The sequence below is a fragment of the Triticum dicoccoides genome, chromosome 4A (assembly GCF_002162155.2).
Source record: "Triticum dicoccoides isolate Atlit2015 ecotype Zavitan chromosome 4A, WEW_v2.0, whole genome shotgun sequence".
NCBI classification, from domain to species: domain Eukaryota; kingdom Viridiplantae; phylum Streptophyta; class Magnoliopsida; order Poales; family Poaceae; genus Triticum; species Triticum dicoccoides.
The window spans coordinates 630,391,152-630,462,809 of NC_041386.1; the positions used below are offsets into that span (position 1 = coordinate 630,391,152).

Here is a 71,658-nt window from a genome sequence, read left to right on the forward strand (position 1 = left end):
CTTGCCACGACGCGCTGCAAGGCGTCACCAGCATCTGCGCGGCAAGCGGCCTCGCCGATCTCCCCGACGAGACCTTCATCTCCGACGAGCTCGCCTCCGATGCGGGCACTGACCGCCTCGCCAACCTTCTCGGCCAGCTCCATGTCTCCAGCGAGCCCGCTGCGGACCTGGAGTCGGTTGGCTCCACCGACCCGATGCATGTCGACTCCGACACGGGATCCTACGACACCTTCCCCACCAACGTCGCGATCTACAACGACCCGCTTCCTCGAGCCGACGGCTGCAATGCTGTCACCGCCGAAGTGATGGTTGTTGGCCACGGCGGCCTGGCCGACGAGAGCGCCCGCGACGCCTCGCGCGCGGCGGCCCACGACTTGTCCGCTCCTCTCCCGTCCGACGCCGATGATGAAGCACTGGAAGCATGCCGCCTCACCCTCCTCGCAGAGGGCCGGAGGCTGGCCTCCGTAAGAAGCCTCACTGAGGCCTACCAGCGCGAAGCTGACCGCGCCACCTTCGGCACGCCGGCCCCGGGCGGGCCAAGCCGGGCCGGCCTTGTCAAGCAACGCGGCGCCGTCATCGCCGACACGCTGGGAGTCGACCGCCCGGTCTATGCCACTCCGCTCGAGAACTTGCGTGCCGCCCAGGCGGCCGTAGACGAGCTAGACGGCCTGGAGGCCGAAGACCCTCCCCACATGACCCGGTGCATCCAGCAATTGATTAACGCCGCCGCGCAGCGGCACGAAGCCGACGCTCGCGCGGAAAGCCTTCCCCCGCGCCGAGAACACGGCGCGACGTCCCGGGCGCCGACTACGAGCAATACCCGCGCGCGACGCGAGAAGGAGCCGGCTACCAGCCGCAGCCGGACCCGGATCTTCATCGAGCGGGACGCGGACGGTCATCCCCGAGCCATGGAATGGCGGGGCGACCCGCCTCGGCCTCCGCCCCGTGGAGAGAGATATCCCGCATCGCCGCCAGTGGCGCACCCGACTCTCAGCGGCCGGCTGGGCCGCCGCGAAGGAATCAGCGAGAACGACGCTCGCCATCAGATCGACCGCCTGGCGCGATCCCTGGCGTTGGAAGAAGAAGACGATGTCGGCCCACCTTGCTTTGGCCCCAGCATCCGCGACGAGCCCTTTCCCAAAGGGTTCTCACTCCCAAGAGACACGCCCAAGTACAATGGCTCCGTGAAGCCGGAAGATTGGTTGATCGACTACTCCACCGCAGTTAGCATAGCCAACGGCAACCGGCGCATCACCATGAAGTACGTGCCCCTCATGCTGCAGGGCACGGCGCGGACCTGGCTCAACAGCCTCAAGCCCCGTAGCATCAACAGCTGGCTAGACTTCACAGAAGCCTTCATCCGCAACTTCACCAGCACCTACAAGCGGGCTCCCAAGCCCAGACAGCTTTCCTTGTGCGTACAAGGCCCCGCCGAGTCCACTCGCGATTACCTCATGCGTTGGGCCAAGCTCCGCAACTCCTGTGAAGGGGTGCACGAGGTACAAGCCATAGAATACTTCACAGCCGGATGCCGAGAAGGCACCCTCCTCAAGCACAAGCTCCTCTGCGACGAGCCGGCTACCCTCGACAAGCTTCTGGACATAGCGGACAAGTACGCAACCGCCGACTCCTCGATGAAGACCAAGCTTCGGGTAGACGCGTCCAGAAAGGTACTCAACCCGGCGCCCAGGACGCCGACTGGGGATTCCGGCCGACACCCCAACTCGAACGACAACAAGCGCAAGGGCCCCGCGCCGCCTCCCGCCAGCCGGCAGGTGGCCACGGTCGAAGATGCACCGCCCGAAGAACGACCGGCGCCCAAGAAGCCCAAGGGCGGCAGGCCGATTTGGTAGCCCGCCTTCTCCTATGAGCAAACCCTCGACGCCCCTTGCAAGTTCCACAGTGGTGCGAAGCCGTCCAACCACACGACCCGGAAGTGCAACTGGCTCACCCGAATCTCTAAGGGCGAGGGGCTCTTGCCACCTCCGCCTGCCGGCCCGCTGCCTCCGGCCGCTCGGCCCGCAGTCGGAGCCATGCATGACGAGTTCCCTGATGAGCAAGCAACCTACATCGTCTTTACCAGCCAGCCCGAAGACTGGCGCAGCAAACGCCGAGAGCACCAGGAAGTCAGCGTGGTCACTGCCAACCCCGCTGGACACATGCATTGGTCAGAAAAGCCCATCAGCTAGAGCCGGGCCGACCATCCGGAGGTGATGCCGTCTCCCGCTCTTATGCTCTGGTCCTGGAAGCCACCCTTGCGACGGACAGACGCGCCGCCCGCTTCTCCCGTGTGTTGATAGACGGCGGGAGCAGCATCAACATCCTGTATCGTGACACCCTGGAGAAGCTGAACGTCAAGACAAAACAGCTCACACCCACTCGGACAGTTTTCCACGGCATCGTACCCGGCCTGTCCTGCGCCCCCATTGGCAAAATCAAGATTGATGTACTTTTTGGGGACAAGGAGCATTTCCGCCGGGAAGCGATCTGGTTTGAAGTGGTGGACCTGGAGAGCCCTTACCATGCATTGCTGGGCCGACCTGCTTTGGCCAAATTTATGGCCGTTCCACACTATGCATACCTCAAGATGAAGATACCAAGCACCAAAGGCGTCATCACCATAGCCGGTGATTACAAGAAGTCCTCCGAGTGCGCAGCGGCCAGCAGCCGGCTGGCCGAGTCCCTTGTGATCGCCGAAGAGAAGAAGATGCTGGACCGAGTCGTGGCCATAGCCGGCAAGCAGTCGGCCGTGTCCCCCGACCCCAAGGAGCATGATGCTCAAGGATCTTTCCAGCCGGCCAAAGAGACGAAGAAGATACCTCTTGACCCCGAGCATCCAGAGAGGTTTTCCGTCATCGGGGCAAACCTGAACAGCAAATAGGAAGGCGAGCTCGCCGATTTCCTCCGTGAGAATCGGAACATCTTTGCGTGGTCCCCCAAGGACATGCCGGGTGTTCCGAGGAAATTCGCCGAGCACAAACTACATGTTCGAGAAGACGCAAAGCCAGTCAGACAACCCCTTCGCCGACTGTCGGAGGAGAAACGCAGGATTGTAGGGGAGGAGATAGCCCGGCTCTTGGCGGCTGGCTTTATCATGGAAGTTTTCTTTCCAGAGTGGCTCGCCAACCCAGTCCTTGTGCTAAAGAAGAATAACAAGTGGCGCATGTGTATAGACTACACAAGTCTCAACAAGGCTTGCCCCAAAGATCCTTTTGCCCTGCCAAGGATTGACCAAGTGATAGACTCCACGGCCGGATGCGAGCTGTTGAGTTTTTTGGATGCTTACTCCGGATATCACCAGATAAAGCTAGACCCGGACGACCGCCTGAAGACCGCCTTCATCACGCCGTTCGGAGCCTTCTACTACCTGACTATGACATTCGGCTTGAGAAATGCCGGTGCCACCTTTCAGTGTTGCATGCAGAAGTGCCTCCTCAAGCAGCTCGGCAGGAATGCTCACGTTTACGTGGACGACATCATGGTGAAGACGGAGAAGCGTGGCACCTTGCTGGAAGACCTCAAGGAAACATTTGAGAACCTACGCCGGTTCCAAATCAAGCTTAACCCCGAGAAATGCGTGTTCGGGGTGCCAGCCGGCCAGCTCCTAGGCTTCCTGGTCTCCGAACGCGGCATCGAATGCAACCCGGTGAAGATCAAGGCCATCGAGAGAATGGCAATCCCTACCAAGCTTCGAGACATTCAAAAGTTCACCGGGTGCTTGGCCTCCTTGAACCGCTTCATGAGCCGGCTCGGAGAGAAAGCTCTCCCCCTCTACCGCCTCATGAAGAAGAGCACTCACTTCGAGTGGAACGACCAGGCCGACCAAGCTTTTCACGAGCTGAAGAAGATGCTGGCCACGCCGCCTGTCCTCGCGGCGCCGACTGAGAAAGAGCCCATGCTCCTTTACATCGCTGCAACTAGCCGGGTGGTCAGCACCGTCATCGTAGTCCAGCGCCCGGAAGAAGGCCGAGCCCAGCCGGTCCAAAGGCCGGTGTATTATTTGAGCGAGGTGCTGTCCGCCTCAAAGCAGAACTACCCGCACTACCAAAAGATGTGTTACGACGTGTACTTCACCGCCAAGAAGCTAAAGCCCTACTTTCAAGAGCATCCCGTCACGGTCGTATGCACTGCCCCGCTAGCCGAGATCATAGGCAGCTGGGATGCATTCGGCCAGGTGGAGAAATGGGCCATCGAGCTGGCCCCGTACATGATCTTCTACCAGCCCCGCACTGCCATCAAGTCCCAAGCACTGGCTGACTTCCTCGTTGACTGGGCCGAGACCCAGTACCTGCCGCCGGCTCCCGATTCCACCCATTGGCGCATGCACTTCGACGGGTCCAAGATGCGCACCGGCTTGGGAGCCGGCATCGTCCTTACCTCTCCCAAAGGCGACAAGCTCAGATACACGCTATAAATCCACTTTGCCGCCTCCAACAATGTGGCCGAGTACGAGGCGCTCATACATGGGCTCCGGCTTGCCAAAGAACTTGGCATTTGCCGGATCCTATGTTATGGCGACTCGGACCTGGTAGTCCAGCAATCATCCGGTGACTGGGACGCCAAGGACGCGAATATGGCGAGCTACCATTTCCTGGTCCAACAACTCAGCGGGTACTTTGAAGGATGCGAGTTCCTCCACGTACCACGAGCCGACAACGAGCCAGCCGATGCCCTGGCTCGAATAGGCTCCACTAGGCAAGCAATTCCAACCGGCGTCGCTCTACAATGCCTCCTCAAGCCGTCCATCAAGCCGTCTCTGGAATCCGATTCCATCTTCGTGCCGCCTGACCCCAATGCGGCCAGGTCCGGCTCGAAGAATCAAGTAGCCGACCCCAAGACCCCCGTAGCCGACCCGACGACTTCGGCAGCCGGCTCGGGGACTTCAGCAACCGGCTCGGGGACTGCGGTAGCCGGCCCGGGGACTGCACCAGTACTACAGCCGACGGCTGACTCCAGCACCTCACCGCCCAGCCCGCCCACCCTGGTGGCAGTAGCCACTTTGGCAGTAGAAGAAGTCGCGGCTCCATCATGGGCTCAGTCCATCCTCAACTTCCTAGTAAACCAAGACCTGCCGGCTGACGAAATAGAAGCAAGACAAGTCCAGCGTCGAGCTGGAGCGTACACAATCGTCAACAGAGAACTACTCAAGCGCAGCATCACTGGAATCCTCCAACGGTGCGTCGAGCAAGAGAAGGGCATCGCAATCCTCGCAAACATTCACCAAGGAGAATGCGGCCATCATGCGGCCTCAAGATCACTTGTCGCCAAAGCCTTCCGCCATGGTTTCTTCTGGCCGACTGCTTTGGATGACGCCAAAGAATTAGTCAAGCATTGCAAGGGATGCCAGCTCTTCAGCTCCAAGCAACACATGCCGGCTTCGGCACTCAAGACCATTCCCCTCACTTGGCCCTTTGCCATTTGGGGACTGGACATGGTGGGCCCATTCAAGACGGCGCGCGGCGGCATGACGCATTTGCTCGTCGCCGTGGACAAATTCACCAAGTGGGTTGAGGCAAAGCCGATCAAGAAGCTGAATGGACCGACTGCCGTGACGTTCATCGCGGACATAACAACTCGGTACGGCGTGCCGCACAGCATCATCACCGACAATGGCACGAATTTCGCCAAAGGAGCCTTGGCACATTTCTGCGCAGCCCAAGGTATCCGGCTGGACTTAGCATCCGCCGCCCACCCGCAGTCAAACGGCCAGGTCGAGCGAGCCAACGGCCTCATCCTCTTCGGCATCAAGCCCCGGCTGGTTGTACCTCTGGAGCACTCAGCCGGCTGTTGGCTCGATGAGCTGCCGGCTGTCCTCTGGAGTCTGCGCACTACACCAAACAAGTCAACCGGCTTCACCCCTTTCTTCCTTGTGTATGGCGCCGAGGCGGTCATCCCAACTGACATCAAATTCGACTCGCCTCGAGTAACCATGTACACGGAAGCGGAGGCAAAGGAAGCACGAGAAGACGGTGTCGACCTGCTGGAAGAAAGCCGGCTGTTAGCCCTCAGCCGGTCTGCGATTTACCAGCAGGGTTTGCGCTGCTACCACAGCCGGAAGGTCAGGCCAAGATCTTTCCAAGAGGGCGACCTTGTGCTCCGGCTGATCCAGCGAACAGCCGGCCAGCACAAGCTCTCGGCCCCTTCGGAAGGCCCTTTCGTCATCAGCAGAGCTCTAGGCAACGACTCCTACTACCTGATCGACGCACAGAAGCCGAAGGCACGCAAGAGAGACGACTCCGGCAAGGAGTCGGAACGGCCATGGAACGCCAACCTCCTTCGAAGATTTTACAGTTGAAAGGCAGTATGTATCACGCTAAACTTTTGTATTAAGTACAAGACAATAGGCTCCCCGAGGAGGGCTCGGGGACCGCCATCCCTTATTTATGAATGAAAAGTATCATGCTTATGACCTTGTCGTATCATTTACTTATTCCGTCCGGCACCGAGTTTGACTAGTCGGCTCGAGGACTGGCCGACTGAAGTTATGTTAGAAGTCCTACCCGCAGTCAGACAAGTAGTGTGCCGGCTCTCAAGCCTTCTCTTGCCAAAAGTCGCAGTTCGAAGAACCGGCTGTCCGGCTGGCAAGAGTTAAAGGTAGGAACGACCGCCCACACGAAAAACGGCTAGGGACTAACGGACTAATATAACAAAAGCCGTTTTTTCTCACACCGTCGACTGGCTACCAGAGTAGCCGGCCGGCCGGTTTCCATTCACTTTACTTTAATCCAAGAAAGCTCAAGTACTTGCCTCCCCAAAGAGGGAAGGCGGCAAAGGAAAAAGCCTAAGGATAAACAAGCATACGCGAATGGAAACCAAACATGCACATGATAATATTTACATAAAAAGACCTCCAAGAGGCCAGCATTCAACATAGTTTGGATACACCCCCAGTGGGTGGAACTGCGAAAACTTAACCAAAGATTGTTCAAAGACAACAAAGCAGGAAAGATAAAGACGGCAGGTCAAGCTGGCGGAGCGGCCGACAAGCCAGACCGGTTGGCGGAGACGGTCGTGCCGGCTGAAGGAGCGCCCGGCTGACGAACTTCGGCTTGGTCGTCTCCTCCCGCAGAGGGCGCGCTTCCACGCGCCTCGTTGCTGGAGGCACGGTCGGCCTGAGGTCGGCTGGTTGTTCCACCAGCCAGCTCGACGTCTCCGCCGTCCTCATCTTCGTCTTCTTCGCCCTCGTCGCTGGAGGCAATCTCCTCCGCCGAGTCCTCGCCCACCGCCGGGTTCAGCCCGAACCACTCCTCCGGCTGAGCGACACCGTCATCATCGATTTCAAGTGCGAAAACGCTGATGTCGGTGCACTCGGCGATCGTTGAAGCCCGCTGGGCGATAGCCGGCCTCACCTCCTCCAGCTCCGCGTCAGCCTTCATCCGCCAAGTGCGCAGCTGGTCCAGGCTCAGCCCTGGGTACCATGCCCGAACGAATTCCAACGCCCGCCCGGCTCCGAGGCGGGTCGCTGACGCTTTCCAAGCCTCGAAGCGACCAACTGCGACCTCCAGCCAGTCGGCAGTTCGGCTTGGAGTGCGGGGGATCGTCTCGCCGGGCCAGAGGGCGGCCAGCACTTGCGCCTCGGCACGTTGGAGCCGGCGAAGCATCCGATGAGCCGGCTGCAACCATGCCTGGACAGCCAGGAGCTGCTCCTCAAGGGTCCGGTTTGCATCCGGCGCAATGTCGGCCCCCGCTTGTCGGCGCGCCTCGCGATGGGCCTCAATGCTTTGGGCGGCGAAGGCGGAGTAGCCCGGGAAGTAAACTGCAAGAAACAACAAGCAACAGCTCAAGATAAGTCAAAAGACCCAGGCGGCAAGGGGCAGGAGAAGGGCCGAGGAAGGCAACTTACCGTCGATCGAGTCCTCGATCCGGCCGAAGCCTTCGTCCAGGGCTCGCCGGGTCTCAGACCAGCTCGCCGCCTCCATCTCATACTCCGCCAGCAAGGTGGCTTCACTTTCCCCTGCCGCCTGCAGGGCCACTTTGTGGCTTTCCTCTTGGTCGGCCGGCTTCTTGGCCAGGCGATCCCGTTCCTGGACCAAGGCAGCGCACTCGGCCTCTTTGGCGTAAAGGGCGGCCTTCGCTTCGCCAAGCTCCTTCCTCAAATCGGCGTTGGCCCCTGAAGACAAAGAAAAATAAAAATCAATAAGAAAAGAGTCGTCAAGAAAGATCCGACCCGACTGCGCAGCAGTCGACCCGAATCTCGGGGACTACACCCAGTGGGTGCCCTGACGCGCCCCCACAGGAGACAGACAAAACCAAGTACTTACTTCGGCTGTCGGCCAGGTCGTCGGTCCGCCGGCTCAACTCTCGAGCCTGGGAGTCGAAGCCGGCAGCACGAAGGTTGTGGTATTCCTGAAAATTCAGAAAAAAGCAAAGTAAAATAGCCGTCGAGAAAGATCCGACCCAACTGCGGAGCAGTCGGCCCGAATCTCGGGGACTACACCCAGTGGGTGCGCTGACGCGCCCCCACGGAAGAAATCAAGAAAGCACAGCGGCCAAGAGCGAAGGACTCACCCGGATAGTGGTTCGCGTTGACAAGAACTCTTGGTTGAGCTGTTGCAGCAGGGCGGCTTGAGCTTGTAGCCGGCTCCGGACCCCTTGAGCCGCCGCATCCAGCTCGCCAGTCCCCCCGCTGGGAGTCCACTCGGACACGGCGGTGCTGGCCGCCTCCAGATCTCCCGCCGGCTGGCCTGCGCCCGCGGCTCGGCGCAACTCCGGCGGAGCGGTGCCTCCCCCAGCACGCCGGCCCGTCGCCAGCTGCACCTTGAGGCCGGCTCTGCTCTCCGGATCACCTCCGGCCGGCCCCTCTGGCGCCGCTGACGGTTGACCGCCTTGGCCCGCTCCGGTTGGCGCCGCAGGCGGCGCTCCCCCCGCCAAGGCCACGGGGTCCCCCTCCCTCTCCAACAGCGGCTGGTCTTGAATGATCTCCTCCGCCAAGGGCAACGGGGTATCGAGGGTTACGGCTCGGAGAGGAACGGCGAGCAGCGGAGGCTGGCTGCGCGAGCTTTCCGCCTCCGTCTCCGCGGTAACCGCCTCCCTCTGGGCCTTGGCTACCGCCTCGGCCTGCTCATTCGCCGCTTGCGCGGCCGCCTTCTCCGCCGCCTCGCGCTCCTCCCGCGCTTCGCGGGCGTTCCGCTCTGTGGCCTCCCTAAGATCGGCACGGGGGTCCACGCGGCGGGAGCTCGAAGACCCTCCAGCCGGCCCCACGACGGAGCCGCCCGGGCCCCGCTCAAGGGAAAGCGGCGCCCTGTCCAGCAAGCGAGGAAAAGTTAAGAAGAAAATTCGAAGAAAAAGAGAACAATGACGAGAATGCGGCAAGGCAATTGAAGACTTACACTGAGACCGCCTGGGGCTGTTTCACAGCCTTGCGGAAGCGGGCCGCCTTCGCGGCCGCCTCATCTCGCTTTGTCGCCGCGGCGGAAGGTTTGGACTTCTTCGGCCGACTGCCGAAGAGGCCTAGAGCGGCCCGGCGCTTCTGCGCGCCGCCGGCAGCCGGCGTGACAGACAAGCCCGCGCCCTGTTGGTCGGCCGCCGGCTGGCGACGCGGAGCGACTTCGGCTTCGAAGTCGTCCGGCCAGTCCTCGAAGCTCGCAGTGAGCCTTGAGCCTCCGGGCTCAGCACTGTCCCCCACGATAGCGTCTTCCATGGCGGCCGCCCCCAAATCTGGATCGTCAACGTCATCCACCGTGCGGTCGGGGGCATACTTGAAGGAAATATGCCCTAGAGGCAATAATAAAGTTATTATTTATTTCCTTATATCATGATAAATGTTTATTATTCATGCTAGAATTGTATTAACCGGAAACATAATACATGTGTGAATACATAGACAAACAGAGTGTCACTAGTATGCCTCTACTTGACTAGCTCGTTAATCAAAGATGGTTATGTTTCCTGACCATGAACAATGAGTTGTTATTTGATTAATGAGGTCACATCATTAGTTGAATGATCTGATTGACATGACCCATTCCATTAGCTTAGCACCTGATCGTTTAGTATGTTGCTATTGCTTTCTTCATGACTTATACATGTTCCTATGACTATGAGATTATGCAACTCCCGTTTGCCGGAGGAACACTTTGGGTGCTACCAAACGTCACAACGTAAATGGGTGATTATAAAGGAGCATTACAGGTGTCTCCAAAGGTAGATGTTGGGTTGGCGTATTTCGAGATTAGGATTTGTCACTCCGATTGTCGGAGAGGTATCTCTGGGCCCTCTCGGTAATGCACATCACATAAGCCTTGCAAGCACTGCAACTAATATGTTAGTTGTGAGATGATGTATTACGGAACGAGTAAAGAGACTTGCCGGTAACGAGATTGAACTAGGTATTGGATACCGACGATCAAACCTCGGGCAAGTAACATACCGATGACAAAGGGAACAACGTATGTCGTTATGCGGTCTGACCGATAAAGATCTTCGTAGAATATGTAGGAGCCAATATGGGCATCCAGGTCCCGCTATTGGTTATTGACCGGAAACGTGTCTTGGTCATGTCTACATTGTTCTCGAACCCGTAGGGTCCGCACGCTTAAGGTTTCGATGACAGTTATATTATGAGTTTATGAGTTTTGATGTACCGAAGGAGTTCGGAGTCCCGGATGAGATCGGGGACATGACGAGGAGTCTCGAAATGGTCGAGACGTAAAGATCGATATATTGGACGACTATATTCGGAGTTCGGAAAGGTTCCGAGTGATTCGGGTATTTTTCGGAGTACCGGGGGGTTACGGGAATACGGGGAAGAGTATTGGGCCTTGATGGGCTTTAGTGGGAAGAGGAGAAAAAGGTTGCGCCCCCCCTCCCCTCTAGTCCGAATTGGACTAGGGAAAAGGGGGCCGGCCACCTCTCCTTCTCCTCCTATTCCTTCTCCCTTCCTCCCCTCTTGGTGGACTCCTACTAGGACTTGGAGTCCTAGTAGGACTCCCTATCCTGGCCGCACCTTTGCCTTGGCCGACCTCCTCCTCCTCCATCCTTTATATACGGAGGCAGGGGCACCTCTAAACACATAAGTTGACACAAGTTGATCCACGTGATCGATTTCTTAGCCGTGTGCGGTGCCCCCTGCCACCATATTCCTCGATAATACTGTAGCGGAGTTTAGGCGAAGCCCTGCTGCTGTAGTTCATCAAGATCGTCACCACGCCGTCGTGCTGACGAAACTCTTCCCCGACACTTTGCTGGATCGGAGTCCGGGGATCGTCATCGAGCTGAACGTGTGCTCGAACTCGGAGGTGCCGTAGTTTCGGTGCTTGATCGGTTGGATCGTGAAGACGTACGACTACTTCCTCTATGTCGTGTCATCGCTTCCGCAGTCGGTCTGCGTTGGGTACGTAGACAACACTCTCCTCTCGTTGCTATGCATCACATGATCCTGTGTGCGCGTAGGAAATTTTTTGAAATTACTACGTTCCCCAACAGTGGCATCCGAGCCAGGTTATTTATGTTGATGTTATATGCACGAGTAGAACACAAGTGAGTTGTGGACGATACAAGTCATACTGCCTACCAGCATGTCATATTTTGGTTCGGCGGTATTGTTGGACGAGACGACCCAGACCAACCTTACGCGTACGCTTACGCGAGACCGGTTCCCTCGACGTGCATTGCACAGAGATGGCTTGCGGGCGACTGCCTCTCCAACTTTAGTTGAACCAAGTATGGCTACGCCCGGTCCTTGCGAAGGTTAAAACGGAGTCTATTTGACAAACTATCGTTGTGGTTTTGATGCGTAGGTGAGATTGGTTCTTACTTAAGCCCGTAGCAGCCACGTAAAACATGCAACAACAAAGTAGAGGACGTCTAACTTGTTTTTGCAGGGCATGTTGTGATGTGATATGGTCAAGGCATGATGCTGAATTTTATTGTATGAGATGATCATGTTTTGTAACCAAGTTATCGGCAACTGGCAGGAGCCATATGGTTGTCGCTTTATTGTATGCAATGCAATCGCGATGTAATGCTTTACTTTATTACTAAACGGTAGTGATAGTCGTGGAAGCATAAGATTGGCAAGACGACAACGATGCTACGATGGAGATCAAGGTGTCGCGCCGGTGACGATGGTGATCATGACGGTGCTTCGGAGATGGAGATCACAAGCACAATGATGGCCATATCATATCACTTATATTGATTGCATGTGATGTTTATCTTTTTATGCATCTTATCTTGCTTTGATTGACGGTAGCATTATAAGATGATCTCTCACTAAATTATCAAGAAGTGTTCTCCCTGAGTATGCACCGTTGCAAAAGTTCTTCGTGCTGAGACACCACGTGATGATCGGGTGTGATAGGCTCTACGTTCAAATACAACGGGTGCAAAATAGTTGCGCACGCAGAATACTCAGGTTAAACTTGACGAGCCTAGCATATGCAGATATGGCCTCGGAACACGGAGACCGAAAGGTCGAGCGTGAATCATATAGTAGATATGATCAACATAATGATGTTCACCGATGAAACTACTCCATCTCACGTGATGATCGGACATGGTTTAGTTGATTTGGATCACGTGATCACTTAGAGGATTAGAGGGATGTCTATCTAAGTGGGAGTTCTTAAGTAATATGATTAAATTAAACTTAAATTTATCATGAACTTAGTCCTGGTAGTATTTTGCAAATCATGTTGTAGATCAATAGCTCGCGTTGTTGCTTCCCTGTGTTTATTTTGATATGTTCCTAGAGAAAATTGTGTTGAAAAATGTTAGTAGCAATGTTGCGGATTTGATCCGTGATCTGAGGTTAAATCCTCATTGCTGCACAGAAGAATTATGTCCTTAATGCACCGCTAGGTGACAGACCTATTGCAGGAGCAGATGCAGAAGTTATGAACGTCTGGCTAGCTCAATATGATGACTACTTGATAGTTTAGTGCACCATGCTTAACGGCTTAGAATCGGGACTTCAAAGACGTTTTGAACGTCATGGACCATATGAGATGTTCCAGGAATTGAAATTAATATTTCAAGCAAATACCCGAGTTGAGAGATATGAAGTCTCCAACAAGTTCTATAGCTAGAAGATGGAGGAGAATCGCTCAACTAGTGAGCATGTGCTCAGATTGTCTGGGTACTTCAATCGCTTGAATCAAGTGGGAGTTAAACTTCCAGATAAGATAGTGATTGACAGAATTCTCTAGTCACCATCACCAAGTTAGTAGAACTTCGTGATGAACTATAGTATGCAAGGGAAAGAAAGGGGAACTTCAAGTAGATTGACAAGCAAGTTGTCACTCCCACGAAGAAGCCCAAAGCTGAACCAAAGCCTGAAACTGAGTGCTTACACTGCAAAGGAAATGGTCACTGGAAGCGGAACTACCCTAAATATTTGGTGGATAAGAAGGATGGCAAAGTGAAAAAGGGTATATTTGATATACAGGTGTTTGATGTGTGCTTTACTAGTGTTTATAGCAACCCCTCGGTATTTGGTACTGGTTCAGTTGCTAAGAGTAGTAACTCGAAACGGGAGTTGCAGAATAAACAGAAACTAGTTAAGGGTGAAGTGATGATGTGTGTTGAAAGTAGTTTCAAGATTGATATGATCATCATCGCACACTCCCTATTCTTTCGGGATTAGTGTTGAACCTAAATAAATGTTATTTGGTGTTTGCGTTGAGCATGAATATGATTTGATCATGTTTATTGCAATAAGGTTACTCATTTAAGTAAGAGAATAAACTGTTGTTCTATTTACATGAATAAAACCTTATATGGTTACACACCCAATGAAAATGGTTCATTGGATCTCGATCGTAGTGATACACATATTCATAATATTGATGCCAAAAGATGCAAAGTTAATAATGATAGTGCAACTTATTTGTGGCACTGCCGTTTGGGTCATATCGGTGTAAAGCGCATGAAGAAACTCCATAAAGATGGATTTTCGGAATCACTTGGTTATGAATCATTTGATGCTTGCGAACCGTGCCTTTTGGGCAAGATGACTAAAACTCCGTTCTTCGGAACAATGGAACGAGTTACTGACTTGTTGGAAATAATACATACCGATGTATGCGATCCAATGAGTGTTGTTGCTCGTGGCAAGCATCGTTGTTTTCTGACCTTCACAAGATGATTTGAGCAGATATGGGTATATCTACTTGATAAAACATAAGTCTGAAATAGTTGAAAGGTTCAAAGAATTTCAGAGTGAAGTGGAAAAATCATCGTAACAAGAAAATAAAGTTTCTGCGATCTGATCGCGGAGACAAATATTTGAGTTACGAGTTTGGTCTTCAATTAAAACAATGTGGAATAGTTTCACAGCTCACGCCACCTGGAACACCACATCGTTATGGTGTGTCCGAACGTCGTAACCGCACTTTATTTGATATGGTGCGATCTATGATATCTCTTTACCACTATCGTTTTGGGGTTATGCATTAGAGACAGCTGCATTCACGTTTTAAAATAGGGCACCATCTAAATCCGTTGAGACGACACTGTATGAACTATGGTTTAGCAGTAAACCTAACCTGTTGTTTCTTAAAGTTTGGGGCTGCGATGCTTATGTGAAAAAGGTTTCATCCTGATAAGCTCGAACCCAAATCGGAGAAGTGCGTCTTCATACCCAAAGGAAATTGTTGGGTACACCTTCTATCACAGATCCGAAGGCAAGACATTCGTTGCTAAAATGGATCCTTTCCAGAGAAGGAGTTTCTCTCGAAAGAAGTGAGTGGGAGGAGAGTAGAACTTGATAAGGTAATTATACCTTCTCCCCTATTGGAAAGTAGTTCATCACAGAAATCAGTTCCAGTGATTCCTACACCAATAAGTGAGGAAGTTAATGATGATGATCATCAAACTTCAGATCAAGTTACTACCAAACCTCGTAGGTCTTCCAGAGTAAGATCCGCACCAGAGTGGTACGGTAATCATGTTCTGGAAGTCATGTTACTAGACCATGATGAACCTACGAACTATGAGGAAGCAATGATGAGCCCAGATTCCACGAAATGGCTTGAGGCCATGAAATCTGAGATATGATCCATGTATGAGAACAAAGTGTAGACTTTGATTGACTTGCCCGATGATCGGTGAGTCATTAAGAATAAATGGATCTTCAAGAGGAAGACGGACGTTGATAGTAGTGTTACTATCTACAAAGCTAGACTTGTCGAAAAGGGTTTTTGACAAAGTTCAAGGTGTTGAATACGATGAGATTTTCTTACTCGTATCGATGCTTAAAAGTCTGTCCGAATCATGTTAGCAATTGCCGCATTTTATGATTATGAAATTTGGCAGATGGATGTCAAAACTGCATTCCTGAATGGATTTCTGGAAGAAGAGTTGTATATGATGCAACCGGAAGGTTTTGTCGATCCAAAGGGAGCTAACAAAGTGTGCAAGCTCCAGCGATCCATTTATGGACTGGTGCAAGAATCTCGGAGTTGGAATATACGCTTTGATAAGTTGATCAAAGCATATAGTTATTGTACAGACTTACAGTGAAGCCTGTATTTACAAGAAAGTGAGTGGGAGCACTACAACATTTCTGATAAGTATATGTGAATGACATATTGTTGATCGGAAATAATGTAGAATTATTCTGCAAAGCATGAAAGGATACTTGAATAAAAGTTTTTGAAAGAAAGACCTTGGTGAAGCTGCTTACACATTGAGCATCAAGATCTATATAGATAGATGAAGACGCTTGATAAGATTTTTTCAATGAATACATACCTTGATAAATTTTTTGAAATAGTTCAAAATGGAACAGTCAAAGAAGGAGTTCTTGCCTGTGTTGCAAGGTGTTAAGTTGAGTAAGACTCAAAGCCCGACCACGGCAGAAAATAGAAAGAGAATGAAAGTCATTCCCTATGCCTCAGTCAATAGGTTCTATAAAGTATGCCATGCTGTATACCAGATCTATTGTATGCCATACCACTGAGTTTGGCAAGGGAGTACAATAGTGATCTAGGAGTAGATCACTGGAGAGCGGTCAAAATTGTCCTTAGTGGAATAAGGATATGTTTCTCGATTATGGAAAAAGGTTCGTCGTAAAAAGGTTACGCCGATGCAAGTTTGACACTAATCTAGATGACTCTAAGTCTTGATCTAGATACATATTGAAAGTGGGAGCAATTAGCTAGAGTAGCTCCGTGCAGAGCATTGTAGACATAGAATTCGCAAAATACTTACGGATCTGTATATGACATACCCGTTGACTAAGATTCTCTCACAAGCAAAACATGATCACACCTTAGTACTCCTTGGGTGTTAATCACATAGCGATGTGAACTAGATTACTGAATCTAGTAAACCCTTTGGGTGTTAATCACATGGTGATGTGAACTATTGCTGTTAAATCACATGGCGATGTGAACTAGATTATTGACTCTAGTGCAAGTGGGAGACTGAAGGAAATATGCCCTAGAGGCAATAATAAAGTTATTATTTATTTCCTTATATCATGATAAATGTTTATTATTCATGCTAGAATTGTATTAACCGGAAACATAATACATGTGTGAATACATAGACAAACAGAGTGTCACTAGTATGCCTCTACTTGACTAGCTCGTTAATCAAAGATGGTTATGTTTCCTGACCATAAACAATGAGTTGTTATTTGATTAACGAGGTCACATCATTAGTTGAATGATCTGATTGACATGACCCATTCCATTAGCTTAGCACCTGATCGTTTAGTATGTTGCTATTGCTTTCTTCATGACTTATACATGTTCCTATGACTATGAGATTATGCAACTCCCGTTTGCCGGAGGAACACTTTGGGTGCTACCAAACGTCACAACGTAAATGGGTGATTATAAAGGAGCATTACAGGTGTCTCCAAAGGTAGATGTTGGGTTGGCGTATTTCGAGATTAGGATTTGTCACTCCGATTGTCGGAGAGGTATCTCTGGGCCCTCTCGGTAATGCACATCACATAAGCCTTGCAAGCACTGCAACTAATATGTTAGTTGTGAGATGATGTATTACGGAACGAGTAAAGAGACTTGCCGGTAACGAGATTGAACTAGGTATTGAATACCGACGATCAAACCTCGGGCAAGTAACATACCGATGACAAAGGGAACAACGTATGTCGTTATGCGGTCTGACCGATAAAGATCTTCGTAGAATATGTAGGAGCCAATATGGGCATCCAGGTCCCGCTATTGGTTATTGACCGGAAACGTGTCTTGGTCATGTCTACATTGTTCTCGAACCCGTAGGGTCCGCACGCTTAAGGTTTCGATGACAGTTATATTATGAGTTTATGAGTTTTGATGTACCGAAGGAGTTCGGAGTCCCGGATGAGATCGGGGACATGACGAGGAGTCTCGAAATGGTCGAGACGTAAAGATCGATATATTGGACGACTATATTCGGAGTTCGGAAAGGTTCCGAGTGATTCGGGTATTTTTCGGAGTACCGGGGGGTTACGGGAATACGGGGAAGAGTATTGGGCCTTGATGGGCTTTAGTGGGAAGAGGAGAAAAAGGCTGCGCCCCCCCTCCCCTCTAGTCCGAATTGGACTAGGGAAAAGGGGGCCGGCCACCTCTCCTTCTCCTCCTATTCCTTCTCCCTTCCTCCCCTCTTGGTGGACTCCTACTAGGACTTGGAGTCCTAGTAGGACTCCCTATCCTGGCCGCACCTTTGCCTTGGCCGACCTCCTCCTCCTCCATCCTTTATATACGGAGGCAGGGGCACCTCTAAACACACAAGTTGACACAAGTTGATCCACGTGATCGATTCCTTAGCCGTGTGCGGTGCCCCCTGCCACCATATTCCTCGATAATACTGTAGCGGAGTTTAGGCGAAGCCCTGCTGCTGTAGTTCATCAAGATCGTCACCACGCCGTCGTGCTGACGAAACTCTTCCCCGACACTTTGCTGGATCGGAGTCCGGGGATCGTCATCGAGCTGAACGTGTGCTCGAACTCGGAGGTGCCGTAGTTTTGGTGCTTGATCGGTTGGATCGTGAAGACGTACGACTACTTCCTCTACGTCGTGTCATCGCTTCCGCAGTCGGTCTGCGTTGGGTACGTAGACAACACTCTCCTCTCGTTGCTATGCATCACATGATCCTGTGTGCGCGTAGGAAATTTTTTGAAATTACTACGTTCCCCAACAATACTGGCGTTCAATCCCTGCCACCCCGGCCGGCGGCGCAAGAAGAGGGTTCTGCTCAAAGAACCGACTGGTCAGAAGTCGGCCGTCACGAAGCCGGCTGACGACAAAAAAGAAGATAAAGAGAGAAACTTACCACGGGTGGAGGATTGGCGCGAGAATACGGCGCCTTGCCGTATTGCCAGTCCCCGCCAAGCTTGTAGTTGGCAATGTAATTGACCATGAGCACCACCTCCGCATGGGGCATCTCCCATGTGCTCAGCCGGCTTGGGTCGAAGCGGCGCTCATCTGACACATCATATGGGGCCGACTTTGGAGAGGAAGGATCCGGCGCTCCATGAAGGCGGCCACCAAGTCGGCCCCGCGCAAGCCTTCCGACTGAATCAGCACCCGAAGCCGGGAGATGGCGGCGTTCCCGGCCGAAGACAACGACCGGGACCGGAAGCTCCACGAGGGCTGCCTCCCAGCCGGCGGGCCGGCTACGTAAGCCGGCAGGTTGATGTAGTCTTCTTGCTCGGCGATGTTCTTCACATAGAAATAAGATCTCTGCCAGACCTTTACCGACTGGATCAGGGGGATGGGCGGGAACGGATTGTTCTCGCTCGCCCTCCTCATGGCGATGAAGGCTCTGCAGGGGGCGGGCACGTCGGCGACGACTGTGCCGAGCTTGCTCTGGAAGAACTCTCCCCAGAGCTCCAGCGTGGGGAGCAGCCCCAAGAAGCCTTCGCACAGGGAGACGAAGGCCGACAGCAGCATCACCGCATTGGGCGTGAGGTGATGCGGCTGGAGGTTGTAGAAGTCGAGGAAGGAGCGCAGAAACCCGCTCGCCGGGAGGCCGAAGCCGTGCAGGCAGTGCGAGCGGAATACGACCCGCTCGCCCTCCTCCGGCGTCGGCGAGATCTCCTTCGCGGGCGCCAGGCGGACCTGTACACGGTCGGCACCGGGCAGGCGCCGGGTCTGGCGAAGGAACTCCACGTGGTCTTCATGGACGTTGGAGCCGTCCCAGGAGCTTGACAATGCCATGGGAGCGAGGTGGCGTGGAGACGCGACGGCGCTGAGACGGGAAGCTGCGGCGGCAGCGAAAGGAAGACGAGGGTTAGGAGGGACGGAGCGGGAGGGAGCGCGTGAACCTCTGTCGCTCTCCCTCCTCCCCCTACTTATAGGCTCATGTGGCGGAGCCGAGGAGGCACGGCGTGGGGAAGCGTGGGGATCGATCGTGCCCACTCCCCACGACCCGTGATTATCGAGCCTTAACGGCGAGACGAAATTGCCTTGAGAAGGCGAGCGGCCCCTGTGGGCCACGGAAGACCCGCGCCCGGACCAAGGCTCGCGAGTGGCGGGCCCGGGCCTGCGGCAGCGTCCCGTCATGCGCGTGCGCTCGCAGGATCCTGCCGCCACGTGGCCGCGAGAGGGCCCGTGGTCAGCACGCAGGTCCCCTCTCCTCCCGCCTACGCGGGGCTCTCTGAAGTCGGCGTACGCCCGCAAAGCCGGCTCTTCAGGATAGGAAGCTGACCAAGCTTCTCGTCCCCCTGCTCACCTCGGAGCTCGATCAGCTTCGGGGACTACTGTCGGAGTAAATAGCCATGGGTAGCCTAGCCGGCCTCCCCTGGCACTTCTGAAAAAGTTACGAGCCTGCCCAGCTCTCAAGAATCCAAGACATGGGCCGCCTTCCCCTAGCTGGCTGCGGTCAAGGCCGGCTTTCGGAAGGCGGTCCGGCTTTAGCCCTCATGAGAAGGCCGACTCCAAGAAGCCGGCTATGAGAAGGCCGACTCCAAGAAGCCGGCTCCCCGTAAAGCAGTCAAGACCGTACCCACAAAGTTTGCACCCACCTAACGGCGGGGCGACGGGGCGTGGCTACAGAAGAGCCTGCCACCCCCGAATCCCGGGGCACGCCTAGCACAGTGCGCCATATGGGGTAGGCATGACCCGTCCGGCGCAGCACTGTTGCCATGTTGACCCTGGCCTCACCCACGACGGGCCGCCAGCGCGGCCCACAGGCGGTGGGCCCCTTTGAGCAGAGAGACGACCGAAGGCGGCCACGCTTCCAACCAGTCGGCCCAAGACAGAGCCGGCTCCCCGCAGCCGGCTTGCCGCCTCCCTCGAAGAAGACGCCCCATTAAGGAGACAAGACGCGGTAAGGCTACGGCGATCGCCCGACAGGCGGCGGTACTGTGGCCGCGCTTACCACGATGAAGCTCTCGTCAACTAGATGAAGCCACAGTAACCAGCCGCCGACCAGGCCCTGGACAGTAGGGCCTGCCTGTCGACCGAGGTGCCGGCAGCCGGCGGGACCCACCAGTCGGCGGGCCCCAGCAGCCGGCGCAGAAGCCGGCGAGCGCAGTCACCGACGGCTGGGCCCCGCGCCCAGTCAGATTACCATTGTACCCCCGGGGGGTGGGCCTATATAAACCCCCCGGGGCACCCATGCAAAGGGTTGGACCCCCTGCTAGTTCTAGACACCACACAAGGAGAAGAAGCAGGCTAGCCGTGCCCTTTCTTCCTCCTCCCCCCCAAAAAACAGCTCAAGGAGCGTTGTGTAGCTACTTGATTCATCTAGTGAGCATGCGGAGACCCCGCAGAGCAGTAGTAGGGGTGTTATCTCCACGGAGAGCCCCGAAGCTGGGTAAGATCCGCTGGCATGCATGTCTTCGCCTTATCCCGCTTCCAGGCACCGGCGATGTCTTACTGGTTCCCACAATGATAAGCCACCCGTTGGCATATGTCACACCTACCACCCGACACCAAGAGTTACAAAGGGCCTCATATGGGCCGAAAGACTTCATGGGCCATACATGGGCCGGAAGTTACAACGGGATGGAATCATAGTGGACGACCCAGATGACGCTACTAGGCCTAATTCGGATAGGTCATAACGGGCCGTGAGTTAGCGGGCTGTAAATGGGCTATATGCGAACAGACCGTTAACAGGCTTTCGGTGGGTCGGCCGGCTACCTTTTGACCAAGTCAAACGGGCTCGCCTTTTCATCTGAATGGGCCACTATTGGGCCTTGCCATGTGTCGACGTATCATAGGCGCCTCCGGTTTAATGAGTGGATGACATCTGTCCCAACGCGAAGCTAACACGTGGTTCCTCTAGCCATTGAGAATTTTACACGTGGAAAACCCCCACTGGTCTGGGCTGTAACGGGTTATCGGATCCAAACTGGAACCCGATAGCTTAACGGCAACCTATTATGGTGGAAGCCACGTGTCCGTTACCCTTGATGAAAGCACTTCCATGACACGTGATTTATCGTCATGGAAGTGGACACTTCTGTGATGATAATTTTGGTATTGTCATGGAACACTTCTATGACAGCACATGTATGACTATCTTGATTCTATCATAAAATCATCATGGATGTACATGCATGACAGAAAACGTGACCTACTGTGACAAATACGTATCATCACAGACGTGGTTTTTTTGTAGTGATAGTTAATGTTGGATGCATCATGACTGGATCTTTTCTACCATGAATTATAATATTTAGTTGCTGCTTAAACTTTGGAGGTGCTCTGCTTTTATGTTTTGTGGTCTCAGAAAGTGCTAGCAAGATACCACTGTTGTCATATTATATCATGCTTATTTTTGACAAAGTGTTGCCATTTGAGATATCTTATTATTGCTCGCTAGTTGATTATGCCATTAACATGAGTTAATATAGTGTTTAAGAGTTATTGTTGATATCGTTGGTCATAATCTTTGCTGAAAACCTGGGTGCTATTTAAGCTTATTTAAATAAACAAGAGCAAAAGAGTTTATAGAAGTTTTACTTTTTCACTTTCAGGTTGTCAACTGAATTGCTTGAGAGAAAGCAAAGGTTTAAGCTTGGGGAGTTGATAGTCTCCATCGTATCTACTTTTCCTAACACTTTTCCTCTTGTTTTGGACTTTAATTTGCATGATTTGAATGAAGCTAACCCGGACTGACGCTGTTTTCAGCAGAACTACCATAGTGTTGTTTTTGTGCAGAAATAAAAGTTCTAGGAATGGAACGGAACTTTTTGGAGTTTTATTTCAGAATAAAAGAAAAATACTGGAGGCAAGAACCATCGGAGGGGCCCCCCTGGGTGATCACAACCCACTAGGGCGCCCCCTCCCCCTCCAGGTGCGCCCAGGTGGGTTGTGCCCACCTATTGGCCCCGCAGACCCTGACTCCGACTACTTAATACCTAAATTTGGAGAGAGAAATAAGAGAGGAAGAATTATCTTGTTTCGCGATACGGAGCCGCCGCCACCTCCTATTCTTCATCGGGAGGCCAAATCTGGAGTCCGTTTGGGGCTCCGGAGAGGGGGATCTTCGATCTTCGTCATCACCAACCCTCCTTCATCACCAATTCCATGATGCTCCTCACCGGGAGTGAGTAATTCCTCCGTAGGCTCGCTAGTAGGTGAGGAGTTGGATGAGATTCATCATGTAATCGAGTTAGTTTTGTTAGGGCTTGATCCCTAATATCCATTATGTTTTGTGATTGATGTTGTTATGAGTTTGTCATGCTTAATGCTTGTCACTTTGGGCCCAAGTGCCATGAATTCAGATCTGAACCTTTTATGTTTTCACCATTATATCTATGTTCTAGATCCGATCTTGCAAGTCATATTCACCTATTACGTGTTATGATCTATAAACCCCAGAGTGATAATAGTCGGGATACTTTCCAGTGATGACCGTGTTTGAGGAGTTCATGTATTCACTATGTGTTAATGCTTTGTTTCGATTCTCTATTAAAAGGAGGCCTTAATATCCCTTAGTTTCTTTATGGACCCCGCTGCCACGGGAGGGTAGGACAAAAGATGTCATGCAAGTTCTTTCCATAAGCACGTATGACTATTTATGGAATACATGCCTACATTATATTTATGAACTGGAGCTAGTTTTGTATCGCCCTAGATTATGGCTGTTATATGATGAATATCATCCAACGAATCTACAGATCCAATGCCTACGAATTTCTTACATGTTGTTCTTGCTAAGTTACTACTGCTATTGTTACTGTTACAACTGCTACGAAATCATTGCTATCAGTGTTACCGTTACTATTGCTATTACCACTACTATCAAAACTATCATATTACTGTGCTACTGATCACTTTGCTGCAGATATTTAATCTTCAGGTGTGGCTGAATTGACAACTCAGCTGCTAATAATTGCAAATATTCTTTGGCTTCCCTTGTGTCGAATCTACAAATTTGGGTTGAATATTCTACCCTTGAAAATTGTTGTGATTCCATATACTTGTGGGTTATCACACAACACCGTGCACCATGGTTGAGGTTGGCATCGACGTGCACATAGCGCGGGGGGTTCGTCGAGGCCTAGGAACCCGTTGACATAGAGGCGACGAGGTTAGCAGGGCGGAGTAAGTAAATTATAGAAGAAGAAAAAATATCCTCATATGCTGATCTTATATATATATATATATATATATATATATATATATATATATATATATATATATATATATTTATATATATATATGTCGTTATTTTCTTAAAATCATAGGCGACCTTGGTGAGCAGGTGAACCTATCAATTTCTTCTATCTATTAGCCATGTCATAGGCGACCTCAAGTCACCCTCCTCGATCCGACCTTGACCTTATCCGCATCACCGCATCCTCATCATCATCCCGCACATTGTTGCCACCTCTTCTTAGTCATATCCAAGGGCGTCGAACATCTCCCAAAACTCCGGTGAGATCTCTCTTTCGCCATTGCTATGTTGCCAACAGCTCTACCCTAGCCACTCCGATACGAGGCCTCTTTCCTCCACTCTGCGGCGGTTTGGCCTCATAGTCCATTGGTACTTGAGGTTGAAGTCGACAACACTCATAACATCCTAACTAGTACAACGTGTCATCGCGCAAGAGAATTGCAGAGCAAATGTTCACTCATTAATTATATATTACGACAGAAAAATGATTTATGAGTACAATGCGTCACACGAGAGAGTTGCACAACAAAGGTTCGCTTGTTATATTTTGTGATAGAAAAATGGTTTATGATGTTAGAACAACTCCAACACGGAACGTCCGCGGGACACGCCCGGACGTGTCAATGGATAGCGGTAGGGAAGCTGGACATCCCACCCGGTGCACTAAATGTTCACCTCGGGCCTAGCCTCCTCCATTTGATATGCATATGTAGATCAATAGCAATTTAGCATATGCACAAACAGTACAAACATATACAATCACAACCAAAAAGCACCGGATGTTCAACAAGTTTTTACATCCAACCAATGCCAAAAGATGACAGCCCTGTTGTGCAAAAGACTTTATTTGCCTTCCAGTCTGGTTTTTCGTGCCAAAGTATTCAATCGTTGGCCAATTCCTCCGAAGCGGCTACGTAGTGCTAACCTGCTAGCACGATACGCTTGCACAATCTTCACCGCATCGGTATCCAAGTCTAACATCTTCATCGTCAACATCTCGGTATCAACTTTCTTCTTTTGAAATTTGATCTTCTTACCTTGCGCCGCCATGAACTCGTCAAACCTCTCCATCGTCTTTTCCTCCTTCACGTCATTGCGCTTGACGCATGCCTCCTCGTTCGACATGATGTCCTCAAACCTCTCTGCCATCTTGGCCACCACCCGTTTTCGCTCATGGAAACAAACATGCACAATTGCCCAAAAGGTTCGGATAATTTGCTCTGTGCAATGAATAAGATCAATGCTAGTGACCAACCGCACATCAACCAACAATTAATCCTTCTTCATGTTATTTTCTCCCGTCTTCTTCTTTGGGTCTGCACCCGGCACCCAAAAGTCGCCCGGACACCATCCGACTGGTCGATGTCCAACAACTGGGTGTGCAATATTTGGGTGTGTGTGTGCTAGGTGTCCGGCTCTGGCTGGGAGTCCTCCACCTTCCCATCTTTGTGTCCGCCACTATCGTGGATCGTGTTCATCATTGCCTCCTTCTCATCCGTCATGGCGCCCGGTTGAGACATTCCGGCAAACAAAGACCGTGCACCTAAGGGCGAGGGAGGCATAGCCGGCATCCGCAAATAGACTAGCACCCGTTGACTGTGACTGAGGCTCCATGAAGGTGTAGTCCCCGTTGAGGTCAAGACTGAACGGCACTTGATGGCTGGCAATGATGGTGGGCGCGGACTCCTGCTGCAAACCAAGCTGTTGGGCGGCGTAGTAGTATAGCAGATACAACTACATCGACGATTGAACAAACGACACCCGCCGGGGCACACGCTTTTGGCGGAGGAGGTACCGAGTGACCGTCCACTGCCAAAGTGTCCTTCCTATTTTCTGTTCGTGGCAGCAGGTGTTGCGTGCCATCAACAGGTCCTTCGGCTCCAGCGCGATGGCGACCATCTCGATCAGCCCTGTCGCGACACTGGACGGCGAAATGGTGTTGGATGACAAAAAGTACCCAGGTCCGCGCTTTTTTGACATTTATGAACTTTTTTTAACATGGTACAATCAAAAGCCGCTCACATGTACAAGCATACGCTCATCCCTATGAATGCGCGCACGCGTACCTTATCCCTATGAGCACCTCCGAGAGACTGAGCCGGCATAGCATCTTGAGATTTTACGAAGTCACCACATGCGCCTCGCAGTCGGTGGGAACGTCTCCTCCCACCGAACGAACACCACCGAAAACCTAAAATAAATCCAGGAATACTACGAGCACCAATGTCAAGTCTAGAATTTGAGAATACCACTATCCTCCTAATCACCATAGATTGGTTCGCACATTTAGGAGCGTTTTGATGAGTTGCCCACATAGAGAGAAAGCTGTGATTTAGGACAGGTAGATGAGATGGGGGGGAAGAGAGAACGTGCGTTGGCAGGTGCAGATCTTGTGCGCGGTCCGGGGCAGCGGGCAGATCCGTTGGAGATCCCACCATTATAGCCCCTCGTGTCCTCCAGATCTTCCCCTCAATTCGAAATTCCGTAACGGCGAACACCAAACCACAGCACAGCACAGCACAGCACAGCACAGATCCTCCCCCTCCCCTGTATTTAACACGACGCACCCAAACCCAACGCCAACGCACGCAGCGCAGGACGCCACCACTTTCCACGCCTCCGTCTCCGCCAGCGAGCTCCTCTCCGCTTCCTCCTCCGGTCCCCGCCGCCGCCCCGCTCCCCAAGGTTCGATCCCTCCCTCCCTCCCTGCCACGCGTCCCCGAACCCCTTTGCTAGCTGCTCCGTGCGCGGCGCGGATCTGGCCGCAGAGCCTGCTGTGCCGTTTATCTGGCGGCGTGGATCTGCCCGTGCGCGCGGGTGGGTTCTACCGATCCGACGGTCCTCCGGCCCCGTCGGCGGCTGGTGATTCTGATTTGGTTAGTCACTGCGAAATGGCTGCTCCTCCTTCGGTTGCTGCTGGTCCAGCCAGCCAGCGGCTGTTGCGTTGGGTGTTAAGCTTGATGCGGCGTGGTGCAAGCACAGAGTGTCCAAGTGTTCTAGCTTTTGCTTTGGCCCGATGGGATCTGCCAGGCCACCGGAGTAGTATTGTCTAAATCGGGGAGGCGACTTGCTACTTTCTTGATCCAAGGGGAAACCAAGTGTAGAGTTCAATCATTTAAATGGGTTTGGCATCAACTGTCTTCTGTGTAAGATGAGATGGCTGGGCTTGGATCTGTCCAAATCTAAAATAAATCTCACCCTGCCTGAATACTTCATAAACCAAATAACTTGGGGAGCTGATTTCAGATGCCGTGGTATCCCAGGGACATCATTATGAAATGTACGGTCTAAATTCTAGATGTGCACGTCATCATTCTAGTACAACTTTTAAGATTGCTACTATATGTATGATGCTTGATTGTGTATACTCTCATCTTGCGGTCTTAAAATGGTTCATGTATTACGGAACACACCAATTTTTAGCCTAATCAGTATATCTGTCTGATATTTCTTAATCACATCATATCATAATGGCGTTAATTGAATAGCTCGGCACCGTACCTCAGTGCGTGGTTCTTAATAGTGCAAAAACCAGTTTGAATTCCACCACTGCTGCTGGCACATGGACCTTGCAGCTCCGTAAATCGTGTTTGATGACTAAAAATGTTGATTTATAGCTAGTTCTAGGCTGGATGACTAAAAATGTTGATTTATAACTAGTACTAGGCTGGATGTCCAGCAACAGCAATAATTGTGATCCAGTACAGCTATAGTTTTTTTCAACTTTGGTAGGCATAGTTGCACATGGGTAGAGCATGCCTGCCTGCAAGGACAGCTTATGACAGCTTATTGCTCTCTTTATTATTTCTATTAAGCATAAATGGTCCATTAATGTGATTGAAGTGGTCTGTGCTTTCTTATTCACAATTTTGATTAGTTTTGCCAGCCTACTTTTATCCACTAGCCTCATTAGTGATGAAAATACTTGCTATGCTTAGAGCCTTAAAGCAAGAGCTACACTTTGCTAAATACAGCTGTAGTTTCTCCTTACTGTGTTATTAGTTTATTACCAGAAATATTGCTTTAGTTACATATTTGATGAATAAGGTTGATGAGCACGTCAGGTAGAGATAAATTGACAGCTTCTTAAAATGATTCAGTTAGTTCTGTGTTTTTGTGCTCATCGACGTAATTCTTATTAGCAAGATACCTAGCAGTGAACATCTGATGTAACAAGTAAATGATTGGGAAGGTTTTCAATTGTCTTGTGCAGACCAATGGCTGACGGCGAGGACATCCAGCCACTTGTGTGTGACAATGGCACTGGAATGGTCAAGGTTCGATGCTCACCCCTTTGTTTCATTCAAATTTTAAGCACAGAAAATTTGTTGTTTGGAAAATAAACACCTCATTCCTGTAGGCTGGTTTTGCTGGTGATGATGCCCCAAGAGTAGTTTTCCCTAGTATAGTTGGCCGCCCTCGGCACACAGGTGTCATGGTTGGAATGGGCCAAAAAGATGCCTATGTGGGTGATGAAGCGCAGTCAAAAAGGGGTATCCTGACCTTGAAATACCCTATTGAGCATGGCATTGTGAGCAACTGGGATGACATGGAGAAAATCTGGCATCACACCTTCTACAATGAGCTGCGTGTTGCCCCTGAAGAACATCCAGTTTTGCTGACAGAAGCTCCTCTGAACCCAAAGGCAAACAGAGAGAAGATGACCCAAATCATGTTCGAGACATTCAATGCCCCAGCGATGTATGTGGCTATTCAAGCTGTTCTTTCTCTATATGCCAGTGGTCGTACTACAGGTACGTGTCTGTTTTTCCCTACTCAAGATGGGTTTATGTATACTTAATTGTATCCCTTCGTCAGTCATTGTATGACCTGAACGTGCGATGTGCAGGTATTGTGCTTGATTCTGGTGATGGTGTGAGCCATACTGTGCCGATTTATGAGGGATATGCACTTCCTCATGCTATTCTCCGGCTGGATCTTGCGGGCCGTGATCTGACCGACTCCCTGATGAAGATCCTCACGGAGAGGGGCTATTCCTTCACCACAACTGCTGAGCGGGAAATCGTAAGAGATATAAAGGAGAAGCTCGCCTACGTCGCCCTTGACTACGAGCAGGAGCTGGAGACCGCCAAGAGCAGCTCGTCCGTCGAGAAGAGCTACGAACTGCCTGACGGGCAGGTCATCACGATCGGCGCCGAGAGGTTCAGGTGCCCGGAGGTGCTGTTCCAGCCGTCGCTGATCGGCATGGAGGCTCCTGGGATCCACGAGACCACCTACAACTCCATCATGAAGTGCGACGTGGATATCAGGAAGGACCTCTACGGCAACATTGTGCTCAGTGGAGGGACGACCATGTTCCCCGGCATCGCCGACAGGATGAGCAAGGAGATCACCGCCCTCGCGCCGAGCAGCATGAAGATCAAGGTCGTGGCGCCTCCCGAGAGGAAGTATAGTGTCTGGATCGGTGGCTCCATCCTCGCCTCCCTCAGCACATTCCAGCAGGTACTTGCTTACGCGACCATTTTGTTTCGTCGTTATGGTGTTTACCATCTTATTATTTTGGGGGAAAAGATACATGTCTTTTTCTTATTCCTTTTTAATAACATCTTGTTACATAAACCAACCAGAAAGCAAATTAATCTTTTCCTACAAAGCAAAGTATTACTTGAGTTTCCAGCTTTTGAAGAAAGTAGCCCTGATCCCTTTCCCTTTTGCAGATGTGGATATCCAAGGGAGAGTACGACGAATCTGGCCCCTCCATCGTCCACCGCAAGTGCTTCTAAGCCTTGGGCCGTGTCTTACTCCGTGTCTCTGCACTTTTCCTATGATTGAGCTTGTATCCGACTCCCCTCCATTGAAGTATTCCCCGAGCTTTCTGCGGCCGTTTTTACGGATGATTTGGCATTGCCGGATGAAGGAAAAGTAGGTCCTGTATCGCTTAATACAGAAGACGCCGCTTGTTCTTAGTGATATACTACTATGTTGGTTGATATTTAGCCGGTGCGCGCGGAGGAGGACCGACGCACCGGTTTCGGGTGTGGGCTTGGGCTGTTGTGTGGCTGCAGAGTGCAGAACGCTGGCTGTGTATGTATAATTATTTTCTTCCATCAAGTATATTGGTGTGGAATTATTATTATTGTTATTACCTTTAGTTGCTTGGTCAGCAAGGCTGGTCACCGGTCTATTTCGGCTTGCTGTTTTTTATTTATATATATACAAAAAGAAAAAGAAAGTTTCCTAGAAAGTATTCGTGCCTCCTTCCATTGCAAGCGCTGCTGGCAGTATGTATGATGTTTATGCGAGATCTGTGCCACTGAGCCCCCGGAGGCTTTTGTGGAATCTCCCCATCCATCTGCTTTGATGCTTTTGAGTCTGTGTTTGTCGCCGCCAATGATTCTTTTCAAGAACCTCGTCGTGGGCAGGGGCAGTTCACCAAGAAGAAGAGAGATGATCTAGTTTATAAGAAAAATCAAACCTAAAATCCTAACAACGCCGGTTTATTTTATTTTATTTTAACCGAGGAGCTCTTTTTCTATTAGCCTTAATAGTGGGTTAGTTACATCTACAACCCAAATGAAAACCAAACCTTTCGTGGTTCAAAAACGTGAAACCTCGTCTCAATCATCATTTGTCATGACTTTTCAAGGTAAGTTCTTTGGCTTCGACTGGACATTTAGATCATGTTGCTATTCCCGCATCCAGGAGGTAGTACGTTCGATGGAATAATTTTTTAGATGTATTACCCCAGGGGTTGGGACCCCTTTTGACGGGTCAGTGAAATATTTATGCCCAAAACCCTGATTCAAGTAATCATATATATTTGATACCGCTCAAGGAGCGGGAACTGCCATTCTAACTCTTCTTGGGGGAAAGTTTGTGGCTGACCGACATGGCTCGCCATCATTTAGCTATTATTGCATTTCTCATTGCCGGTCACATGTATCAAACTAACTTTGGAATTGGGCACGGTATTAGAGATCCTTTAGAAGCGCATACTCCTTCGGGGGGTCGATTAGGGCGTGGGCATAAGGGCCTTTACGGCACAATCAACAATTCAATTCATTCGAAGTCGCTCACGTACATAAGCATACACTCACCCTTATGAGCACCTTCGAGAAACCCCTATGAGCACCTCTGAGAGACTGAACCGGTTTAATTAGGGAAAACCAGAATGAACACCCAAGAAGAGGAAGATTCTGAAGTTTAGGATAGACCTCCAACGAAGAACTGGCCAACCTCTAGCTCAGAGGCAAGGGACAAAGAGAAAAGGAAAAGGAATCAAGCCCTCCAGCTCAGAGCCAAGGGACAAAGAAAAAAGGAAAAGGAATCAAGCGGAGGCTCTCTCTCGCTCCTCGGCCGGCCACCAAACCAAACTGAATGCGTCAATGGTTGTGGAGACACATAGGACCAAAGCCAGAAACAAAATAAGAAACTTGGACTAGCAATGAAACGCTGTCCAAGAAACAAAAACAAAAAGAGCACCACAGGAAGGGATCATCAGCATCCCCAGCCACTTTGACATGCTGAGATGCCATTCTTGGCGCGCGCGCACACACACACAGCAAATCGTCTTATCACAAGTGTCTCAAGATGCTGCATTCAAATTAACTAACACTACTGGGCAGCAGCAGCTCCATACCAGTTGGAATTGGTTTCAAAAGATAGGAAGAAACCCGACGAACCAGCAAAAACGGCACAAAGACACACGCAAAAAACCATGAAACCGCTTTATAATGCCGTCACAGTCACAGCGAGCTGTTCCCTCATTTTATTCGCCTTCTCCATCCGTGGGTGTAGTGGCTTCACCCAACAATCTTGACCACCTCCGACCAACGACCAAAGCACGCACGCACACAGGCAGCAGCCAGGCAGGGGATAAACAACCATCAAGGTTTTACAGACAGACACACCTTCTTCTACCCAACACACAACCAACTGGCACCAGAGATGTGGGCGGAGCACGGCACGCCCCCTAATACAGGTCCCCCTCCTTGTGGGTGTGGATGACGCAGTCCGACTTGGGGTAGGCGACGCACGTCAGCACGTAGCCCTCCTCCTGCTGCGCGTCGTCCAGGAACGACCCGTCCGACTGGTCCACCGCGCCCGCCTCAATCTTGCCCGCGCAGGTCGAGCATGCCCCCGCCCGGCACGAGTAGGGCAGCTCCACCCCCGCCGTCTCCGCCGAGTCCAGGATGTAGGTGTCGTCCGGCGCCTCAAACTCGTGCTCGTCCCCCTCCGGGGTCACCAGCTTCACCTTGTACGTGGCCGCCGCGGAGACGTCCAGCTTCTTGGAAGAGGAGGACCTCAGGCTCGGCACCTGCACGGCGCCTCGGCCAAGGAAGCTCAGGCGGCTCTTGACCACTTTCTGGGGGGCATCGGTTGTTCGAGCATTGCCCAAGAGCACGCAGGAGGTCGCAAACGTGCAGGTTGACATCTTGAAACCTGACCCAAAGAAGCAAGTCAGTGATTTGAACCCAACTTAAGAAAAGGTAACAAAATATAGAACTGAAATTCTCACTATCTAATGCAACCAATTATTCAGCACACAAGAAGTTATGCATTGGGTCGGATGCTATCCTGCCACTAGCACTGCAAAAGCACCCATTGTTTTCCACAAGAACAGCTTAAGGACAAAGAGCTCGTGATATACGGCGATGGTATCTTTACCAAGGAAGAAAAATGGGGATAAACCATCATTCTCTCCATGAGAGGGCCACGGTTACTCTTTGGGGCAGCATGAGAAAGGCAGGCATTGCACTCCTGCCCTTCACTCGAAGCTCCAGGACACAATACACAACATCAACGCCCCTTTGTTACTTGAACACCCAGACTAGAGACACAGGAAACAGAAAGGCTCTATTGCGCAGATACCCGTCTGAACCTAGATCAAGCTTCTTAATTTTGTATGAAAATGTTCTGCTGATATAAGCCAACGGTATCTTTACCAAGAAAGCAAAATGGGGACAGGCCATCCACTCCCTTCGTGAGAAGGCCATAATTACTCTTGGAGCAGTATGAGAAAGGCAGGCATTGCACTCCTGCCCTTCACTCGAAGCTCCAGGACACAATACACGACATCAACACCCTTTTGTTGCTTGCTCAAGATAACAACTAATTTCATGATAAACGATTGACACCCAGACTAGGGACACGGGAAACAGAAAGGCTCTTTGCGAAAAAAGATACCCGCCTCGACCTAAATCAACCTTCTTAATTTTTTATGAAAATGCCGTGCTGATATACGCCAACAGTATATTTACCAACAAAGAGAAATGGGGACAGGCCATCCACTCCCTTCATGAGAAGGCCATAATTACTTTCGGAGCATTATGAGAAAGGCAGGCATTGCAACCCTGCTCTTCACTCGAAGCTCCAGGACACAGCACACAAACCATGAGTTGCCTAATAGAGCAACCAATTTCATGTTCTAATAAAAAGAAATAGCCAAACTCTGTAACAATAATAGGAAAAACAAACATAAGAAGTCATGCTTATTGTGCGCCTATTGCGCTTGACCTCATCATCCAACATGCTGTCCAACACTAGCACCGGGACATATTATTTGCGTGACAAACAGTGGTTTTTAATGCCAAACACGCATCGGGACGCTGATATAAGCCGACGGTATCTTCACCAGGTAGGGGGAAAACTGAGGACAAGCCAACAGCCCCCCTCCAGTATAAGGCCGGAGTCACTCTCCGGAGCGATATGAGAAAGGCAAGCGTCGCATCCCTGCCATTCACTCGAAGCTCCGGGACACACACATACAGGTAAATAAAGAGAAAACCAGCGTCCCTTGCGATGCTCACCAGGTCCTTGAGCAGGTGAAATGTTGGCGCTTGTTCACCTAGCAACATACTAGTCCCTCCGTGTTCGGAATTACTTGTAGCAGAAATGGATGTATCTAGATGTATTTTAGTTCTAGATAGATACACCCATATCCAGAGACGAGTAATTCCGGACGGAGGTCGTAGTACATACTCCCTTATATTAGTGATCTAAACGCTCTTATATTAGTTTACAGAGGGAGTACATACATGCATGCCTAAACCCAGAATCCCCAAGAGCAGACGTTGTAATTTTTACCGCAACCCCCGCTTTGTTTCCCGGAGGGAGGGAGGGAGGGAGGGAGGAAACGACGAGATCCCCTGTCCGTCCGGTCCGGCTGAGCATGCGCCACGGAAGGGGCGGACCTAACGAGGCGGGCGCGCGGGTGGGGTTGGAGATTCCGGGGGATAACCAGGCCGCGCATCAAAGCAAAGCAGATCGGCGGCGAGCCGGGCGGGCCGGCCGTTCCATCCCGGAGAAGTGGCGGGTAGGGTTCGCAGGCCGCCGCCGCCGCCGCCGCCAGAAGGAACGAAACAAGACAAGTGAAAAGCAGACAAGGAAGGGAACAGATCGGGGCCGCTGCTTGCTACCTGTCGCGGCGGGCCGGCGAGGAGGGACGGGGCGGCGGCGGCGGCTTCCTTTGCCTCCTCCTCGTGCTCCTTGCGTGTGTTCTCTCTGTGTGTGGTGGGGGTGGGCGGCGGCGGCGGCCACCTTTTAATAGGCGGAATGGTGGCGAGTGCCCTGCCCTTGCCAACGGTCCATTGGGGGAAAAAACCGGCGGCTGAAATGACGGGTTTGCCCCCCGCGGCGGCTGCGAACGAACGAACCCGGGGGTGCGGTGCTGGGTCTGGGTCTGGGTCTGGGTCCGGGTCCGTGGGTGGTTCTCCAGTTTCGGCCCACATTCATTCACCCATTCCCTCCTCCAACCTCAGGAAGGTTCTGGAGGCCCCCGGATGGGATGGGATGGGAGTTCGGTCCACTCCGGCAACCCCAGCAACGGGGTAGGTTGGATTCAAGGATTTTAGTCGTTCCACTCCACGTGCTTTGTTTTCTCCGCACGATTGCATTTCATAAGCGTATTCATATCATCTCTTCTCAAGAGTCATGCCATGCCATGTGTTTCCCCGTGCGCAAAAATAAAAAATTATGTTTCTCAATGCACGCCGTGCAGTCTCAGAAAATCCTATGAATCGGGGAGAGAACACCGAGGTTGCCACATCTATCCTTAGTCGTCCCGCAACAATTTACTAGACGTTTGTTTGGTTCGTCATTCTGACTAGAGCTTGGCACGCTTTCTTGGTTGTATGTATTACCGGGCGTATCTAGACAGAGCTAAAACAACCGATTCGGGGCAAAGGAAGGTTGTTTGCTTTTTTTATTGTCAAGGTGTTGAGAGTCAACTCCAAACATTTCCATTTTGTACTCCACCGACTCAAAAAAAAGGGCTTGTCTCAAGTCAAATGATGCAACGTTTGACCGGGTTTATAACAAAACCATCAATAACGACGTTGCAAAATAGCATGAGAATAGTTTCTTTTGTATTTAATGATGATACTAATTTGATGCTATAATTGTTGTGCATTTAACTTGAGACAACATTTGTAGGCCCTCCTTTTGGAGACAGAGGGGGTGAAAGGAAATTGTTTTAGTGAGTCAATCTTCATCCTTCATCATAACTTATTCACTTCCCTGGTCTAGTCTCTCGTCAATTCCCATGAACCAAACAAGGGAATGCAAATTCTCACACATAATCCTATCATGCACCAAAATAGGGGACTGGGAATAAAACGACTCATTTCATGTCTAATCTCAATACAATTCCCTACCATAAACTCCCAAGATTGCCAAACGCACCGCTAGAGTATTGATTTGTCTCATTGTTTACGTCCTTTTATGCTTTCTCTTTTTTTGTTACATGTCAAGTGTTTTGCAATTAATTTCAATGTTAAAAAACGGATGCATATATTATGGTGAGAATAAATCGGAATGCCCTTGTTCATGCTCAAATCCCAAATCTGTCGATTATCATAAGACTTAAATTTTTTGTCAAATCTTTGTCACACTTGTGACGGTCGTCTTGTTCTTTGTTCTCCGTGCTTTTGGGGCGCAAACCCATTTTGCCTAGGATTAGTTGTGGCAAATTTAGTCATCAACCTAATATGACCTAAGTTTCAGACATTGTGGTAGATCGTGAATCTTTTGGACCCAAGTGTCACCAAATGAACTTTAAACAGAGGTCATTTTTGCAACCTCAAAAGAATCCAAGTTTTTGAACCTACTCCCTCCGTTCGGAATTACTCGTCGCAGAAATAGATGAATCTAGACGTATTTTAATTCTAGATACATCCATTTCCGAGACAAGTAATTCCGAACGGAGCAAGTCAACGGCAGTGCGAATCTAGAAAATACACCATTCTCTTTTTGTCGATGTGAAGTCTATAATAAGTATATGTTGTATCTCTGTCCAACAACGTGACAAGCATGTGATCGCATATGTTAAAATGATGGCGGATGAGAATTAATTTGCTCCGTAGCTCCATGGAGCTCTTTCTTTCGAAAATTTTAAAATTACATTTGTACATCCAAGAAAATAAAAGAAGATTCTAGCTTGTACATCAAAATACAAACATTATAGATCATGGCATTTTGTTTTTCTATGCATTTCGCAAATACAAACATTTCCTCATCAATTTTGCTCACCAATGGTCTGTTTGCTTGCCCTAGGGCCTAGGTGGCTGGGCTGTCGTCCTTCTTGCCCTGGGCATCGGAAACCACAGAAGCAGAGAACCGATGGTCGTAGCACAATGGTTTTAGCCCAGATGCACTTACCAAGCAAAATAGTTGTGTGGACCTCTCTCAGGTGGAAAGCAGAGTTCTATACTCGCCCAGTAAGATCGGGATGTCATCCATGCGCAACTGAAGTATATAAGAAATACAAAGCACTGGGTAAGTAGGGGAAACTGGTAAATGAGCGTGCATCGGACAATGAGGAGTAGATGGTCGCCTGTGGAGCTCATATACCTGCGAGGCATTTTTCAAATGGAAGAGTCGGTGATCTTCCCTTTCAAGGAATGTCGGGGATGGGTTTTCCCTGCATCCATTTAGCAATGGAAATGAAGATATAGTCAATGTGAAATACTCATGGCAGGACTTTAATAATTGTTAGTTCCTGTGCTATAGTTTCTTCAGACATAACAAGCTCTGACCATGGTTGGGTTACCCATACAGCCTTACTCAATTTTTAGCCAGCAAGTCCACTAGTCTGACTGAAAAAAAGGCATATTCCACTTTCGATTGTTTTTCGTTTTTCCTTTTGAATTAAGTATAAATGACATGAAAACATGCCTCTAGTTACATGATAAAACACATAATCCACGTGATGAACTGGCAACATTTTGTTTTGCACAATTCCAGATCATTGTGTGTGCAAAAGACAACAAAATGGATGAATGGATTAATATCTAGCAGTTGAAATTATTATCATGACAAGAAGAGAATAATAATAGGCCAGAGATGGAACTATCTGCAAAGTCGTGTCATTGTTCCACCGCATTGTTTCTTGATTTATGGAAAACTGAATACTTAAAATGTGTAAATAATAATGCAGAGGGTGAATAGAGGAATGAAACCATACACAAAGCGACGGATAATGATACGTTGATAGTCCCTCAGCAGAGGGCCTAGCTCCTGGAGCTGTATTGAGCTGGATGGAGAACTTCTCCAATGATCACGAAGTGCCTGTACATCATATACAATAATGTCCCATTTCCTTGGAAGCCAACACAATTTCAAAGAATCGCAGAAAAGGAAAGATATCAGCACCTGAATACATGCAAGCTGGTCGGTGGTAGGAAGTGATTCACCAATGAGCCTAGATGATAATTCCACTAGTTCTCTATCATTGATTTCGTCAACAAAACTTGCTGAAGGTTCTATAGAAAGTGGAATCCCCAATCGTTTGGCCAACTCCAACATTGGAGATTCATCAGATTGTGATTCTGATTCCTGCAACAATCATATTCTTTAGTGATTGCAAGGTTCTAAATTCTAATGTCATAAAAAAAATCGACATTGGTTCTCATTTTACTCCCCACAAAGATCTTCTGAACTTCAGGTGTATGAAAACATACCTTCACTGCAGACTGTTGGGCATCACCAGTCACAGTGCTATGGTTGCTGTCTGAACCAACATCAGGAACCAAGTCCCGCTTGGCAATAGGATCATCTGAACGTCAATCGGGCAGAGTTTATAGAAGCAGAGATTATCTTTCTCCATTAAACATTACTAAGTGTAGATCAGAAGAGTTTACAGCAAAGGAGAATATCTAGCTAGTGTCTGGCTACAATCAGAAAAGGAAACAGATGCAAACATGAACAATAACCATAAGCTCTAGCAATTTCCAACACCTCTAGTTATAAGTAGCAAATAATATCAGTAACTGAACTGAGTCAGATGAATTCCTTTTCCTTGGCAGTTTTGTAAACCGACAAAATTCTTCTCACCATTCACCAGTCATTACTGGAGAATGTGTGGACGCTAAGGGTCAATTGGGTATTGACTGGCAGAATATGACTCAACACTAACAGCTCTACATATTTAATTGTTTTCTTATAAATTAGTGCTGACACATGTAAGAACTCAAGTATCTAACCATGATTGGCGGGACACGACCATATCCCCACAAAACCCTCCAAGCATCTTATTCCAAGTTCGCTCCATGTTTAAATGTATCATTTCTTGAAGTTTCGAGGACCAATATCTTCATTGGTTCATCGTGTGCATCATCGGATGCAGATGCCGAGGGAGAAATCTCTTCCATTAACTAAAACAATTTGGTTTGCCTGTGTGAAGTGTGCAGCACATTGGCTGCTTATACAAGTACCAACCCAAGTTATGTGCATCTTCCATCCCTAAGGGTTAATACAATTCACTGGTCGTGTAGATTTAACACATTGTGCCATAGCCAGCTTAATTTAAACATATTGCTGTGTTAATCGGTAACTAGTACATAGTCAGGGCATTATCTTAGCAAGTATAAACATTACGGTTCTTTGTAGGTAACATTATCCACCAAATGCCCCTATTGATTACTTATTTATACGATGCTACAGAGATGGATATGTACGCCGTTAGTAGGGGAAACATATGTCACTTCTTGAAGTACTCTACCAATATGCTAACTGATAAACTTCTGCAATCTGCTTAAAGACAATAAATTGATTTATTCTTAGTTATCTGTGCATACAGCTAAAACAACACCTATATGATACTGATGGAGTAGAAAATATGGCGAGTGTAATAACTAGATTATAGTTCAAACCACAGGCCAACATATGATAACACATAATATTGCTTCTAAAAGCTTTTACGGTTTGCTGTTTGCACAATACAAATTAAAACTTCAAATCTCCAACAAAGCCACCACAAATCTCCAAGAAAAAAAAATCCTTTGATGTGATACTAATATACCTTCAGGAACAAGCCACCACAAATCGCCAAAGGTATTCTTTCCATCAAAGCCACCAAATAAAAGAAACCGAGGCCCTATGCAAGTCATAGAATGATATGCCCGAGGAGGGGGTGGCTCATTACTTGTTGGCAAGCGCTTCCATTGAACAGAGACTGGGATACCAAAGTATTAGTCAGCAAAAATAGATACAATGCCGAAAATTCATACGCAATGCTGATTGCTCCAACAAAAGAACAGTAATTAAAGGAAGACAAATCAAAGCAAGAACAGTAACAAAATGGCCAAGATATTTGTTAACACGTACAAAGTTCTAGTCGTAAGAAACAGGCCAATCCGTCCGAGATGACATTTTGGATGTTATAGATTTTACATATATCATTACCTACACCTGTCTGCACAAATACATGCAGATCTGGAGTGGACACATGCTGCATGTGCCACCCAGGACAGCATAGACATATGATGCACGTGTGCAGAATGAGTGGACACATGGCATTTATCCTAGCTATCTGTAGTGTTTCAGCAAATTCATAGTACTAAACAAGCTAGATAATTTGGGGCTAAGCTGGTTAATTATGGAATCACATTTTAAATTTAATTACCAGGACGCGGTATTTTGTTTCAGAAAACCATCTGTGTCAATAATACGATAACAAGATTTGGTGTGTTCAGTTGATAACAAGATGCAAACTCATGCTCAATGTCCCCAAAGTGGATGTGCAGGGAAAAAAATATCGTTTGAGCTTACCCCTGTCTAAAATAACACATTCGTTGTAGTACACATCATATCTACTTAGCCAACCCCCAGTTCCATGTCCACCAAATAGCAAGAGCTGACAGCAAGATCCAAGATCTATATGTTGTTAGTAATGTTATTGCATAACCGAAACTGGACGAGAAAACCAAAGATAAGCCCCCAAGAGGAAATTCTTTTCTGATACATTAATTCTAGCTGTAAAATGTAACAAACTTTTTGTTTCAGGTTCCAAGAGAAGAATGATTTTATTATTATTTCTGGATCACTAAATAAACTTCCTATTATGTAACTAAAAACAAGGGAGCAAGGTTTTGGTAGCTAAGCCTTGTTTCACCAGATCAGAGCGAAGTTTAAATCAAAGCTAATGCATTCCACAAACTCATATCTAAGTGGATACTAAATATTAACAAATAATTTTCCACAGAAGATAAAACAAAGTTTATTTAATTGTTTATCCGACAAAAGTAAACCCGAGGGCCATTATATGCACGTTCATCGGACATTAAGCTTCGCTGAATAGAAGCTTGACATGATAGCAAACAACCCGATGATTAATAGGTACCACGATTAATATTGATTCTAACAGAATAATCAAGTGAAATCAACCTTCCAAATATGTGATACACACAACAGAGATATCAGCTGTTAATACTTAGGCAGTTGGAGAGAAAAACATCAAGGTTTCAGATTGCATACATAAGGTCCACCAGAAGTCACTGAATGACCACATCGTGCAGAGGGAGATTGTCCTGGCAGCTTTAATTGCGTCCATCCTGGTGTCTCATTATCTCCCAAAATCAACAATACCAGGTTCAGTAATAGCAAATTTACAAATATTGCAGTAATTGTCTAGCTTCGATTTGCAGTGAACCATTACTTAAATCAACTAAGAAACACAACTTCATACTAAAACTCAAACAACTGTGCGGTAACCACTGTAAAAGGACTAAATGAGAACAAACTATGTATAAATAAGCATGCGAAGTATATCAACAAAAAAGGGTGATCCCCCACATCCCTCAGTGGAATAGGATAGCAAAATAATACCGGTGGGCCATCTCAAACTCCATTTCCTTCAAAAAAGCAGGAGTGGACATACACGACAAAGAAGATGTGAATACAATACACTGGATAGTGTCCTTAATATGTACTCCCTCTGTAAAGAAATATACTAGTGATCTAAACGCTCTTACATTTTTTTACGGAGGGAATAATATGTGAATATTATAAACACAGGTATGTAAGCTCCACCGATCATGACACATATTTGCAAAAAGAGTCCTGCTCTAGATATGACATGTTCCGTCCGATCCTTGTCCGACCCACCAGATCAAACCAACCATGGGGTGGAACCAAAGTGCAGCACACCACTGGATCTTGCATCCTACCCGGATCGGACCAGGAAATGTCATACATGCAATAGTTCCGTTACATAAACTGTCTAGACAAGAAGTTCTAAGTGCATTACGAGTTTTGTTCATGTACTCATCAATTAAGATCTTTAAAGCCTTTAAACAACAAATAGCAAGAGATACCTTCTTCAGTAATACCCTTTAAAGCCCAGAGATCACCCATTATCGGCCCAGTTCCACCTGTTCGAAGGAAGATATACAGTAGTCAGGGGTAGGATTTTTTAGACCAAAAAATTATGCAACTCACTAATCATCTAAATCGTCAGTGCGCTAAAAATTATACTCAGGAATAGTCTGATACCCAACAGGAAGCCTACAAGCAAATCGGATTGCGCGGAACAGTTATATAATAGCTCTTCAGAAATTAACAATTATTCAGGGAAAATATAAATAATCCGTAATACACATAGACTAACTAAATGACAATAAAGGGTTGGTGCTGAGGAAAAGAACCTAGCTCACTTGGGTGGGAGTGGATGTACAATCCCACCACCTGATTTGAGTCCCCATGAACTCCAATTTGGCTTCCTATTTGTTATGTTTGTCGGGGCCTCCCAGTTTTCGTTAGAAAAAGGGGTTGATACTGGCACTGCTCTTGAAACATTCAATGTTGAAGGTATTCAAGTGCAACAAAGCACTTTAGTTTCAATCATCTTTTATGTTTGGTGGCTATTTATAAATAAATCAGAATTATACTTTCTAGTGTCAGCCAGCTTTTCAAGGTTGGACCAGGAAGGCATGAGAACTTGAGAAGTACTACTAGCTTGTTGCAACATATGAAATGAGACTTTGCTAGTCATCTAAGCTAACATGAGCTTTGAGAGAGCCCAAGATGAACGAAATTAAGGAATGGCAATTACCTCTGCCTCCAAATATAAGCAGTCTCTTCTCAATCATAGTGGCAGAATGTCCGCATCTTGGAGGTGGCGCTGATCCAGTAACTGCTAGTTCTGTCCACTCAAGTGACACTATCCAACAGAAAATACATAAAAGATTATAACAAAAGTAAAATAATGAATGATCAACTTATTCAACAAAATACATTCAATGATCATCACAGCTTGAATAAAGGGAGCTGTGAGCTCACTTGTGTCCATGACATATACATCAGACAGCCACTTTTTGCCATCCCAACCACCATACCTGAACAAGGATGAACATCATCTTAATCACAGGTGATGAGACACATATTGTCAGGCGGAACTTGTAGGGAACAAATCGCTTACATGACAATTTTTCTGTTTCCTATGGCTGATGCGGCAGCAAACTCCCGGGGAGACGGCAAATCGCCAAAGCCAGTCATCTCCGACCACTGCCAAATGTCTGAACATAAAAGAAGTACCGAGGCATATTAAGAGGGCTTAGCGATCGCTGAATCCCTGGTACAATTCGAAACAAAACGAGCATAACAGGGGATTCTAGAAAGGGTCGATGGAACGGAGGGCTTTACCGGTGTCGAGCATCCAGAAGTCACCTAACCTGCGAGGCAGACACCGAAACTGTAAACAAGGGACAATGACATGCTGCAAACTCTAATAGACAGAGCGCTGTGCGCAATGGCGAACCTCTTGCCCCCAGAGCGGCCGCCGAAGATAAACATGTTACAGTCGATGACCACGGCGACGTGGAAGGCCCTCGGGCTGGGGCCTGGCTGCCCGTCCGGGCCGCTGCCGCTGCACTCCGGCGTGTACCATAGCCTGTTCTCTGCGACAAGGGGATCGGCCACGCGAGTTTAATTAGACAGTGGCAGAGCGGAGAGCCGACTCCCATTCGGGTGGAGCTGAGCTGCCGCGGGCGGCGCAGGCGAAGCGAGTGGTGGGGGCGGGATTTACCGACGTCGTAGACGGCGATGTCGGCGAGGAAGCGCTTGTCCGCGAACCCGCCGAAGACGACGACCTTGGATCCGCCGATGGCGACCGCCGTGTGCCCGCTGCGGGGATACGCGCCGGCTCAGTTTTCAGGCCGGGAAGGATCGGGGGAGGGAGAGATCGGCGGCGATGGACGGCGGGGAGGGGATCGGTTACCTGCGAGGGGCGGGGGCTTGGCCGCCGAAGTCAGAGGGGACGGCCCTCGCCCAGTGCATCCGCGTCGGCTGCAGCTGCTGCATCATCCCTCCTCCTCCACTCCCGGTGACGCGGTCGCGGCCGTCGCGTCGCCGGAACGGAGCCCTTCGTTCCCCTTCTGACGGTGGGCCACTGTGCCCGGCCTGTGTCAGCTGACTTTTCACACCGCCACCTAGGAAGGACGCCGCTGCTGACGTGGCCGGCTATATTCAAATCAAACTTTCAAACCGAACCAAAATCTACATTTACAGTTGAGTGGCCGATTTTGAGAGACGGGGAAAAGATGGAGACTGATTGTAAGGTCATATTTATCTCTAAGTGTTTTGGTGATTGATGATAACGCATTTGCGGACTAATCGTGTGCCATGAGCTTTCCAGATTCTTCTCTGCTAGGCACAAGACGATTGGGTGTCCCTCGAAGACTGACGAAGACGGCGTCTTTTCTACGTTTCCTTTTGATGGATTTGAGTCGTAGGAAAGCCGTACTATTAAGAGAGGGTCCGCGTTGGAAAGGTTTGGGTGGAATCATCACGTACACGTCTTCTTGTATCCCCTCCTTTCTTCCTTGGAGCTTCGTCCGTTTTTCTGCCTCAGATGACTGGCTGCTTATGTGGTTGCGGTAGTACCGCGCAGGCGCGCGATAGTACCGCTGGTGCTCACGGTAGTACCGCTCCCCTGGAGCCGTACTACCGCTGCTCACCCGCTAGTGCTGCCCGGGTGCGGTAGTAGGAGCGGATGTAAAAAATTACATCCGCACCTCCGCGGTTCTACCGCTTTCGCCGTGCGGTAGTACCGCGCTAGGCGACCAGGCAGTAGTACCGCCCCTCGGCTGTACTACTGTGTCGAGTTTTTGCTACTTCCGTTCTTTTGCGGAAGTATGCACGGAAGTTTCCATTCCTCCTATCGGACTTTTGCCTCACGGTAGTACCGCGCTGTGGGCGCGGTAGTACCGCACTACCGTGCGGTAGTACCGCTTGGTTGCAAGCAGTACTACCGCGCGGCCTTGCGGTAGTACCGCTGGTCATGCGCGGTAGTACCGCTGGCCGCGGGCTGGTAGGTGGGTAACGGTTGGATCTTTTCTCCACACTATATAAAGGGTCTCCTTCTTCCCCGATGACTTACCTCTTCCACCATTAATGCTCCATTATTGCTCCAAGCTCCATTTTCGTCCGATCTCACTCCCTAGCCAACCAAACTTGTTGGTTTGCTTGGGAGTGGTTGAGAAGGCCCCGATCTACACTTTCACCAAGAGATATTTGATTCCCCCTACTAATCCCTTGTGGATCTTGTCACTCTTGGGTGTTTGAGCATCCTAGACGGTTGAGGTCACCGCGAAGCCATAGTCCATTGTGGTGAAACTTTGTGGTGTCGTTGGGAGCCTCCAATTAAGTTGTGGAGATTGCCCCAACCTCGTTTGTAAAGGTTCGGTCGCCGCCTCCAAAGGCATCAATAGTGGAATCACGGCATCTCGCATTGTGTGAGGGCGTGAGGAGATTACGGTTCCCTTAGTGGCTTCTTGGGGTGCATTGTGCCTCCACACCGCTCCAACGGAGACGTACTTCCTCTCAAAGGGAAGGAACTTCGGCAACACATCCTCGTCTCCACCGTCTCCACGTTTGGTTATCTCGTGCCTTTACTTGTGTAGCTTATTTGTTTCTTATATCTTGCTTGCTTGTGTTCCTATTAGTGTTGCATCATATAGATTGCTCATCTAGTTGCATATCTAGACAACCTATTTTGATGCAAAGTTTAAATTGCTAAAGAAACGCTAAAAATTGTTAGTTGCCTATTCACCCCCCCCCCCTCTAGTCAACCATATCGATCCTTTCAATTGGTATCAGAGCCTCGTCTCTTTATTAAGGACTTTACCGTCCGAAGAGTATGGTTGATACCGTAGACGGAGCGGAGGAACACTCTGGTGTGAATCCTATCTCGTCTACGGGCGATGGGGGAACTTCGGTCTCTCGTGAGGAGTTCAATGTAGCTTTGGAGACATTGAAAACCTCCATGACGACCGAAGTTGAAAGCATGTTCACTAAATTTCTTGAGGGGCTTAAACTCTCCACCGCACCGTTGAAAGTGGGGGATCCCGCCAACAAGGTGTCGGATGCTATCCCCGACAAGGGGGAAGCTAGTAGTGAAAAGGCTCCTTCTTCTAGTGGCAAGAATGGCACCGGCATCTTTGCCCATGTGGAACCACCACTTGTTTATGGTGGACCGGTTCCTTCTACTCATTTGAATCATGCCGGTCCTCCTCCTAAGATTGTGAAAAATGAGGATTTTGATTCTTGGGTTTACCGCTTTAAACGTCATTTAAATCATGTGAACACTAACCTTTGGAGAATCATTGAAGAAGGCTTCTACCCACATGATCCAAGCAACTTCACTCCTCGAGAAGCCGCGGACAATCAATTCAATGAGAATGCTCTCTTCATCATTCAAGATGCAATTCCACCCGAAGACCTACCTCATCTTCGTCCCTTCTTCTTGGCCAAAGATGCATGGCATTGTGTGGTGTCTCTCTACCGGGGAAGCGCAAGCATTCAACGCTCCAACTATGAAGTGGTACAAGATGAGGCCGATGAGTTTGCAATGAAGGAAGATGAAGAACCTCGTGAGCTTTAACTCGCGGTCTCACTACGAGATCACGGGAGCAAGGACACGGATGACAATTGGATCAAGCGCAAATTCCTCAAGGCAATGATGCCCTACCACAAGGCCATGTCCTCCGTCATCCGCCAAAGACTGGACTTCCGCACTTTGACCTCAAGCGAGGTGTTGGATGAGTTTGTGGCCATGAACATTTTGGACAAGACCGCCGACAATGCGGTGCTCCGTTCTCAACGGGCAAAGAAGCCTAACCTTGCATTGAAGGCCAAGCTCACCGTGGAAGAAGAAGAAGAGGAAGAAGAGGAGAGCAACCCCGAAGATACAAAGTATGCATATCATAAACACATGGCACTTGCCTCAAGGCAATTTTGGAGCAAGAAAAACTCGAGGCCCAACTTTAGCAAAAACAACTCGAGTGGCACAAGGGGCAAGCAACATGTAAGGACTTGCTACAATTGCGGTAACGTGAGTCATTTCATTGTGGAATGCCCGTATGAGAAGAGGGAAGACAATGGTGGCAAACTCATTCGAAAGGATAAGGCCAAGTCATTCCCCAACAAGAACAACTTCACCAAGAAGACTCCTCCCAAGGCCCTTGGTTGTGCAAGAAGAGTACAATGAGGATGATGACGATGATGAAGATGATGAGTCGGTTGCCATGGCCTCCATTGCCATTGCAACAACGTCACGAGTGTCTCTCTTCGACTCACCCAACGAGAGCATCAACGCCAAGTGCCTCATGGCTAAAGCCACCAACAAGGTAACCTCCAACATCAAAACTACCATCATTAATCATCCTTCCCCATCGGATTGCATTAATGAAGTTGAGGGAGCTAATGTGGAGGCTAACGAGTTTGAGGCCTTTATGGGCAAACTCAAGGGAAAATCCAAGAAGCACTTTGTTGCTCTCTTGGAACAACTTGGTGAGGCCAATGACATGATCGAGGCTCACGAAGACACCATCTCGAAGATGGAAGGGCATAGTCGTGACTATGCCGATGAGATTTCGGATCTTTCCAATGCTCTTGAGGAAGAGCGTGGTCTTCGGTTGGCTCTTGAGGAGTCACACAACGTTGATCATGCTAAGTTAGAGAAAGATTATGATCATGCCCCCGTTGTTTCTCGTGTGCTAAATTCCGAGAAGGACAAACTTGGGGTTGATCTTGCTAGACTCAAAGAGGAGTTTGATATACTTGACAAGGCCCACAAGGCCTTGAAGGGTATTCACGCTAGTCTCAAGGAGTCTCATGATCAACTCCAAGTGAAGCTAACTATGGATAAAGCAACTTTTCCTCATATGGTTTTGATTGATAATGCAAATGCTACTAACCCGTGTTGTGAGCATATGCATCTTGTTGAAGAAAATGCTAAGTTGAAGGCGCAACTTGAGAGAGGTCTTCCGACGTGCATACAAGGCAAGAAGAACCTCAACGATATCTTGATCAACCAAAAGGGAGGTGTGGCGAAGGAAGGGGTTGGGTACGTCCCCGACTCCGAGAACAAGAAGAAGAATGACAAGACCAAACGACCTCCTCCCCTCATGCAAACCTTTGTGAGGGCAGGAGAGAGTGTCCCCGAGGAGAAGAAGAAGAACAAAGTCAAGAAGGGCAATGTCACCTCTTCCAACAAAGCCGGCGATTTTAATCCTTCTTATGTGTTATGCCGAGCTAGTGATGGGCATGTTTATGCCAAATTTGTTGGTTCTCTTCATGAGCACATTGAATGGTCTATTTGGGTTCCTAAGACCCTTGTTACTAACATCAAAGGACCCATTACAAAATGGGTACCTAAAACCAAGCATTGATCTCTTGTAGGTGTTTGCTTTCGGTGGTGGATCATGGTTGCTCGATAGCGGAGCTACAAATCATATGACCGGAAGCAAGGACTTGGTGGTGGACGTGCACAAAGTTCCATCTATGCCCACCAATGTCGAGTGGGGTGACGCCTCATCCTCTAAGGTATTGGGACTTGGCAAGGTGGTAATCTCTCATGATCTCACGATCGAGAAGGTCATGCTTGTTGAGTCCCTTGCATACAATTTACTTTCCGTTCGTCAACTTGCAATCATGGGCTTTGCCACTTTCTTTGACATTGATACCGTGGCCCTCTTGTGGAGCAAGACTCTTAAAGTAGCTTTTGTTGGGCATGTCGAGAACGGTCTATATGTGATTAACTTTTCGGAGCGACCCACTAAGACCGCGACATGCCTAATGGCTAAAGTTGATGTGGGATGGCTTTGGCATCACCGTTTAGCCCATGTCAATATGAGATCTTTGCAAAGTCTCCTAAAGGGGGACCATGTCCGTGGACTAACGAATGTTAGTTTTGTTAAAGATCGTGCTTGAGTGCCTGTATCGAAGGAAAGCTACATGAGAAGGCTCACCCTCCCACGACTATCATTTATTCAAAGAGGCCCTTGGAGCTCCTTCACATGGATCTTTTTGGGCCCCCATCCTTCGATAGTCTTGGAGGTAGAAAGTATTACTTGGTGATCGTGGATGACTACTCAAGGTACACGTGGGTGTATTTCTTCAAGAGGAAGAGCGAGACCCAACAAACTGTCATTGACTTTGCAAATGAAGCACAACGTCAACATAATGCAAAGATCTTGACAATAAGAAGTGACAACGGCACCGAGTTCAAGAACTACACCTTGGATGAATTTCTTAGTGATGAGGGAATCAAGCATCAATATTCCGCACCATACACCCCTCAACAAAACGGTGTTGCGGAGAGGAAGAACCGGACATTGATGGATGCGGCAAGGACCATGATGGCGGAGTTCAAGTCTCCGTACAACTTTTGGGCCGAAGCCATCAACACCGCGTGTCATGCATCCAATCGGCTCTACCTCCGCAAGGGCTTGAACAAGACTCCATATGAGATACTCACCGGTAACAAGCCCAATCTCAAGTACTTCCGGGTGTTTGGGTGTAAGTGTTTCATTCTCAAGAAAGGTGTTCGGTTGTCTAAATTTGAGGCTAGAGCTTATGAGGGCATATTCGTTGGTTATGCTACAAACTCTCATGCTTACCGTGTCCTCAATAAATCCACGGGACTTATTGAGGAGACGTGTAACGTGGATTTTGATGAGAATAACGGCTCCCAAGTGGAGCAAAGTGGCACTTGTGATGTAGGTGATGAAATTCCTCCTCAAGCCATAAGAAGAATGGGTGTTGGTTTCATCCTACCCATTGAGGAACCCCTTGTGGCCGAAGGAGAAGGACAATGCTCCACTCTAGTGGAGCCATCACCAACCCAAGGCCCACACGCTTCCGAAGAACAAAGTGAAGGCCCTCAACCTCATGAACAAGACCAAGGGCAAGATCATACTCAAGACGGTGTTGACACACCGAGTGATGCCCAAGGTCAAGTTCTCTCCCCCGAGCAAGTTCAAGACCAAGAACAAGTTCATGACGACGCTCAAGATGATCAAGTAACCGCTCCTCAACTCACCACCGAGGAGGAATTAGAGCGTCGTGCCGCCAAGGTTGCTTCCAAGCTCTCCACCAAGGATCATCTCATGACGATTGTGCTTGGAAGCTTAAGAAAGGGGGTAAGCACTCGTAGACAATTAGCAAATTATTGTGAGCATCACGCGTTTGTCTCTTGTGTGGAACCTCTCAAGGTCTATGAGGCGCTAGAAGATCCGGATTGGCTCAATGCCATGCATGAAGAACTCAACAACTTCGAGCGCAACAAAGTGTGGAGATTGGTGCCAAGGCCAACGGGGAACCACAATGTCATTGGAACCAAGTGGATATTCAAGAACAAGCAAGATGCCCATGGGATTATCATTCGCAACAAGGCTCGTTTGGTAGCACAAGGCTACTCCCAAGTCGAGGGTCTTGAATCCATTCGCATGTTGATTGCATATGCTTCTCATCATAACTTTAAGTTACATCAAATGGATGTGAAGAGTGCTTTTCTTAATGGTCCCATTAATGAATTGGTGTACGTCAAGCAACCCCCCGGGTTCGAGGATCCCTACTTTCCCGATCATGTGTATCAACTCGATAAGGCACTCTATGGCCTTAAACAAGCCCCACGTGCGTGGTATGACCACCTTACCGAGTTGTTACAAGACCGTGGGTTTGAAGTTGGGATAATCGACCCCACTCTTTTTACTAAGAAGGTCAAAGGGGAGTTCTTTGTGTGCCAATTATATGTTGATGATATTATCTTTGGTTCTCCTAACAAAGCTTTCAATGAGGAATTTGCCACTCTCATGACCTCAAAGTTCGAGATGTCTTCCATGGGGGAGTTGAAGTTCTTTCTCGGGTTTGAAGTGAAGCAAAGAAGAGAAGGAACCTTCATCAATCAATCCAAATACACTCAAGACATGCTCAAGAGATTCAAGCTAAGTGACGTCAAGTCGGCTTCCACTCCAATGCCCACCAAGTGCCAACTTGACTTAGATCCCAATGGTAAAGTGGTGGATCAAAAGGTATATCGTTCCATGATTGGATCCTTTCTTTACCTTTGTGCATCTAGACCGGACATCATGTTGAGTGTGGGAATTTGTGCACGGTTTCAAGCCGCACCTAAGGAAAGTCACTATGTGGCGATCAAACGAATCTTTTGATATTTGGCTCATACCCCAAACTTTGGCTTATGGTACCCAAGAGGATCAAACTTCAAGCTTGTAGGGTACTCGGATTCCGATTGGGCGGGAGACAAAGTGGATAGGAAGTCCACTTCCGGAGGGTGCCAATTCCTTGGTTGCTCTTTGGTAAGTTGGTCTTCCAAAAAGCAAAGTTGTGTGTCTCTCTCGTCCACCAAAGCGGAGTATGTTGCGGCCGGTAGTTGTTGTGCACAACTCTTATGGATGAGGCAAACTTTAAAGGATTATGGTGTCACTTGTGACAAAGTGCCTCTTTGGTGTGACAATGAAAGTGCCATCTGTTGGGTTTCGTAGTAATTTCAAAAAAAAATCCTACGCACACGCAAGATCATGGCGATGCATAGCAACGAGAGGGGAGAGTGTGATCTACGTACCCTTGTAGATCAACAGCGGAAGCATTGACGCAACGTAGAGGAAGTAGTCATAACAGCGGAAGCATTGACGCACCTCTGAGTTCTTAGCACACGTACAGCTCGATGACGCTCCCCGGGCTCCGATCCAGCAAAGCTTCGGGGATGAGTTCCGTCAGCACAACAGCGTGGTGACGATGATTATGTTCTACCGACGCAGGGCTTCGCCTAAGCACTACAACGATATGACCGAGGTGGAATATGGTGGCAGGGGGCACCGCACACGGCTAAGGAACGATCACGTGGATCAACTTGTGTGTCTAGAGGTGCCCCCTGCCCCCGTATATAAAGGATCCAAGGGGGGTGCGGCCGGCCCTATGGAGGCGCGCAGGAGGAGTCCTACTCCTACCGGGAGTAGGACTCCCCTCCCGTTCCTTGTCCAACTAGGAGAGGTGGAGGGAGAATAGGAAAGGGGGGGCGCCGCCCCTCCCTCCTTGTCCAATTCGGACTAGGGGGAGAGGGGGCGCCGCCCCTCCCTCCTTGTCTAATTCGGACTAGGGGGAGAGGGGGCGCGCGGCCTGCCCTGGAAGCCCCTTCCTCTTCTCCACATTAGGCCCATAAAGCCCATTAACCCCCCGGGGGGTTCCGGTAACCCCCCGGTGCTCCGGTTTTATCCGAAACTTCTCTGGAACCCTTCCGGTGTCCGAATATAGTCGTCCAATATATCAATCTTTATGTCTCGACCACTTCGAGACTCCTCGTCATGTCCGTGATCACATCCGGGACTTCGAACTAACTTCGGTACATCAAAATGTATAAACTCATAATAACTGTCATCGTAACGTTAAGCGTGCGGACCCTATGGTTTGAGAACAATGTAGACATGACTGGGACATATCTCCGGTCAATAACCAATAGCGGGACCTGGATGCCCATATTGGCTCCTACATATTCTACGAAGATCTTTATTGGACAGACCGCATAACAACATACGTTGTTCCCTTTGTCATCGGTATGTTACTTGCCCGAGATTCGATCGTCGGTATCCAATACCTAGTTCAATCTCGTTACCGGCAAGTCTCTTTACTCGTTCTGTAATACATCATCTCGCAACTAACTCATTAGTTACAATGCTTGCAAGGCTTATGTGATGTGCATTACCGAGAGGGCCCAGAGATACCTCTCCGACAATCGGAGTGACAAATCCTAATCTCGAAATACGCCAACCCAACATCTACCTTTGGAGACACCTGTAGAGCTCCTTTATAATCACCATTTACGTTGTGACGTTTGGTAGCACACAAAGTGTTCCTCCGGCAAACGGGAGTTGCATAATCTCATAGTCATAGGAACATGTATAAGTCATGAAGAAAGCAATAGCAACATACTAAACGACCGGGTGCTAAGCTAATGGAATGGGTCATGTCAATTAGATCATTCACCTAATGATGTGATCCTATTAATCAAATAACAACTCTTTGTTCATGGTTAGGAAACATAACCATCTTTGATTAACGAGCTAGTCAAGTAGAGGCATACTAGTGACACTAAGTTTGTCTATGTATTCACACATGTATTATGTTTCCGGTTAATACAATTCTAGCATGAATAATAAACATTTATCATGATGTAAGGAAATAAATAATAACTTTATTATTGCCTCTAGGGCATATTTCCTTCAGTCTCCCACTTGCACTAGAGTCAATAATCTAGATTACATAGTAATGATTCTAACACCCATGGAGCCTTGGTGCTGATCATGTTTTGCTCATGGAAGAGGCTTAGTCAACGGGTCTGCTACATTCAGATCCGTATGTATCTTGCAAATCTCTATGTCTCCCACCTGGACTAGATCCCGGATGGAATTGAAGCGTCTCTTGATGTGCTTGGTTCTCTTGTGAAATCTGGATTCCTTTGCCAAGGCAATTGCACCAGTATTGTCACAAAAGATTTTCATTGGACCCGATGCACTAGGTATGACACCTAGATCGGATATGAACTCCTTCATCCAGACTCCTTCATTTGCTGCTTCCGAAGCAGCTATGTACTCTGCTTCACATGTAGATCCCGCTACGACGCTTTGTTTAGAACTTCACCAGCTGACAGCTCCACTGTTTAATGTAAACACGTATCCGGTCTGCGATTTAGAATCGTCTGGGTCAGTGTCAAAGCTTGCATCAACGTAACCTTTTACGATGAGCTCTTTGTCACCTCCATATATGAGAAACATATCCTTAGTCCTTTTCAGGTATTTCAGGATGTTCTTGACCGCTGTCCAGTGATCCACTCCTGGATTACTTTGGTACCTCCCTGCTAAACTTATAGCAAGGCACACATCAGGTCTGGTACACAGCATTGCATACATGATAGAGCCTATGGCTGAAGCATATGGAACATCTTTCATTTTCTCTCTATCTTCTGTAGTGGTCGGCATTGAGTCCGACTCAACTTCACACCTTGTAACACAGGCAAGAACCCTTTCTTTGCTTGATCCATTTTGAACTTTTTCAAAATTTTGTCAAGGTATGTGCTTTGTGAAAGTCCAATTAGGCGTCTTGATCTATCTCTATAGATCTTTATGCCTAATATGTAAGCAGCTTCACTGAGGTCTTTCATTGAAAAACTCTTATTCAAGTATCCCTTTATGCTATCCAGAAATTCTATATCATTTCCAATCAGTAATATGTCATCCACATATAATATCAGAAATGCTACAGAGCTCCCACTCACTTTCTTGTAAATACAGGCTTCTCCGAAAGTCTGTATAAAACCAAATGCTTTGATCACACTACCAAAATGTTTATTCCAACTCCGAGAGGCTTGCACCAGTCCATAAATGGATCGCTGGAGCTTGCACACTTTGTTAGCTCCCTTTGGATCGACAAAACCTTCTGGTTGCATCGTATACAACTCTTCTTCCAGAAATCCATTTAGGAATGCAGTTTTGACATCCATCTGCCAAATTTCATAATCATAAAATGCGGCAATTGCTAACATGATTCGGCCAGACTTAAGCATCGCTACGGGTGAGAAGGTCTCATCGTAGTCAACCCCTTGAACTTGTCGAAAACCTTTTGCGACAAGTCGAGCTTGTAGACAGTAATATTACCATCAGCGTCAGTCTTCTTCTTGAAGATCCATTTATTCTCAATTGCTTGCCGATCATCGGGCAAGTCAACCAAAGTCCATACTTTGTTCTCATACATGGATCCCATCTCAGATTTCATGGCTTCAAGCCATTTTGCGGAATCTGGGCTCACCATCGCTTCTTCATAGTTCATAGGTTCATCATGATCTAGTAGCATGACTTCCAGAACAGGATTACCGTACCACTCTGGCGCGGATCTTACTCTGGTTGATCTACGAGGTTCAGTAGTATCTTGATCTAAAGTTTCATGATCATCATCATTAGCTTCCTCACTAACTGGTGTAGGTGTCACTGAAACAGTTTTCTGTGATGTACTACTTTCGAATAAGGGAGCAGGTACAGTTACCTCGTCAAGTTCTACTTTCCTCCCACTCACTTCTTTCGAGAGAAACTCCTTCTCCAGAAAGTTTCCGGATTTAGCAACAAAAGTCTTGACTTTGGATCTGTGATAGAAGGTGTATCCAATAGTTTCCTTTGGATATCCTATGAAGACACATTTCTCCGATTTGGGTTCGAGCTTATCAGGTTGAAGCTTTTTCACATACGCATCGCAGCCCCAAACTTTCAGAAATGACAACTTTGGTTTCTTGCCAAACCACAGTTCATAAGGCGTCGTCTCAACGGATTTTGATGGTGCCCTATTTAACGTGAATGCGGCCGTCTCTAGAGCGTATCCCCAAAACGATAGCGGTAAATCAGTAAGAGACATCATAGATCGCACCATATCTAGTAAAGTACGATTACGATGTTCGGACACACCATTACGTTGTGGTGTTCCGGGTGGCGTGAGTTGCGAAACTATTCCACAATTTTTCAAATGTATACCAAACTCATAACTCAAATATTCTCCTCCACGATCAGATCGTAGAAACTTTATTTTCTTGTTACGATGATTTTCAACTTCACTCTGAAATTCTTTGAACTTTTCAAATGTTTCAGACTTATGTTTCATTAAGTAGATATACCCATATCTGCTTAAGTCATCTATGAAAGTGAGAAAATAACGATATCCGCCACGAGCCTCAACATTCATCGGACCACATACATCTGTATGTATGATTTCCAATAAATCTGTTGCTCTCTCCATAGTACCGGAGAACGGTGTTTTAGTCATCTTGCCCATGAGGCATGGTTCGCAAGTACCAAGTGATTCATAATCAAGTGGTTCCAAAAGTCCATCAGTATGGAGTTTCTTCATGCGCTTTACACCGATATGACCTAAATGGCAGTGCCACAAATAAGTTGCACTATCATTATCAACTCTGCATCTTTTGGCTTCTACATTATGAATATGTGTATCACTACTATCGAGATTTAACAAGAATAGACCACTCTTCAAGGGTGCATGACCATAAAAGATATTACTCATATAAATAGAACAACCATTATTCTTTGATTTAAATGAATAACCGTCTCGCATTAAACAAGATCCAGATATAATGTTCATGCTCAACGCTGGCACCAAATAACAATTATTTAGGTCTAATACTAATCCCGAAGGTAGACGTAGAGGTAGCGTGCCGACCGCGATCACATCGACTTTGGAACCGTTTCCCACGCGCATCGTCACCTCGTCCTTAGCCAATCTTCGCTTAATCCATAGTCCCTGTTTCGAGTTGCAAATATTAGCAACAAAACCAGTATCAAATACCCAGGTGCTACTGCGAGCATTAGTAAGGTACACATCAATAACATGTATATCACATATACCTTTGTTCATCTTGCCATCCTTCTTATCCGCCAAATACTTGGGGCAGTTCCGCTTCCAGTGACCAGTCTGCTTGCAGTAGAAGCACTCAGTTTCAGGCTTAGGTCCAGACTTGGGTTTCTTCTCTTGAGCAGCAACTTGCTTGCTGTTCTTCTTGAAGTTCCCCTTCTTCTTTCCTTTGCCCTTTTTCTTGAAACTAGTGGTCTTGTTGACCATCAACACTTGATGCTCCTTTTTGATTTCTACCTCCGCAGCTTTCAGCATTGCGAAGAGCTCGGGAATAGTCTTGTTCATCCCTTGCATATTATAGTTCATCACGAAGCTCTTGTAGCTTGGTGGCACTGATTGGAGAATTCTGTCAATGACGCAATCATCTGGAAGATTAACTCCCAATTGAATCAAGTGATTATTATACCCAGACATTTTGAGTATATGCTCACTGACAAAACTGTTCTCCTCCATCTTGCAGCTATAGAACTTATTGGAGACTTCATATCTCTCAATCCGGGCATTTGCTTGAAATATTAACTTCAACTCCTGGAACATCTCATATGCTCCATGACGTTCAAAACGTCGTTGAAGTCCCGATTCTAAGCCGTAAAGCATGGCACACTAAACTATCGAGTAGTCATCAGCTTTGCTCTGCCATACGTTCATAACATCTGGTGTAGCTCCAGCAGCAGGCCTGGCACCCAGCGGTGCTTCCAGGACGTAATTCTTCTGTGCAGCAATGAGGATAATCCTCAAGTTACGGACCCAGTCCGTGTAATTGCTACCATCATCTTTCAACTTTGCTTTCTCAAGGAACACATTAAAATTCAACGGAACAACAGCACGAGCCATCTATCTACAACCAAACATAAACAAGCAAGATACTATCAGGTACTAAGTTCATGATAAATTTAAGTTCAATTAATCAAATTACTTAAGAACTCCCACTTAGATAGACATCCCTCTAATCCTCTAAGTGATCACGTGATCCAAATCAACTAAACCATGTCCGATCATCACGTGAGATGGAGTAGTTTCATTGGTGAACATCACTATGTTGATCATATCTAGTATATGATTCACGCTCGACCTTTCGGTCTCCATGTTCTGAGGCCATATCTGTATATGCTTGGCTCGTCAAGTATAATCTGAGTATTCCGCGTGTGCAACTGTTTTGCACCCGTTGTATTTGAACGTAGAGCCTATCACACCCGATCAGCACGTGGTGTCTCGGCACGAAGAACTTTCGCAACGGTGCATACTCAGGGAGAACACTTCTTGATAATTAGTGAGAGATCATCTTATAATGCTACCGTTAATCAAAGCAAGATAAGATGCATAAAAGATAAACATCAAATGCAATCAATATAAGTGATATGATATGGCCATCATCATCTTGTGCCTGTGATCTCCATCTCCGAAGCACCGTCATGATCACCATCGTCACCGGCGCGACACCTTGATCTCCATCGTAGCATCGTTGTCGTCTCGCCAATCTTATGCTTCCACGACTATCGCTACCGCTTAGTGATAAAGTAAAGCACTACATCGCAATTGCATTGCATACAATAAAGCGACAACCATATGGCTCCTGCCAGTTGCCGATAACTCGGTTACAAAACATGATCATCTCATACAATAATATTTAGCATCATGTCTTGACCATATCACATCACAACATGCCCTGCAAAAACAAGTTAGACGTCCTCTACTTTGTTGTTGCAAGTTTTACGTGGCTGCTACGGGCTTAAGCAAGAACCAATCTTACCTATGCATCAAAACCACAACGATAGTTTGTCAAGTTGGTGCTATTTTAACCTTCGCAAGGACCGGGCGTAGCCACACTCGGTTCAACTAAAGTTGGAGAACTGACACCCGCCAGCCACCTGTGTGCAAAGCACGGCGGTAGAACCAGTCTCGCGTAAGCGTACGCGTAATGACGGTCCGGGTCGCTTCATCCAACAATACCGTCGAACCAAAGTATGACATGCTGGTAAGCAGTATGACTTATATCGCCCAGAACTCACTTGTGTTCTACTCGTGCATATAACATCAAACCATAAAACCTAGGCTCTGATACCACTGTTGGGTTTCGTAGTAATTTCAAAAAAATTCCTACTCACACGCAAGATCATGGTGGTGCATAGCAACGAGAGGGGAGAGTGTGATCTACATACCCTTGTAGATCAACAGCGGAAGCGTTGACGCAACGTAGAGGAAGTAGTCGTACGTCTTCCCGATCCGACCAATCCAAGCACCGTTACTCCGGCACCTTCGAGTTCTTAGCACACGTACAGCTCGATGACGCTCCCCGGGCTCCGATCCAGCAAAGCTTCGGGGATGAGTTCCGTCAGCACAACGGCGTGGTGATGATGATGATGTTCTACCGACGCAGGGCTTCACCTAAGCACTACAATGATATGACCGAGGTGGAATATGGTGGCGGGGGCACCGCACACGGCTAAGGAACGATCACGTGGATCAACTTATGTGTCTAGAGGTGCCCCCTGCCCCCGTATATAAAGGATCCAAGGGGGGGTGCGGCCGGCCCTATGGAGGCGCGCAGGAGGAGTCCTACTCCTACCGGGAGTAGGACTCCCCTCCCGTTCCTTGTCCAACTAGGAGAGGTGGAGGGAGAATAGGAAAGGGGGGGCGCCGCCCCTCCCTCCTTGTCCAATTCGGACTAGGGGGAGAGGGGGCGCGCGGCCTGCCCTGGCAGCCCCTTCCTCTTCTCCACATTAGGCCCATAAGGCCCATTAACCCCCCGGGGGGTTCCGGTAACCCCCCGGTGCTCCGGTTTTATCCGAAACTTCTCCGGAACCCTTCTGGTGTCCGAATATAGTCGTCCAATATATCAATCTTTATGTCTCGACCATTTCGAGACTCCTCGTCATGTCCGTGATCACATCCAGGACTCCAAACTAACTTCAGTACATCAAAATGTATAAACTCATAATAACTGTCATCGTAACGTTAAGCGTGCGGACCCTATGGTTCGAGAACAATGTAGACATGACTGAGACATATCTCCGGTCAATAACCAATAGCGGAACCTGGATGCCCATATTGGCTCCTACATATTCTACGAAGATCTTTATCGGTCAGACCGCATAACAACATACGTTGTTCCCTTTGTCATCGGTATGTTACTTGCCCGAGATTCGATCGTCGGTATCCAATGCCTAGTTCAATCTCGTTACCGGCAAGTCTCTTTACTCGTTCTGTAATACATCATCTCGCAACTAACTCATTAGTTACAATGCTTGCAAGGCTTATGTGATGTGCATTACCGAGAGGGCCCAGAGATACCTCTCTGACAATCGGAGTGACAAATCCTAATCTTGAAATACGCCAACCCAACATCTACCTTTGGAGACACCTGTAGAGCTCCTTTATAATCACCCATTTACGTTGTGACGTTTGGTAGCACACAAAGTGTTCCTCTGGCAAACGGGAGTTGCATAATCTCATAGTCATAGGAACATGTATAAGTCATGAAGAAAGCAATAGCAACATACTAAACGATCGGGTGCTAAGCTAATGGAATGGGTCATGTCAATCAGATCATTCACCTAATGATGTGATCCCGTTAATCAAATAACAACTCTTTGTTCATGGTTAGGAAACATAACCATCTTTGATTAACGAGCTAGTCAAGTAGAGGCATATTAGTGACACTAAGTTTGTCTATGTATTCACACATGTATTATGTTTCCGGTTAATACAATTCTAGCATGAATAATAAACATTTATCATGATGTAAGGAAATAAATAATAACTTTATTATTGCCTCTAGGGCATATTTCCTTCACCATCAAGATCTCTCTCAACCCGGTGCAACACTTGAAGACGAAGCATATTGAGATCCGGTATCACTTCATCCGGGATCACATTAGGCGAGGAGAGATCAAGATCAACTACGTCAACACTCATGATAACCTTGCAGATATCTTCACGAAGCCCTCGGATGAAGCAAGATTTCGCGAGTTAAGGCATGAGCTAAATATCATTGATTTGAGCAATGTTGCTTGAACCCTTGCACACCCCACTGCACGCAACTTGTTGTCTTGTTTAGATGTAGGCATGAACATAGGGGGAGTGATGTTCTCTCAATGAACTCTCCCTCCCCCCATTATGCATAAATCAATCGAGTCTTTCACATTAGCCATGTTTGATGGTGCTTGTGCTTCAAAGACGAGTTTTGGTCATGGACCCAAGGATAATTCTTCGCGGTGCCATACCAATTGACTCAAACATAGGTGGCTACGGCCACCGCCCTCTCTTTTGGAGAGGTGGTGTCTCGTGTTTGGTTCGTTTGTCGTTTGCCCTTCTGGTTTTGTGTGTTGTGTGGTCTTGTGGTGTTGTGTTGTCTCGGAGTAGTTTGTGCAAAGATCCTGTCTTTTTCGTGCTCGAAACGTGCATTCTCTTGAGCCCACGGTACTACCGCATCTGGGCGCGGTACTACCGCTTGGGAGGCACGGTACTACCGCACCCAGCACGGTACTACCGCACCTTGCGGTACTACCGTGTCTGGGCACGGTACTACCGCGCCGTCAAGGGCGCGTGGGGAGGTTATGACTCGGGCAGGGGAGTTCCAACTCCCCATACCCATTCATTATCTCTCTCTCTCCACGTCTCTCCCTCTCAAGAACGGCGCCGGAGGCCCTCGTCGGATCTCCGTCTCCGGCCACTCTCCTCGGATTCCGACTGGTGGGATCGTTCCCCACCACTTCCTCTTGCCATGGACCAAGGTTTTTCCCCAAATCCCTCTTCTTCTTGGCTGTTCTCTTGCTTCTAGGCTTTTGGGGAGAAACTTGTTGTTCTTGAGATTTTAGGCCAAATCTTTGCAAGAGTAGGATGTAGGAGAGTCATGATGCATAGGAAACATACTTGATATGCTGTCTTGTGGTAGCTTTGTCCAACCGTAGTACCGCCGTGATTTCGCGGGCTTTCTCAGATTTGAACCGTTTCAGATCTGACACGGTGCGGTACTACCGTGCCCGATGTGCGGTACTACCGCTTGCGCGGTACTACCGCCCGTCAGGTGCGGTACTACCATGCCGTGCGGTACTACCGTTCCGCAGGCGCGGTACTACCGTGCCGGCCGTGGTGCTAAGCTCGTACTACCGCTACTACACGCGGTACTACCGTGACCTTGCACGGTACTACCGCGTCTAAGAGTCGTACTACTCTCTTAGCTCCGCAGCTCTTGGCAGTACTACCGTAGGGATCAAATCTCTCTCTAGGCATGTATCATGTGTGCTTTCTACCTATTTCACTTGTTTTGTTGTGGTCTTTGCATTAATCTCTCTTGGCTTTTGTGGGTGTTTTTGCGTTCTGTGTCTCAGGTGGTGGCTCTCGCCGTTCCAATCCCACTCGTGACACTGGCTCCAAGCGTCTGCGCAACCCTCAAGATGAAGCCCCAGAGGGCTCCAATGCCCCCAAGCGCAATGTCAAGACCACTGCCAGCAAGCTCAAGGAACCGGCTAAGGGCATGGACGAGATTTCAACCACTGAGTATGTCGAGCGCCGGAAGATCAATCCCTATGTGAGTCCTCGGGTTGTTCTCAGAGGCACCGAGTTGTTCTGGACCAAGCAACAGACTCTTATCTATCTGGATGTGATCAAGAACAAGCAGAATACCTACGTGGATGTCAAGTGGATAGACATGCATCACCTGTGGAAAGACAAGTTTCGTGACTATTTTGGAGAGGCTCTGGACTTGGTGGAGCAGTTTGCTATTGAGCCGGTGATCTCCTTTCACCTTGACTATGACCCTGAGCTTATCTGTCAGTTCTTTGCCTCAGTGTACTTTCATCCCGGGGTGGAGCGGAGGATGACTTGGATGACCAATGGCCATCAGTTGTCTGCTACATGGAAAGAGTTCATGGATCTGTTGCACATTCCTGATGACGGGCTCCACACCCCAGTTGGTGTCCGTCCCCATGCCAACTCTGAGTCTGCCAACAAGAACCTGCTTCAGCCCTTTCTTGTTGAGAAGGTACTCCCCAATGGGAAGTCGTCTTGGGTGTTGAACTCCTTTCTGGATATCATGCATCGCATCTTCCGCAACACTCTGTTCCCACGCATTGGCGGCAAGGACAAGGTTCATTCATATCTAGTGGACATGTTGCTCTTGTGTGCAGAGGCACGTTCTTCTCAGACTCAGCCACTTGATGTCTCTCACATCATGTGGTGTGAGCTTCGGTTTGCGGTGTTCACTCGCAAGGTACCTATCTATGGACCGTACCTGTTTCTGCTGCTCTCCTCCACTTGGGAGAAGATGTATCCAGGTGATGAGTTCCTTCCTCCAGACTGGATTCGCCATGAGTCCATCAGCCTTCGCGTCAAGCCCAACTGGGCCAACACCACTACTTGTGCTGAGGCATCGTCTGCTAGGAGGGCTACTGGTGGGGGGGCTGCTACTGCTGCTGAGGACCGTACTACTGGTGAGGGGGAGGCTGCTGCTGCTGAGGACCGTGCTGCTAGGTTCACCACCTCTTCCTCTGAGCCGTCATGGGCCAAGAAGCTGAAGGACAAGATGAAGACTCTCTTCTGCATGCAGGCGAAGGGACAGTACAGGACTCACGTGGCTGACAAGGAGAGTCACCGCCGCGACAAGAAGGTGATGAGGCTCTTTGGAGAGGATGTGTCTGGCGGGTCTGAGGACGTCATCACACCTGAGGCAGACTGGATGTCAAAGCAAGGCTACAAGTGGACCAGTTCAGAGGATGACATGGAGGAGACTATCCCCGCCGCCGAGTCTGACGAGGAGCACGAGGAGCAGTGGGACGACTTCTCTGCTTGAGCCACCACTTGTGTTGTAGGTGTCCTCTCTGCCTTTTTGGCGTCTCGATGCCAAAGGGGGAGAGAGTGTAGGAATTTGCGTGTGTCGTGCTTGCTGTGTTTGTGGTGTGTTTGTTTGGACCTTGTTTGCCTCATTTGCTTTTGTTTGGTTTGTGTCTTCGAGACCTATCCTCCATATGGTGTAAGACATATGCACTCTTTCTATCCATCGTAGTTAACTTATGTTTGGTATATCTTGTCTAGTGATATGTATGCTTTGTCTCTATAATATAGGGGGAGCTGTGATCCTAGTATTCGTGTGTCCTGCAGTCCAAAGCACTCATCTAGGTGGCACACATCTAGGGGGAGCCCGTCTATATTATAGAGAGGAGGGGTTTGCATTTACTTAATATTATTTTCTTTGTGCAAATCCCGTTTGTCATCAATCCACCAAAAAGGGGGAGATTGTAAGGTCATATTTATCCCTAAGTGTTTTGGTGATTGATGACAACGCATTTGCGGACTAATCGTGTGCCATGAGCTTTCCAGACTCTTCTCTGCTAGGCACAAGACGATTGGGTGTCCCTCGAAGACTGATGAAGACGGCGTCTTTTCTACGTTTCCTTTTGGTGGATTTGAGTCGTAGGAAAGCTGTACTATTAAGAGGGGGTCCGCGTTGGAAAGGTTTGGGTGGAATCATCACGTACACGTCTCCTTGTATCCCCTCCTTTCTTCCTTGGAGCTTCGTCCGTTTTTCTGCCTCAGATGACTGGCTGCTTATGTGGTTGCGGTAGTACCGCTCCAGGAGCAACGGTAGTACCATGGGCATCCATGGTAGTACCGCGCAGGCGCGCGGTAGTACCGCTGGTGCTCACGGTAGTACCGCTCCCCTGGAGCCGTACTACCGCTGCCCACCCGCTAGTGCCGCCCGGGTGCGGTAGTAGGAGCGGATGTAAAAAATTACATCCGCACCTCCGCGGTACTAAGCGGTAGTACCGCGCTAGGCGGCCAGGCAGTAGTACTGCCCCTCGGCAGTACTACTGTGTCGAGTTTTTGCTACTTCCGTTCTTTTGCGGAAGTATGCACGGAAGTTCCCATTCCTCCTATCGGACTTTTGCCTCACTGTAGTACCGCGCTGTGGGTGCGGTAGTACCGCGCGGTTGCAAGCAGTACTACCGCGCGGCCTTGTGGTAGTACCGCTGGTCATGCGCGGTAGTACCGCTGGCCGCGGGCTGGTAGGTGGGTAACGGTTGGATCTTTTCTCCACACTATATAAAGGGTCTCCTTCTTCCCCGTTGACTTACCTCTTCCACCATTAATGCTCCATTATTGCTCCAAGCTCCATTTTCGCCCGATCTCACTCCCTAGCCAACCAAACTTGTTGATTTGCTTGGGAGTGGTTGAGAAGGCCCCGATCTACACTTCCACCGAGAGATATTTGATTCCCCCTACTAATCCCTTGCGGATCTTGTTACTCTTGGGTGTTTGAGCATCCTAGACGGTTGAGGTCACCGAGAAGCCATAGTCCATTGTGGTGAAGCTTCGTGGTGTCGTTGGGAGCCTCCAATTAAGTTGTGGAGATTGCCCCAACCTCGTTTGTAAAGGTTCGGTCGCCGCCTCCAAGGGCACCAATAGTGGAATCACGGCATCTCACATTGTGTGAGGGCGTGAGGAGATTACGGTGGCCTTAGTGGCTTCTTGGGGTGCATTGTGCCTCCACACCGCTCCAACGGAGACGTACTTCCTCTCAAAGGGAAGGAACTTCGGCAACACATCCTCGTCTCCACCGTCTCCACGTTTGGTTATCTCGTGCCTTTACTTGTGTAGCTTATTTGTTTCTTATATCTTGCTTGCTTGTGTTCCTATTAGTGTTGCATCATATAGGTTGCTCATCTAGTTGCATATCTAGACAACCTATTTTGATGCAAAGTTTAAATTGCTAAAGAAATGCTAAAAATTGTTAGTTGTCTATTCACCCCCCCTCTAGTCAACCATATCGATCCTTTCACTGATGTATCAATAATTTTTCATGTCAAGCGGTCTAAAATGTGCTATTGGTTCTCACCAACTGGCGAAAAGGAGGGACAATATTAAAATTGAAGGAATGAGTGTGGGCGATTACCGTGTAATTCTTCGGATAGTGGGGATGATCGATCATAGGTTGTTTCTGCGGAGATTAAGAAGGCAAATCATGGAAGGCCTCTTTATTTCAAAGAAGTATTATAAGAGTGCTAGAAAATTCTACTTCGTGCAACATGTTATGTGCATCTAATATCGTTCTAGTTTTATGAAGGCATCTCGTAATTATTTTCCTGTAGATTACTCTAAATGAAAGTTCATGGCAAGGGTCTTCTCGGATCTAACCTCATGAAATGATGTAATCAAATACGACATGCAATATGACAATGTTGCTGCTAACATTTCGAAAAGCAAGGACATGCGGTCCATGATTCACGAAAGCGCACAACTCAAATCGTCACACTCAACGAGAAAATCCTCGAATAATCCAACGTGTTTAATATGCATGGTGTGAGCAACTTGAACCCTACCATGCTACCATATCTGAATTTAGTCGTTTGAAGTAACACATTAATTTTCTTCCATCGTTCATCTCATTTGAAGTTCTCTTCGACGTACTTAGTGAAGGAAATATGCCCTAGAGGCAATAATAAAGTTATTATTTATTTCCTTACATCATGATAAATGTTTATTATTCATGCTAGAATTGTATTAACCGGAAACATAATACATGTGTGAATACATAGACAAACTTAGTGTCACTAGTATGCCTCTACTTGACTAGCTCGTTAATCAAAGATGGTTATGTTTCCTAACCATGAACAAAGAGTTGTTATTTGATTAACGGGATCACATCATTAGATGAATGATCTGATTGACATGACCCATTCCATTAGCTTAGCACTTGATCGTTTAGTATGTTGATATTGCTTTCTTCATGACTTATACATCTTCCTATGACTATGAGATTATGCAACTCCCGTTTGCCGGAGGAACACTTTGTGTGCTACCAAACGTCACAACGTAAATGGGTGATTATAAAGGAGCTCTACAGGTGTCTCCAAAGGTAGATGTTGGGTTGGCGTATTTCGAGATTAGGATTTGTCACTCCGATTGTCGGAGACGTATCTCTGGGCCCTCTCGCTAATGCACATCACATAAGCCTTGCAAGCATTGTAACTAATGAGTTAGTTGCGAGATGATGTATTACAGAATAAGTAAAGAGACTTGCTGGTAATGAGATTGAACTAGGTATTGGATACCGACGATCGAATCTCAGGCAAGTAACATACCGATGACAAAGGGAACAACGTATGTTGTTATGCGATCTGACCGATAAAGATCTTCGTAGAATATGTAGGAGCCAATATGGGCATCCAGGTCCCGCTATTGGTTATTGACCGGAGATATGTCTTAGTCATGTCTACATTGTTCTCGAACCGTGGGGTCCGCACGCTTAACATTACGATGACGGTTATTATGAGTTTATACATTTTGATGTACCGAAGTTAGTTCGGAGTCCCGGATGTGATCACGAACATTACGAGGAGTCTCGAAATGGTCGAGACATAAAGATTGATATATTGGACGACTATATTCGAACACCGGAAGGGTTCCGGAGAAGTTTCGGATAAAACCGGAGCACCGGGGGGTTACCGGAACCCCCCGGGGGGTTAATGGGCCTTATGGGCCTAATGTGGAGAAGAGGAACGGGCTGCCAGGGCAGGCCGCGCGCCCCCTCTCCCCCTAGTCCGAATTGGACAAGGAGGGAGGGGCGGCGCCCCCCCTTTCCTATTCTCCCTCCACCTCTCCTAGTTGGACAAGGAACGGGAGGGGAGTCCTACTCCCGGTAGGAGTAGGACTCCTCCTGCGCGCCTCCATAGGGCCGGCCGCACCCCCCCCCCTTGGATCCTTTATATACGGGGGCAGGGGGGCACCTCTAGACACACAAGTTGATCCACGTGATCGTTCCTTAGCCGTGTGCGGTGCCCCCTGCCACCATATTCCACCTCGGTCATATCGTTGTAGTGCTTAGGCAAAGCCCTGCGTCGGTAGAACATCATCATCGTCACCACGCCGTTGTGCTGATGGAATTTATCCCCGAAGCTTTGCTGGATCGGAGCCCGGGGAGCGTCATCAAGCTGTACGTCTGCTAAGAACTCAGAGGTGCCGGAGTAAAGGTGCTTGGATCGGTCGGATCAGGAAGACGTACGACTACTTCCTCTACGTTGCGTCAACGCTTCCGCTGTTGATCTACAAGGGTACGTAGATCACACTCTCCCCTCTCGTTGCTATGCATCACCATGATCTTGCGTGTGCGTAGGAAATTTTTTGAAATTACTACGAAACCCAACAGTGGCATCCGGACCTGGTTTTCTGGTTTGATGTTATATGCACGAGTAGAACACAAGTGAGTTGTGGGCGATATAAGTCATACTGCCTACCAGCATGACATACTTTGGTTCGGCGGTATTGTTGGATGAAGCGGCCCGGACCGACATTACGCGTACGCTTACGCGAGACCGGTTCTCCCGACGTGCTTTGCACATAGGTGACTTGCGGGTGACTGTTTCTCCAACTTTAGTTGAATCGAGTGTGGCTACGCCCGGTCCTTGCGAAGGTTAAAACGGCATCAACTTTACAAACTATCGTTGTGGTTTTTGATGCGTAGGTGAGATTGGTTCTTGCTTAAGCCCGTAGCAGCCACGTAAAACTTGCAACAACAAAGTAGAGGACGTCTAACTTGTTTTTGCAGGGCATGTTGTGATGTGATATGGTCAATACATGATGCTAAATATTATTGTATGAGATGATCATGTTTTGTAACCGAGTTATCGGCAACTGGGAGGAGCCATATGGTTGTCGCTTTATTGTATGCAATGCAATCGCGATGTAATGCTTTACTTTATCACTAAGCGGTAGCGATAGTCGTGGAAGCATAAGATTGGCGAGACGACAACAATGCTACGATGGAGATCAAGGTGTCGCGCCGGTGACGATGGTGATCATGACGGTGCTTCGGAGATGGAGATCACAGGCACAAGATGATGATGGCCATATCATATCACTTATATTGATTGCATGTGATGTTTATCTTTTATGCATCTTATCTTGCTTTGATTAACGATAGCATTATAAGATGATCTCTCACTAATTATCAAGAAGTGTTCTCCCTGGGTATGCACCATTGCGAAAGTTCTTCGTGCTGAGACACCACGTGATGATCGGGTGTGATAGGCTCTACGTTCAAATACAACGGGTGCAAAACAGTTGCACACGCGGAATACTCAGGTTATACTTGACGAGCCAAGCATATACAGATATGGCCTCGGAACGCGGAGACCGAAAGGTCGAGCGTGAATCATATAGTAGATATGATCAACATAGTGATGTTCGCCAATGAAACTACTCCATCTCACGTGATGATCGGACATGGTTTAGTTGATTTGGATCACGTGATCACTTAGAGGATTAGAGGGATGTCTATCTAAGTGGGAGTTCTTAAGTAATTTGATTAATTGAACTTAAATTTATCATGAACTTAGTACCTGATAGTATCTTGCTTGTTTATGTTTGGTTGTAGATAGATGGCTCGTGTTGTTGTTCCGTTGAATTTTAATGCGTTCCTTGAGAAAGCAAAGTTGAAAGATGATGGTAGCAATTACACGGGCTGAGTCCGTAACTTGAGGATTATCCTCATTGCTGCACAGAAGAATTACGTCCTGGAAGCACCGCTGGGTGACAGGCCTGCTACTGGAGCAACACCAGATGTTATGAACGTATTGTAGAGCAAAGCTGATGACTACTCGATAGTTCAGTGTGCCATGCTTTATGACTTAGAATCGGGACTTCAACGACGTTTTGAACGTCATGGAGCATATGAGATGTTCCAGGAGTTGAAGTTAATATTTCAAGCAAATGCCCGGATTGAGAGATATGAAGTCTCCAATAAGTTCTATAGCTGCAAGATGGAGGAGAACAGTTTTGTCAGTGAGCATATACTCAAAATGTCTGGGTATAATAATCACTTGATTCAATTGGGAGTTAATCTTCCAGATGATTGCGTCATTGACAGAATTCTCCAATCAGTGCCACCAAGCTACAAGAGCTTCGTGATGAACTATAATATGCAAGGGATGAACAAGACTATTCCCGAGCTCTTCGCAATGCTGAAAGCTGCGGAGGTAGAAATCAAAAAGGAGCATCAAGTGTTGATGGTCAACAAGACCACTAGTTTCAAGAAAAAGGGCAAAGGAAAGAAGAAGGGGAACTTCAAGAAGAACAGCAAGCAAGTTGCTGCTCAAGAGAAGAAACCCAAGTCTGGACCTAAGCCTGAAACTGAGTGCTTCTACTGCAAGCAGACTGGTCACTGGAAGCGGAACTGCCCCAAGTATTTGGCGGATAAGAAGGATGGCAAGGTGAACAAAGGTATATGTGATATACATGTTATTGATGTGTACCTTACTAATGCTCGCAGTAGCACCTGGGTATTTGATACTGGTTTTGTTGCTAATATTTGCAACTCGAAACAGGGACTATGGATTAAGCGAAGATTGGCTAAGGACGAGGTGACGATGCGCGTGGGAAACGGTTCCAAAGTCGATGTGATCGCGGTCGGCACGCTACCTCTACGTCTACCTTCGGGATTAGTATTAGACCTAAATAATTGTTATTTGGTGCCAGCGTTGAGCATGAACATTATATCTGGATCTTGTTTAATGCGAGACGGTTATTCATTTAAATCAAAGAATAATGGTTGTTATATTTATATGAGTAATATCTTTTATGGTCATGCACTCTTGAAGAGTGGTCTATTCTTGTTAAATCTCGATAGTAGTGATACACATATTCATAATGTAGAAGCCAAAAGATGCAGAGTTGATAATGATAGTGCAACTTATTTGTGGCACTGCCATTTAGGTCATATCGGTGTAAAGCGCATGAAGAAACTCCATACTGATGGACTTTTGGAACCACTTGATTATGAATCACTTGGTACTTGCGAACCATGCCTCATGGGCAAGATGACTAAAACACCGTTCTCCGGTACTATGGAGAGAGCAACAGATTTATTGGAAATCATACATACAGATGTATGTGGTCCGATGAATGTTGAGGCTCGTGGTGGATATCGTTATTTTCTCACTTTCATAGATGACTTAAGCAGATATGGGTATATCTACTTAATGAAACATAAGTCTGAAACATTTGAAAAGTTCAAAGAATTTCAGAGTGAAGTTGAAAATCATCGTAACAAGAAAATAAAGTTTCTACGATCTGATCGTGGAGGAGAATATTTGAGTTATGAGTTTGGTATACATTTGAAAAATTGTGGAATAGTTTCGCAACTCACGCCACCCGGAACACCACAACGTAATGGTGTGTCCGAACGTCGTAATCGTACTTTACTAGATATGGTGCGATCTATGATGTCTCTTACTGATTTACCTCTATCGTTTTGGGGATACGCTCTAGAGACGGCCGCATTCACGTTAAATAGGGCACCATCAAAATCCGTTGAGACGACGCCTTATGAACTGTGGTTTGGCAAGAAACCAAAGTTGTCGTTTCTGAAAGTTTGGGGCTGCGATGCTGATGTGAAAAAGCTTCAACCTGATAAGCTCGAACCCAATCGGAGAAATGTGTCTTCATAGGATATCCAAAGGAAACTATTGGATACACCTTCTATCACAGATCCAAAGGCAAGACTTTTGTTGCTAAATTCGGAAACTTTCTGGAGAAGGAGTTTCTCTCGAAAGAAGTGAGTGGGAGGAAAGTAGAACTTGACGAGGTAAGTGTACCTGCTCCCTTATTGGAAAGTAGTACATCACAGAAAACTGTTTCAGTGACACCTACACCAATCAGTGAGGTAGCTAATGATGATGATCATGAAACTTCAGATCAAGATGCTACTGAACCTCGTAGATCAACCAGAGTAAGATCCGCGCCAGAGTGGTACGGTAATCCTGTTCTGGAAGTCATGCTACTAGATCATGATGAACCTACGAACTATGAAGAAGCGATGGTGAGCCCAGATTCCGCAAAATGGCTTGAAGCCATGAAATCTGAGATGGGATCCATGTATGAGAACAAAGTATGGACTTTGGTTGACTTGCCCGATGATCGGCAAGCAATTGAGAATAAATGGATCTTCAAGAAGAAGATTAACGTTGACGGTAATATTACTGTCTACAAAGCTCGACTTGTCGCAAAAGGTTTTCGACAAGTTCAAGGGGTTGACTACGATGAGACCTTCTCACCCGTAGCGATGCTTAAGTCTGTCCGAATCATGTTAGGAATTGCCGCATTTTATGATTATGAAATTTGGCATATGGATGTCAAAACTGCCTTCCTAAATGGATTTCTGGAAGAAGAGTTGTATATGATGCAACCGGAAGGTTTTGTCGATCCAAAGGGAGCTAACAAAGTGTGCAAGCTCTAGCGATCCATTTATGGACTGGTGCAAGCCTCTCGGAGTTGGAATAAACATTTTAATAGTGTGATCAAAGCATTTGGTTTTATACAGACTTTCGGAGAAGCCTGTATTTACAAGAAAGTGAGTGGGAGCTCTGTAGCATTTCTGATATTATATGTGGATGACATATTACTGATTGGAAATGATATAGAATTTCTGGATAGCATAAAGGGATACTTGAATAAGAGTTTTTCAATGAAAGACCTCAGTGAAGCTGCTTACATATTAGGCATAAAGATCTATAGAGATAGATCAAGACGCCTAATTGGACTTTCACAAAGCACATACCTTGACAAAATTTTGAAAAAGTTCAAAATGGATCAAGCAAAGAAAGGGTTCTTGCCTGTGTTACAAGGTGTGAAGTTGAGTCGGACTCAATGCCCGACCACTACAGAAGATAGAGAGAAAATGAAAGATGTTCCATATGCTTCAGCCATAGGCTCTATCATGTATGCAATGCTGTGTACCAGACCTGATGTGTGCCTTGCTATAAGTTTAGCAGGGAGGTACCAAAGTAATCCAGGAGTGGATCACTGGACAGCGGTCAAGAACATCCTGAAATACCTGAAAAGGACTAAGGATATGTTTCTCATATATGGAGGTGACAAAGAGCTCATCGTAAAAGGTTACGTTGATGCAAGCTTTGACACTGACCCAGACGATTCTAAATCGCAGACCGGATACGTGTTTACATTAAACAGTGGAGCTGTCAGCTGGTGAAGTTCTAAACAAAGCGTCGTAGCGGGATCTACATGTGAAGCAGAGTACATAGCTGCTTCGGAAGCAGCAAATGAAGGAGTCTGGATGAAGGAGTTCATATCCGATCTAGGTGTCATACCTAGTGCATCGGGTCCAATGAAAATCTTTTGTGACAATACTGGTGCAATTGCCTTGGCAAAGGAATCCAGATTTCACAAGAGAACCAAGCA

At 48.1% G+C, this 71,658-nt stretch overlaps 3 protein-coding genes across 3 annotated transcripts; 1 reads left to right on the forward strand and 2 right to left on the reverse strand.

The window, feature by feature from the left end:
- Positions 1-26,054: 26,054 nt before the first annotated feature.
- Positions 26,055-29,650, forward strand: LOC119287543 (actin-3-like). Its single transcript, XM_037567099.1, has 5 exons — positions 26,055-26,211; positions 27,740-27,803; positions 27,887-28,280; positions 28,376-28,989; positions 29,205-29,650. Exons 2-5 carry the CDS (start codon positions 27,744-27,746, stop codon positions 29,268-29,270), a joined length of 1,134 nt encoding a protein of 377 aa, XP_037422996.1. The 5' UTR covers positions 26,055-26,211; positions 27,740-27,743; the 3' UTR covers positions 29,271-29,650.
- A 1,541-nt stretch (positions 29,651-31,191) lies between these two features.
- LOC119287544 (ferredoxin-3, chloroplastic-like) lies at positions 31,192-34,061 on the reverse strand. The gene is made up of 2 exons (XM_037567100.1): positions 33,906-34,061; positions 31,192-31,929 (listed from the first exon to the last, which is right to left on the reverse strand). Exon 2 carries the CDS (start codon positions 31,919-31,921, stop codon positions 31,460-31,462), a length of 462 nt encoding a protein of 153 aa, XP_037422997.1. The 5' UTR covers positions 31,922-31,929; positions 33,906-34,061; the 3' UTR covers positions 31,192-31,459.
- Positions 34,062-35,811: 1,750 nt separating this feature from the next.
- LOC119287545 (protein GLUTELIN PRECURSOR ACCUMULATION 3-like) lies at positions 35,812-43,158 on the reverse strand. Its single transcript, XM_037567101.1, has 16 exons — positions 42,980-43,158; positions 42,788-42,885; positions 42,521-42,659; positions 42,406-42,434; positions 42,182-42,278; positions 42,043-42,098; positions 41,816-41,923; positions 41,079-41,135; positions 40,240-40,331; positions 39,535-39,619; positions 38,786-38,938; positions 37,446-37,540; positions 37,138-37,320; positions 36,950-37,053; positions 36,337-36,406; positions 35,812-36,231 (listed from the first exon to the last, which is right to left on the reverse strand). The coding sequence occupies exons 1-16, from the start codon at positions 43,063-43,065 to the stop codon at positions 36,172-36,174; spliced, it is 1,512 nt and encodes a 503-aa protein (XP_037422998.1). The 5' UTR covers positions 43,066-43,158; the 3' UTR covers positions 35,812-36,171.
- Between the last annotated feature and the right edge of the window lie 28,500 nt (positions 43,159-71,658).

Excerpts from the sequence above, each read along its gene's own strand:
- LOC119287543 (XM_037567099.1), top strand. The coding sequence starts at position 27,744 with ATGGCTGACGGCGAGGACATCCAGCCACTTGTGTGTGACAATGGCACT. Across the intron at positions 27,804-27,886 it reads ATGGCACTGGAATGGTCAAG|GCTGGTTTTGCTGGTGATGA; the intron begins GTTCGATGCTCA and ends TCATTCCTGTAG. Across the intron at positions 28,990-29,204 it reads CCCTCAGCACATTCCAGCAG|ATGTGGATATCCAAGGGAGA; the intron begins GTACTTGCTTAC and ends TCCCTTTTGCAG.
- LOC119287544 (XM_037567100.1), bottom strand. The coding sequence starts at position 31,921 with ATGTCAACCTGCACGTTTGCGACCTCCTGCGTGCTCTTGGGCAATGCT.
- LOC119287545 (XM_037567101.1), bottom strand. The coding sequence starts at position 43,065 with ATGATGCAGCAGCTGCAGCCGACGCGGATGCACTGGGCGAGGGCCGTC. Across the intron at positions 41,924-42,042 it reads TGTATATGTCATGGACACAA|TGTCACTTGAGTGGACAGAA; the intron begins GTGAGCTCACAG and ends TCTGTTGGATAG. Across the intron at positions 36,232-36,336 it reads ATTTGAAAAATGCCTCGCAG|TTGCGCATGGATGACATCCC; the intron begins GTATATGAGCTC and ends TATATACTTCAG.